This window comes from Leptopilina heterotoma, unplaced genomic scaffold, assembly GCF_015476425.1.
Source record: "Leptopilina heterotoma isolate Lh14 unplaced genomic scaffold, ASM1547642v1 Lhet_66, whole genome shotgun sequence".
Classification (NCBI taxonomy): Eukaryota; Metazoa; Arthropoda; class Insecta; order Hymenoptera; family Figitidae; genus Leptopilina; species Leptopilina heterotoma.
Window position 1 is genome coordinate 546,463 of NW_025111153.1, and position 72,089 is coordinate 618,551.

General features: G+C 30.2%; 4 protein-coding genes across 4 annotated transcripts; 3 read left to right on the plus strand and 1 right to left on the minus strand.

The window, feature by feature from the left end:
- The first annotated feature begins 8,126 nt into the window (after positions 1 to 8,126).
- On the plus strand, positions 8,127 to 9,369 carry LOC122510086 (aldo-keto reductase family 1 member A1-like). Its single transcript, XM_043624496.1, has 5 exons — positions 8,127 to 8,213; positions 8,308 to 8,487; positions 8,691 to 8,810; positions 8,898 to 9,092; positions 9,280 to 9,369. The coding sequence occupies exons 1-5, from the start codon at positions 8,184 to 8,186 to the stop codon at positions 9,367 to 9,369; spliced, it is 615 nt and encodes a 204-aa protein (XP_043480431.1). The 5' UTR covers positions 8,127 to 8,183.
- An 8,434-nt stretch (positions 9,370 to 17,803) lies between these two features.
- Positions 17,804 to 19,513, plus strand: LOC122510087. The gene has a single exon (XM_043624498.1). The coding sequence runs from the start codon at positions 17,804 to 17,806 to the stop codon at positions 19,511 to 19,513; it is 1,710 nt and encodes a 569-aa protein (XP_043480433.1).
- Positions 19,514 to 19,532: 19 nt separating this feature from the next.
- On the plus strand, positions 19,533 to 22,835 carry LOC122510088. Its single transcript, XM_043624499.1, has one exon. The coding sequence runs from the start codon at positions 19,533 to 19,535 to the stop codon at positions 22,833 to 22,835; it is 3,303 nt and encodes a 1,100-aa protein (XP_043480434.1).
- Positions 22,836 to 34,275: 11,440 nt separating this feature from the next.
- On the minus strand, positions 34,276 to 35,529 carry LOC122510089. The gene has a single exon (XM_043624500.1). The coding sequence runs from the start codon at positions 35,527 to 35,529 to the stop codon at positions 34,276 to 34,278; it is 1,254 nt and encodes a 417-aa protein (XP_043480435.1).
- Positions 35,530 to 72,089: the final 36,560 nt, after the last annotated feature.

Genomic DNA, 72,089 nt, shown 5'->3' on the forward strand with positions numbered 1-72,089 from the left:
GTCGCAAGCGTACTACCTTAAAAGAGAAATTTTGCACTAAATATGAGATTACATTTTTTAGGTATGGGGTCATATTAAAATATGTCAAAAAATACAATAGAACATTTTTAAATACAATGATAAGTTCATTATTACAAGGCACTATCAAAATGTCATTAACACTTTTATTATACTTTATAACATTTTTCTACTTAAAATCTAACAAAAGGAATGTATAGGGGAGACTGGGGCGAAAAGTTAAATTTTTCATAAATGATTTTTTTTTGGCAATATAAGCCGTTTAAATGCAAATATTTGTATATCAATATTGTAGGGCAACTTGTCCTCTACAACTTTCAATAAAAAGTTCCTGATATTTTCGCAAAAAATACAGGTTTTGTCCTTTTTTGAAAATTTTGTTTTTTTAACTTTTAGCCTACTAAAACTATTTTCTGATAGGTGATAAGTAGTAGATAAGTTAAAGAATACGTAAACAAGTAATTTAGTAAATAAAAGATCTTTGTTTATTTAACAAAAGCTTTAGAATAGTTGTAAAGTTAATAAATTGAAATTAAAAAAAAAATTTTGTGGTTTATTTCACGTTAAGCGGCTTATTTTTTGACAGAGTACTTGCCCAATGTCAAATAAATAATGTTTAAACGAATAAACCTAAAAAAACGAAAAAAAAAATTTTAACAACATGTAAAAATACATTTAACTTTTCGCCCAAGCTGCGTTTTTGGCTTTAACAACAAATATAAAAAATCTGACTAAAGATATTTAGCAAATACCTTTAGTTATCTCTTCAGGGGACCCAAATAAGGATCTAAAAAAATCGCGATGAGAATAAATTCAAAAAATATACTTAAAAGTTGATATTTTCTTTTTCGAAAAAATTTTCAAAAGTAGGTTGAAAAAAAACTTTTAATATCGACACCACAAAAATGAACACAATTGCACACAACTCCGGACATGTATTTAGGGTGATAACACCCTTCTATAACACAGTGCAACACATAGAATGTGCACTAAGTTTTGACTTCAGTTTCTGAAAGTACTAACCAAAACTAGCAAAAACCTATTTCAGTTTTGCTAGATTAGCTCGGATTTGAATTTAATCGACATTTGAATTTTTTTTTTAATTTTCACATTTTTCAGTTTTCTGATACGGGCGGGTGGGAACACTGGCTATTAAAAGTTTATTAAAAAAATTCGCAATGGTCACAATTTGAAAAGCAATAATCCCTCTTTAATTACAGAGAAAGAAAAAAAAATTTGGTCAAAAATTGTTCGAGTTATGAATTTTTTTTTGAATTTTCAAATTTTTCGCTTTTTTGAGATTGGCAGTTGGGAACGCTGGCTATTAAAAGTTTATAAAAAAAATTCGTAGTGGTCACTATTTGAAGAGCAATAATTCCTCTTTAATTTCTGACATTGAAAGAAAAATTTGGTCAAAAATTGTTCGAGTTATGAATTTTTTTTTGAATTTTCAAATTTTTTGGTTTTTTGAGATTGGCGGTTGGGAACGCTGGCTATTAAAAGTTTATAAAAAAATTCGCAGTGGTCACAATTTGAAAAGCAATAACCTCTCTTTAATTTCTGACAACGAAAAAAAAATTTGGTCAAAAATTGTTAAAGTTATGAATTTTTTTTTTGAATTTTCATATTTTTTGGTTTTTTGAGATTGGCGGTCGGGAACGCTGGCTATTAAAAGTTTATAAAAAAAATTCGCAGTGGTCACAATTTAAAAAGCACTAATCCCTCTTTTATTTCTGACAACGAAAAAAAAATTTGGTCGAAAATTGTTCAAAACTAGGAGAACAAAATATAGAAAACAAATTGATTTGAAAAAACTGCACGCACCTAGTGCCTCAAAGTGGACAAAATTTCTATAATTATCATCTTCTCCTAGTTTTCTTCACTATTTTTAGTTTATATTATAGGTCAACAAATTGATAACAAATAAGAAATGTTATTAATCATAGAAAATTTAAATGTTGGAATTGTTGGAGAAATGTTAGGAAATTTTCGATTAGTTCAAGTATTTGATTGATTTGGTACTGCAATAGAGATTTTTTTTAAACATCTACTTTTTAAAAGTTTATTTCGCTTCTAAGAAAAAAGGTTTTATTATTTTAAACATATTTAAAATAATACATTTAAAAATTCGCAATTTTAATTTATTGATTTTAAAATTTTATTTAATTTAATTTTTGGCAAATAAATATCATTAAATACCTACTTATTAATTTGAAAAATTTTACCAGATGTAACATCTTACGCCTCTGAAGTTGATGGTCTGCATTTCTTCATCAGTGGCTCATATTCAAGGTCTGAATCTCCATATTGATCTAAGCTAGAGAGAACATTTAAGGGCATATCTTCTGCTGTATTTCCTTCATACTTGGTGTCATCCTCATCTTCCAGACCTTCTCGTTCGTATTGGGATTTTTTGTGACTCCACCAATACACTTCTGCAAGCAATGCATCCAGCTTTTTTCCTTTATATCTTTTTTCCATTGGCATGGTGACCTGATGGAATCGCTCCCCTTGTTCATCTGATTCGGTGGGCAATTGTTGTAAAAACTCATCAAGGTGATGATGCAAAAAATGCAATTTTAAGGTCATAGATGCCTTGATTTCATGAAAGCAATGTAGCATTGTTTTCACCAGTTCTTGTGCCTGTTCTCGCGGTACGCGATTTTTGCATAAAACCCCCTCTATTACAGCTTTGAGCGCGTCCCAGGCTTTCCTGTAATTGTCTTTTAGCACTTCTGTAAACGCTTCATTTTTCATTAGTTTTCTTATGTCCGGACCATTGAGCACACCTATAGAAAGTAAAAGAAAATATTTGAGGAAAACTTATACTAATGCAAATAGAGTGATGTGAATAAAAATTTAAATATTTAAGTGACAATCTTACCGTTTTTAATTTTTTCGTTACTGAGTTTTGGAAAAATATTTTTCAAACAGTCAAAGACTTCATCATTATGTTTGACGGCAACTTCGATGAATTTCTTAGTAATTCCCAATTTTACATGAAGCGGTGGGATCAATATATTAGCAATATTTTTTATCAAAGGTTTATTTACCAATCTTAACTGTTTTTCGTTCTCGGGTGTTCTTTTTACCCAATGTTTACACTGATACTGATCAACTTTGCTTCGCGAATCCCAATTACAAAGAAAGCAAAAGTATTTTGGAAAACCACCCTTAGAAATAACACCTTGTAATATGTTTACAACTTTTAGGTCACAACAAATCTTCCAATTATGTTCATCATATTTTATTTTCTGTAATATATTGTTCAAAGTTTCATACGTTTCCTTCATATTCGTGCCCAATGCTAGTGGAATGGACGGTTTTTCGTTTGTTTTGTGCAACAATACAACCTTCAAACTTGAAACTGAACCATTAATGAATAATCGAAAGTCACTAGCAGTATACTTCATTCCTAATTTATTCACTAAACCTTCGATGTTATTGCAGTAAGTGAACGTATTTTCATCGTCAACGGTAAAAAAGTTCTGAAATTCAGCTTGGCGTTTTCTATATGTCGTGGCGTTAACATCTGGCTGTGTTAGTTTTCTACGTTTCAAAAAAGAGGTAAGCATTTCGGAATCCCGTTGCGATAATCCAAACTTAGCCACAATATAATCCATTTCGTTTTGTATTAGCGGTTTTGGTTGATCATCTTTTTCATCGGGAATCCAATCGGGATCGTTGACATCGGATGCAATGGTAAAACCATTTGTGGCTGTCCATGTAGACAAAGTATCCAGGCTCGGAGGATTAGGTGGTTCAATATCAGCAGAAAGTGGCACTGGAAAAGAGGCAGTAAAAGCAGCAACATATCTTTTGTTCTTTAACTTTTTCTTATTACTTCCAAGAACAAAATTAATACACGCATAACACCTGGATTCATCATGTCCGTTTTGATCATTTACCCAGATTACAGGCTTAATATATTGTAACCTTGCTCTACGACGATGTAACCAGTGCAAAAGATTACTGTAGCAAACACTGCACACCGTATTTGGCGTAAAATCTTCATTACTCGAATCGATTTCATCGAAATATTGCGTATATGCAAACTTAAATTCCAGTGTAAACAAATCTTTTCGAACTTTTCCTTCACTTTTGGGCACTATGTGACCACAAACGTAACAGAATTCATTTATTTTTGGGCACTTAGTATTTGCCATTTTAACGACACAACAATTCTTAATACTACTAAAATATTATTTTATTTTGATCACAGTATTTGTTAGAAAGAATATGTATAAAGAAATATTTAAAATTCATTTATTTATGATTTAGGCGAACATCAGCGTTTACAAGCCGAAATAGCTACTATATTAGCAGCATCTATTGCAGCTTAAAGACTCCAATCATCATTTTCTAAATTCTGCTAAATTTTTATATAACATATATACATTTCTATATAATCCTTAATGTAACTTAAAATACTCCACCAAAAAGACAAGAATTCGAAAAAAATCTCTATTGCAGTACCAAATCAATCAAATACTTGAACTAATCGAAAATTTCCTAACATTTCTCCAACAATTCCAACATTTAAATTTTCTATGATTAATAACTTTTCTTATTTGTTATCAATTTGTTGACCTATAATATAAACTAAAAATAGTGAAGAAAACTAGGAGAAGATGATAATTATAGAAATTTTGTCCACTTTGAGGCACTAGGTGCGTGCAGTTTTTTCAAATCAATTTGTTTTCTATATTTTGTTCTCCTAGTTTTGAACAATTTTCGACCAAATTTTTTTTTCGTTGTCAGAAATAAAAGAGGGATTAGTGCTTTTTAAATTGTGACCACTGCGAATTTTTTTTATAAACTTTTAATAGCCAGCGTTCCCGACCGCCAATCTCAAAAAAGCAAAAAATATGAAAATTCAAAAAAAAAATTCATAACTTTAACAATTTTTGACCAAATTTTTTTTTCGTTGTCAGAAATTGAAGAGAGGTTATTGCTTTTTAAATTGTGACCACTGCGAATTTTTTTTATAAACTTTTAATAGCCAGCGTTCCCAACCGCCAAATTCAAAAAATTTGAAAATTCAAAAAAAAAATTCATAACTCGAACAATTTTTGACCAAATTTTTCTTTCAATGTCAGAAATTAAAGAGGAATTATTGCTCTTCAAATAGTGACCACTACGAATTTTTTTTATAAACTTTTAATAGCCAGCGTTTCCAACTGCCAATCTCAAAAAAACGAAAAATTTGAAAATTCAAAAAAAAAAAATTCATAACTCGAACAATTTTTGACCAAATTTTTTTTTCTTTCTCTGTAATTAAAGAGGGATTATTGCTTTTCAAATTGTGACCATTGCGAATTTTTTTAATAAACTTTTAATAGCCAGTGTTCCCACCCGCCCGTATCAGAAAACTGAAAAATGTAAAAATTAAAAAAAAAAATTCAAATGTCGATTAAATTCAAATCCGAGCTAATCTAGCAAAACTGAAATAGTTTTTTGCTAGTTTTGGTAAGTACTTTCAGAAACTGAAGTCAAAACTTAGTGCACATTCGATGACCTGAAAAATGTTGCACTGTGTAATTAAAATTGCAATGCTCTAACTATTTTCGTTCGAAAGATAATGAATTTTAACGGTTTTGGCAGTTTAACTTTTCGCCCCAGTCTCCCCTATATATAACGATTTAATTAAGTAATTACTAATTATTTATTCATTAATTTTTTTAATCTATTTAAATTTACTAAAAGACTATATATATGTGACCTGGTCTATGAAAAAGGACCTTACGAGTCAAAAAATCATTTTTTACTTTTTTGTTGATTCGGATAGTTTGAAACGCTCTTTAAGATGGTGAAAACTAAAAAGTCATAAGTTGATTAGAAGTGTTTTAAAAATTTTTTTAAAGTCAAAAGAAACAAGAGTAAAAATACGAAAAAACTGATTTTTTTGTTATTATACAAATTAAAATAACGAAGACGATAATTTTTTATTATTTTTAAAATTTGACAGTTTCTTTGACAACTGTCAACAGTTAAAATTTAAATTTTATATCTTATTCGTAATTAGCGACCTCAAAAACCTTCTTTTTTATAAAAAACGATCACTTTTTAGAGAAGTTGACAGCTGTCAACTGTCAAATTGTCAATTTAACATCATATTCGTAATCAGTGGCCTCGAAAACCCTTACAAACATGTGTCACTTATTTATACTTATTGTTGCTATTTAGAAAACTTAGATTTTTTTTCGTATGTTTGAGGAGTTTGTTATTAATTTATATAAACAATTATTAAAAAAAATTTCATTACTTGTATGTTTTTTATTTTGATACTGTGATCCACGGTGAAGAAAATAAGCCTAAATTGATTAAAAAATATTAATATTTAAAAAAGTTACAAGGATTTTTCTAAGTTAAACTTTAACTGCTGTTTTCTTGAAAACTTGTTTTCGCACGTAAGGTCCCTTTTCACTGTCCAGGTCACATATGTATGCACGTTAAAAATAGAAATTTTAATGTGTATAAAGCATTTCAGTCTTCCTGGAAGGACAAGGAAAAGAAGTGACAAAAGCAGGGTAAGGAAATTATTACATTTCGTTAAATAAATGTTCAATACTGATTAATTTACAATCACATATTAAAATTTTACAGTATTATAATATATACAATCACTATGATTAGTATTGAATTTTCGGTTAACATCCATTAAAATTTCTATGCAGAATATATTCATCATCATAATTATTATACTGTATAAGATTGTACCGCATTTGAACCGTCCGCTTGAATAACGGCTTAAATGTTTTTGAGGCATTTTGGGAAATCTTAAAATTAACATTCATTTATAAATTATAACTCATTTAAAACATTATTATTTAATTTAATAGGTTTCGCTTTTGAACAATTTCAATTAACCATTATAATTTAGATGTTGATTAATACGATGGTAAGCATCTTTTAAAAAACAGCTTAAATCAACTTAAGCCGTTATTCGAGCGAACGGTTCATTTATTAAATTATTTATTAAATACTGATAATTATATAAAATAATTAATAATTATACTTTTTAATTTCAGGGAGTGCTAAGGGAGTATTCCATAATGTAATAGATGGTGTAACCTTATTTGTAAGTTGTATATAAAAAAACTTTTTTGGCCTGTACGACACAATTTATATAATTATTGTGGCAAGCACGTCTTTTTTATATAACGAACTAACTCAATCTTATTTTTTATTAAATGAGAAATTTACACCTTCAATATTACTTTACTAGTTATAGCTTAGAAAAATTAAAATTACTAATTTCTAATAAAAATTAATCAACAGTATAAATCAAAATGATACAATATTTATGGCGCACGTCTTATTTACATAAAAAAATAAAAATGTTGCATTTTTTGCGAAAATGGTAAATTTTTGATTCTATGTGTACTAACTTTGATTTTCTGACGTTGGAATTTAAACTTCTAAATACTCTATTTTGGTTTATGGGCAAAAAGTATATTTAACACAAATTTATATATTAAAAATAAAATAACGAAACGAAAGAAACAAAATTTTGAGGGGACAACACTGACATTTTGCTTCACTTCTCTATTTTTTAAAAGAATTAGACTTTATTTATGACTTTAAAGACGGCTTATTTTACGCAAAATTTAATCAGCTTTCTAACCGAATTTAATTCTTTCTTGTATCTCCTTTTATTTCCGAGATATGATTGAAAAAGTGATGGCATGTTTTTTCATAGAGTCGAATGTAATCGTCCTGATACTTTTGGACGGTAGTGTATATATTATTTTTAATCATTATTATCGTTTTCAATTATGCCACACCTGGTTTTGGCTAGTAACCACAATGAAAGCTTACAGCAAGATAATATGCTATGTGGGCAGATTTGCGGACAGGACATGAAAATGACATTTTAATTTTAATCACCAAAAACTTTTATAATATTTTAAAAAATAGGTACTCTTTTCAAAATTTAAAATGTAACGTGCCAAAAATTGCAAGTTAATTTGTTTCTGTTCTTAATTTTTACATTTCAAAATGAAATGCTCTAATCTGTAATATATTAGTTGTATGTACAATAGTACAGTCAATTAGGGCGAAAAATTCAGGAGATCTATCTTCTAATATCATTTGGAAAATGTGGCCAGAACTTTGAAACAAAAAATGTAAGAACAACAATTGAATTACCAAGCGGAGGACAAATGCCAATTTTAGGATCTGGGACTTGGCATGTATGTAATTTTATTAATGTGTAAACATTTTCTCGCGTAGCAATGTATGTCTATTATTTTAAAAGCAGTCTAAAAATTGTCAATAATTTTTCAGCCCTTTTACCAATTTAGTGAAATGGATACGATGAGTAGTTTGCATGCAGCTTTAGAAGCGGGATATAGGCAATTTGACCTCTCTCCTGTTCATTTGAACGAAACAGAAATTAGAATCGTTTTAAAAGAATGGTTCAATTCTGGAAAAATCACAAGAGATGAACTTTTCATTGTTAGCAAAGTATGTTAAACTTATATACTACTCTAAGAAATCCCACAGTAGCAATTTTATTTGTCTGTTAAAAATATGACAGCGAGTTAGTGAATTAACGTTTTTTCACAAGAGAGCGAAATACTTGCCGATATTGTTATGCACAAGTTGTCACTGTGGCAAAAAAATTTGATGAAACTGAGAATTAATTTTTTATTAAATCTTATTTCCAGTTATCACCGATGAGAAATATTCCGGGCAAAGTAGAAAAATATCTGAATAAAACACTGAAAGACTTGCAGTTGGATTACTTAGATCTCTTTTTAATTCAACTACCGGTGACTTTTGAAGAAGCGTTTTTAGAATTTACTGAAGAACATGAAAAAATGGGATTACTTTCCGCCCCTGACTTGTGGTTTCCGTGGAATTTAAAAGGGGAGGTAGAATTAAATATGAATACTGACAACGAAGCCACGTGGAAAGAAATGGAACAACTATTTCACACAGGGATAGTGCAAGCCATTGGCCAGTCAAATTTCAATATTCCGCAAATTGAGGAAATTATTCAAATTGCACAAGTTCGCATTTCCAATCTTCAAATCGAAATGCATGTTTACTTTCAGCAAAAGGAACTTGTACGTTCATATCAAATTATTCTTTGTCAAGTTTTTAATTACTTTTGCAAAAATTTATTTCTTTTATTTGTATGTACAATGACTAATAATAAGATTTTAATTTTAGTATTTATTTTATTAAATTTATTTTAAGTTTAATTTTATTTTTTCTAAAATGTGGAGAATTAATGAAAAAATTCCTACGAAGCTGGGATCGAACACGGGTACCTTGGGCTTGAAGCACTGCGCCTTAAGCACCTCAGCCGTTCAAGACAGATATGAACCTCTACAATGTTAACGATCTCACTTGTCAATGAAATGAATTTAACTTAGAAAAATTCCAATGAATTTCACATTCATAAATTTCTAAGTCCAAGTTGAACTTAGAAAATAATATTTTCTATTTATGAAAATTTTTCTATTTTCAAATGTTGAATGAAAAAGACGTCTTTGAGACACCTTAAAGACATCTAATGGTCAATACATAGAACATGAATAGGACGTCTTTAAGACGTCTTAAAGACGTCTTTTTGTACAAGTCCAAAAGACGTCCGCAAAAAAACATCCTTAGGACGTCTTTTGAACAAGTGTGCCCACTGGGTTAGTCATTGAATCATTCAATCCCAATCTCTGTCTCTTAATCTTACAATCTCAATCTCTTAATCCCAATCTCTTAATCATTCAATCTTTAAATCCCAATCTCAAACTCTCAATCTCAATATTAATCTCTATATTAATCTCAATATAAATTTCAATCTCAGTAAACTACCATGTCTTTTTAAGGGGATCCCACTTATCGACATTGCAGATCTAAAATGGTTAAAAATCTGCAACGACCGTTTCTTGGAAAATATAAGATATTATTACCTATAAATTTGGAAAACTCATTTTTTATCATAAATACACAGGATGAGTATTTTATTTGTTGTAATTATTTGAAAAAAAATTATTGTTAGAAAGTTAAATATTGGCAGTTTCCCTGTAACAAATCTTTGACTACCAGCTCAAACTTCAACGACCATTTTTCGAAAACAACAAAACAAAATAATTTTTCCATTTGGAAAATTTAATTTTGTAGGAAACTACAGAGGATGAGACTCATTTTCCATTCAGAAATAAATAAAAACTTTATTTTTCGTAAAGTGTATATGTGACAGCTGTTCGGCACTTGATATTTAATTTACTAGCATTAATTTTTCTTTAACAATTTGAACAAAATAAATTTCTCACATTGTGTATCTTTTATCACTAATCAATTTCTACTCGAAAAGAAGACATTATATTTTATTGTTGTTAATTTAAAGTTAAAAATAATCCAAATTTGTCAGTTTTGGAACTTTTGGCGCCATCTCTTGGTTCTATGAACTACACGGTGAGCTTGAATGCTATTTTAATCAAAAGTTTAGTAACTGCAAATGTTTTTGCAGATATTTAATGTGCATCTTTTTAGATTTATTTTCCAAAAAAATGAGAATAATTGGCGGAGGGCTTTTCGAGAAAAAACAGATTACATTTTATTTTACAAAAAAATTGTAGTTATAGTACGCTCTTTACGTTTTCTCTGATTGTACTTTGTTATGTAAACATTTTACTTACTTCACACGTAATAATGTCAGATATTTTTCACCTGTGAAAACTTGTTTTAGTTTTAGCTTTTAATTGTAAAAATTAGTTTTATGTTGAAAATGCCACATAAGGCTTTAACCCATGATGAAAATAGGAATAAAGTGTGTTTATGGTGCTTCCAAAAACGTAAACAAATGTTTATTATTAAGAACACATTAAAAACGTTCGTAGCTAACCTTTGTAGCCCTTCCATAAATCTGGATGATGATAGACTACCGGCAGCCTTGTGTGTCTCTTGTAAAATACAACTTTTTACCGCAAAAACTAAGGACAAAAAAGTAGATCTCCCTGATTTTTCCATATTTATGAATGAAAATGTAATAGTAACAAGATCAAAAGGCAACTTGAAGTGTATCTGTAAAGTTTGTGAAATAGCACGTAGCCAGCCTGTAAATTTTTCAAAAATAACTGAAGAAGCTCAAAGCTCAAGTAAATATTTGTTATTTTCATCGATTTAAATGTTTTAAAATTATTATGTTTAAAAAATAATTACATATTTCTTAGGACAATCGACACAAAAACCCGTTGCTGAGAAACGATGCCAATCCTGTTTTTCTGTCATTGGAAAAGGAAAAGTACACGAGTGCAATTTAGCCTCTCAAGTGACCAATTTTTCCTCCTGCCTATTAGAAAATCCATCAAAGATCTAAAGTCAAGTGATTTCAACAGTGCTGAAGCAAAAATTTATCGAAAACAAAGAAAATGACTGTTCCGATGTATCTTTGACTCAGTTGCATGGCCGACCACTCCATATTCAGTTAAAAAATACCAAAGATAATTCTTCTTTGAAGCGACCATTATTCTCTGTAAATGATATGTCAAATATTCAAACTAATATGAATTTAAGTAACCGAAAGATTAACTCGATTGCATCTGCTTTGCGAGCAGCATCTCGTTATAGGAAAGTGATTGAGTCCGGTTTGAAAACAAAGCTTGCGATTAAAGCTCACTCGCTAGATAACTTTTTTGCTTATAAAGATTTTCAGTTCGTGAAAGTAAAAGGCAAACAAATTTCTGATGATCCTAAAGTCGTTGTATATTGTTAGTGATATCAATCTAAATCAGTCAATTGACTTTTATATTTTTCGCGCCAAGACATCACAGATGTCGCACATATCATTTCTACTCAATTACACTTTTGTTTCCACTTTTCAATTCAGTTCTGTTCTAGCCAAGCTAGCAATTACTTCTATCAAGTTGAATAAAGTTCGATTACTCTTTTCAATTAAATCCTTGTTCTGTCTCACCAATTGCGCCTAAAATCCCGCTAACAATATTGTAACAATTTACAAGGTTTCCTCGAATATGTTCAAAATCAGAGATGTGTTTTAAATCCCAGCTTGAAACTGGGCATAGATGGAGGAGGCGGATTTTTGAAGATTTGCCTTTCAGTACAGACTCAGACCAACGTAATCAGCCTGTCTAAACGTTCTACTTACGATGAGGGTATTTTTGCGAAAAAGTTTAAAGATTCTGGGGTTAAAAAATTATTTATATTATCAATCGCTCCAAATTCTCAGGAGAATTACGAAAACGCTGATCAACTTTGGTCTGAGTTACGTTTAAATTCATTCAAAGGGACGATTGCGACTGACCTTAAAATAGCAAATATTTTAACTGGTATTATGTCGCATAGTAGTACATATCCATGCACCTGGTGTCACGCAAAAAAAGGCGAACTTTATAAGTGTAGCACTCTCCGATCTCCACAGAATACATTGGAAAATTACGAAAAATGGTGTGCAAATGGAGCAGTAAAAGACAAAGCGAAGAATTTTTTTAACTGTGTTAATCCACCACTCTTTATGAATAGGAAAGACGAGGTATACTTGGACATCATTCCGCCACCGGAATTACATTTTATGCTTGGCGTGGTCAACACACTGTTTTCTCACATGTTAAAAAATTATGAGACCGAATCCCTTGGTTGGGCAAAAGCCTGTTACGCGGAACGAGAAATAACCCGGTAAGAAGCGTAGAATAGAAAAGAATTCAATTTCTAGAAAATATGCTTGAAAACGAGAATTTTGAATTATTCTGAATACGCGAATTTACCTCGGAGTTCTATTCCACGGGAACCATCAAAATTTCAGAAAAATCAATTCTTCTCTATTGCTCTCGTCGATCGGGAGATAGAAAAGAATTCAAATTTTCTATTTTTCCTAATGCGCAAAGTTTTATGGTATTGCAAGTTCTTGAAAAAAATATGAACTTCTTTTCTTTTGAATTGACTGCTAACGATTCTAGGTAGTCAATTCAGAAGAATAGAATGTTCGACGAGTAAATCTGAAATGTTTATTATTCTCAATTGACTGCATCGAATTTCAGAAGCGCATTAAAAGGAATAGAACTTTTGACAAACAATTTGAAAAAGCCTAATTTCTAATTGTCTGTAAGAGCTCCTCTAGTTATTGTCTTAAAATAAAACGCATTGACAGTTATGTTTCGCGTCGTGTGAATTTCATTGTAATTTCAGTGCTAAACTATTAAAATTTAATATTGAAACTAGTGAAAATATGGTTATAAAACGAAAAGTGCTTACGATAAAATATAAAATGCTCTTATTGAAAGAAATTTTCAAGTGTTTAATGTTTAAGTCAAGTTTTGAAACCTAACCTCACTTTCTAGTGGAATCTTGAGTGTCAGTGAGTTAATTTAGAGGAATAGAAATTTCTACTGATTTGCTGTACTTTCTCATTATTTTGAATGCGCGTTTCATATTTTTGTGAAGTCAATTCAGAATAATAGACTTTTCTGAAATTTTTGTCATTTCCTTGGAATAGAGCTCCGAGGTAAATTCGCCTATTAGAAGAATAGAACTTTTGAATTTTTTTCAATTCTTCGCTTCTTACCGGGAACTTACGGTGCACCAGCATTCAAAGGTAATTCGTGCAAAAAGCTTTTGAACAATGTGGATATTTTACGAAGCATGAAAAATATAGGTGTGATGAAGTATGTAACAGTTTTCAATTACTTCAAAAATGTTGTTTCTGCATGTTTCGGGAATAATCTTGACAATAATTACAAGAGGTACATAGAAGAATTTCAAAAGAGTTACATGGAATTAGAAATTGAAGTCACTCCAAAAGTGCATGCAGTTTTCTTTCACGTTAAAGAATTTTGCGAGAAAAATGGACTGGGCTTGGGAGTTTTTAGCGAGCAAGCAATGGAATCTGCCCATTTCGATTTTAAATCTACTTGGGAGGTTAATAAGGTTTCTGCTGATCATCCGGATTATCCGCAAAAACTATTACGTGCTGTTTGCCAGTATAATAGTTCACATATCTAGAACTTTGGTTTAATGTATTATTCTAAAATACTATTTGTAATTTAAAATCGTTTACATATGTTTGAATCAAATTAAAAAATATTTCAATATTGTTGGGTTTACATCTGTGATATTAATTTTTTAGTAGATTTGTTAACCTAAACAAAAATACGCAAAGTAGGTTTTCCGTAAAAATAATAGAAATCTTTTTTCTCGAAAAGCCATCCGCCGATTATTTTCATTTTTTTTGGAAAATAAATCTAAAAAGATGTACATTAAAAATCCGCAAAAACATTTGCAGTTACTAAACTTTTGATTAAAATTGCATTCAAGCTCACCGTGACTACTAAAAGCTGTCAAATGTGTTCTTCTTGTTGTAAATTGATATACAAAACAGTTTACATAAACTAAAGTTTTTTATTGTTGTTTTCATATGTAATGAATGTTATTATGTGTATTTTTTATTAAAATTAAGTTAGCCAAATGGAAAAATTATTTTGTTTTGTTTTTTTCAAGAAAAGGTCGTTGCAGTTTGGGCTCTTGAAAACTGCTCATATTTAATTTTCTAACAATATATTTTTTTTAATAATTACAACAAATAAAATACTCATCCTATCTGTTTATGATAAAAAATGACTTTCCCAAATTTATAGGTTATACTACCTTATATTTTTCAAGAAACGGTCGTTGCAGATTTTTAACCATTTTTGATCTGCATTGTCGATATGTAGAATCCCCGTAAGGGGACATTCCAGTTCAAAATGTCAAAAAAATCGATTTTTTTGTTTTTATTTTCGGATTTCTTATAGTGTCAAGAATACTTAGTAATGATAAAGATTACTGTCGCTCCTATACTTTCACCGCTAGGTGGCGAAAGTGACTTCTCTCGCTGTTGAGACGATTCTGGAAGTATATAAAAGCTGAGAACCTGTAGCAGAGAGGACGTGTTTCAAATGATCGTTTTTTTAATTTTTTGATGACATGTAACACTAATACTATTTATTATTTAATTTTTATTAAATAATTTTTAATCCTTTGAAAATTTCTTCATTGGATCCTTAATAAAATACTATGTGATATCTCATATTATATCCTAGGTGAAATCTTGCATAAAATCCTATGTCAATTCCCATATAAAATCCTATATGAAATCCCTTGTAAAATTCCAAGTGGATTCCCATGTAGGGATATTCAATAAGGCGGATAATGTTTTTCACATGGGATTTGGTTTAGGATTTGACATGGGAAAATAATTATAAATAAATGATACTGTTTTTCACTTGGGGATTGACTTGGGAAAATAATTATAAATAAATGATACTGTTTTTCACATGGGATTCGGTTTAGGATTTGACTGGGAAAAACATGTGGGATTTGATATGGTTTTATTGAACTGTTCAAATTCCCCATGTCTATTCCTAACTAAAATCCTGTCTCAATTTCCCATATGGTTTGACATGGGAAACCACATGGTAAACCACGTAGTTTCCTTCATGGAAGTAGGGTTTTACATGGTTTTTGACATAGGATCCCATGTGGTTTCCCATATGGGGATTTTCAATAGGGAGCGACTCCAAAAACCCCCCGTAACGATTTTCAAGCAAATCCAATGATTTTGAAAAAAATGTCTGCCATATTGGATCCGCCATTTTGAATTTTAAAAATCTGATTCCATATTTGTAATTGACGACCTCAAAAACTCCCGAGTAACGATTTTCAAGAAAATCCGATGATATTTTTAAAAATTTCGAAACTTATGAACAAAAACTTTAAATGCATTTTTCTCAAAATGTATTTTTTTGATCTGGTAAGAGTGATATCTCGAGTTCTTCTAAAGCGATTTTAAAAAATCAAACGGCTTTTGATTCAGCGTCATCAAGCCTATAAGTGGAACCTTAAAAACTGGAAAATTTTCAACTCCCTTTTTTTATAAGAGAAATTCTAAATAAAAACACCTTTTTTTTGCATATTTTGGGGAAAAAGTACTCTAAAAAAAGGGGGGAAGAAAATTCCACTTTTTGAGGTTCCACACCTAAAGAAATATCTAACAAAGAGAATGGCACTTCGTTTTTGGTTTTATCTGTTTTAGAAAGTTTCGAGGGGTGAACAACTTCGATATTCCTCGTACACACGGTAGATATTCACATGTATTCTATGGGTATTAAAATGTTTTCCAGCATATATTCAATATTCTCAGTATTCACTGATATTCTTTAATATTCTCAGTATTCACTTATATTCTTTAATATTCCCATATATTCCTAAGTAATCTCCAATATTTTGACATATTCTATAATATTAACGAGCAGTAACATCAGTTTCAAGAAAACTGTAACATATTTTTGCATTTGTCATTTTAAATTTATACGCGTAAAGGCACCGGAAATTCAAAAGTCTCTGCTGTTTAGATACTCTAGTTAACAAACAGAGTCAATTATTGTAAGAGAAGATGCAATATATGAGGACGATTGGTGTGCGTTTTCATCAATAAATAAAGCTTTTTTTATTTGTTAACGCAGGGAGACTACATGTCAGTAAAGTCAGGGAAATGACAGGAAAACAAATTTTTAGTCATGGAAATTAAAAAAAATGATATTCTTTTTGAATTACTTTAAAACTTAAAAACTTTTTTTCCAAATATTGCAACAAAATACTACATTTTTTAGTATAAAATGTAACTCATTTCGATTTTTATAGTGCGAAAAATAACTATAAACAAATCTTTAAAAAATTATTTTTTAATCATTTTTCTATTTAAATTATCGAAATATACAATTAAAAAGATTTTGAATAATTTGAATTTTGTAAAATTTAATTGAAATTAACTGTTTACTTCCTCATAGAGGAAGTATTGTAATACCAAAATTTTTCGAGTTCGATTTTTTGACATATCTTTATGTTATTTGACCTCAGGAGTTCAAAAATGACATTTTAAAAAAATGTCATTCCGTATGTGTGTGTGTGTGAGTGTAAACATCACATTTTGATAAATATCTCGAAATCATGAAGAACTTTTGGGTTGAATTTTTTTTAAATTGTAGATCACACCTGCGGACATAAAGTGAGAGTACTTTCTGATATATTAATAAAGTTTAACTAAATTTTTTTTATTTTTAATTTCCAAAAAAACGTTTCTTGACCATAACTTTTAAAAAATGTTAGGACACTTATAATATTTTAACATAATTTTGTAGAGTTTTTTTAGACGCATCTTTTGAGCCCTAATTGAACATTTTTCGTCCATATTAACCGGAGTTATTAAACTTTTAAAAATCAAAAATTTTGGAAAATAAGACTTTTTTGAAAATTTTGTTGAAAAACGTAGAAGTAACTTTAAAATTATCGTTATCTACTTGTAGAGCATTAAAAAACGCTTCGATTGACCTATTTTTGAACCTAATTCGATAATAAATTTTGAAATTATTAGTACCGTAAACTGGGGCTATTACAGGCTTCGCACTCCATTATGAGTGTTATGGCTATCAAGTTTCCAGCGTCGAACACAGATAGGGCTGAATGTCTTGATTCGTGACGAATGAATGAGAAATAAGTGGGTGATATGACTGTAAGGCTACCGTAAACGAATTTTGGATTAGACGCGTGCGAAACGACAAACCGCACAAATGTATTACTTTATTGAAAATATATTGGAGTGACTTTTCATTTTTAATTGGTGTCTCAGTTCTGTTCCCTTTGTCTTCCTTTACCTTATTTGCTCACTTCAGTCAAAATTAACATTTGGCGACCGTGACAGGACTGTCGTGAGTGCATTTTTGGAAAAAGTGTTGTGTTTAAAGCGTGCCACGAGGTGTGAAGTGTTCGTTGTACGAAAAGCAAGATGGATGCTCTTAAGAGGCAAAGGAGAACCCAAAGAGCTCTTTTTACCAGGAGTTTTAATTCATTTATAACGGAATTTGATAGCGAGGGTACGAAAGAAGAGAAATTAGTTGCCTTTCAGATGTTGGAGAGCAAAATGACGGACTTGGACACAATTCATTTCAATTTCACGCAACAGCTTTTTGAAGAGGTGGAAGACGAGGAAGAAATAACTAGAGAATTAGAGACTAATGATACTTATAAGAAACAATTTCTATCAGCAAAAATGAAAGTTTCTACATTGACGACACAGGCGGTGCATTCTCAGCAACCTACGTTTGTTTCGCCTGCGGTAGCTGTTCAGAAAACTTTGAATCTGCCAAAAATCGAGTTACCGAAATTCAACGGACATATAAAAGACTGGCTGCCATTTTGGACGCAGTTCAACAAAATCCACAGTGACGACTCTATCAATAAGGAGGATAAATTCCAATATTTACTTCAGGCAGCAGTATCAGGTTCTCGTGCAAGTGATTTAATTAGCAGTTTCCCTTCGACGGCGGAAAATTACGACAAGGCGATCAAAAGTTTAAAAAATCGATTTGGTCGTGATGACGCCGTAGTGGAATTTTATGTGCGGGAGTTACTTGGTTTAGTGTTACAAAACGCTTCAAAGCACGATAAGAATTCGTCAATTTCAATAATTTACGACAAATTAGAATCTAATATTCGTGCTTTGGAGACGCTTGGAGTGACGACCGATAAATGTACGGCAATGCTGTACCCTCTTGTGGAGTCATCCCTACCCGAAGAGGTGCTTCGTGTATGGCAGCGGAATGGAGTACGGGAAGGTGGTGATAATAGAAATCCTGAGGAACACAAGGATAGATTATCGAGATTATTGGAATTTTTACAACGAGAAGTGGAGAATGAAGAACGGATCGAGATGGCGCTTTCAGGTTTTGGTGTTTCGGCAGATCAAGAGAAGGCGAAAAAACATAGAGGTAAAGTAGATCATATTCGAGATATTCCTACCGCGCATACTCTTGTTACTAAAAATATTGAAAGAACGGTAGTTTGTATATTTTGTACATTGTCTCATGAGAGTCGAGATTGTGAGATGGCGCGTAAGCTTGATTTAAATAAGAAACGGGAAATAGTAAAAAAGGAGAACGCATGTTTTTATTGTTTGAAGAAGGGACACATTTCAAGAACGTGTAGAATAAGAATTAAATGTGAGTGGTGTTCATGTAGACACGTTCTTTTGATGTGTCCAAGTTTTCTTTCTAAAGATTCTACGGAAAATAACTCGGGCGATAAGGATAAAATTGTAAAAGAACATAACTTGACGAATTTTTGTGACTCACCCGAGGTTTATTTACAAACGTTGAAAGTCAAGCTGTATTCGCAATCAAGGGAAAAAGTTGTTAGAGTTTTAATCGATTCAGCTTCTCAACGTTCTTATATTAGAACATGTATTGCGAAAGAATTGGGTTACGAAATAAAGGGTAAACAAGAGATAATTCATTCATTGTTCGGGGGAATAAAATCGAAATGTGAAAGCCACGATGTTTATTTAATTCATATGAAAAGTATTGATAATTCTTACGCGTGTAATTTTTCTGTAATGGATCAAAACACAATTTGTGATTCGATACCGGGAGTAAGAAGTGAAGAGTGGGTGCAACATTTGCGAAAAAATCGAGAAAACGGAAAAAATGGTTCGCGATAAAAAGACTCAAGATTTAATTATGAGTACAGCAAAGTTGACGGCAGATAGTCGGTACGAAGTCAGGTTACCATTTAAAGATAATCATAGTGTTGTCTCGAGTAATTACGAAATTTCACGCAATCGTTTAATAAAAACCATAGAGAAATTAAAATCTGAAAAATTGTTCGAGGCTTATGGTAATATTTTTAAGGACTGGTTGTCGGAAGGTATTATTGAGGAAGTCTCGAAAACAGAGAAGAAGGAGTCGAATCACTATTTACCACATAGGCCAGTTATTAAAGCACATGGTACAACAACGATAGGACCAGTTTTTGACGCGTCATCGTGTAAAAAAGGAAGTCCTTCGTTGAATCAGTGCTTGGAAAAGGGCCCGAATTTAATTGAATTGGTTCCTTCGGCACTTAATCGTTTTCGCGAGTACGAAATCGGTGTAGTGTCAGATGTAAAAAAGGCCTTTTTGCAAATTGGTATCAATGAATTGGATCGGGACTATCTTCGCTTTTTATGGTTAGATGGGGGACAGATAAAGATATTTCGTCATCGTCGAGTCGTTTTCGGGTTGGCGTGTAGCCCCTTCTTATTAGCAGCTGTTATCGAATTAATTTTGATAAGAGCAATAGAAAAATCGAAGTCAGAAAATAGTACGGACTGGTCGGTAAATTCGGTGGAAAAATTAAGAGATTCTTTTTATGTCGACAACTGTGTCACAAGCGTGGAAACAATATCGGAAAGAGAAAAATTTGAACATGAAGCAAAAGCGATTATGGCTACAGGGAGTTTTGATTTGCGTGGGTGGGAGTACACGGGAGACTGTACGGAGAGCGAGACAACGTTAGTGTTGGGGCTTTTATGGAATAAGCGAAAAGAGGTGATGTCAATTAATCCCGCGATTTTAAATATAGAGAAACCAGATAAAGTCTCGAAAAGAACAATGTTGTCAGCTGCTCATCGAGTTTTCGATCCTATAGGCTTTTCCGCTCCAGTAACCTTGCTACCAAAATTGTTGCTACAAGAACTGTGGTCCGAGAAAGTCGAGTGGGATACAGTAATTGAAGATAAGCGAGGGGAAATATTTTTGTCGTGGTTAGAAAATTTAAAATTGTTAAAAAACGTGGAAATACCGCGCAAAATTGGAAAGGGAGTTTTAACTTTACATATGTTTAGTGACGCTAGTGGAGTAGCGTATGCTGCGACAGTTTTCGTAAGAGCGGATTATCTCGGAGTAATTAACGTACAATTGATTAGCGCTAGATCTCGCATAGCTCCGAAAGGAGCGACTATTCCTCGACTGGAATTAATGGCAGCGACAATCGGCGTTAGGTTGACAGATGCGACCCTGAAATCTATGACTCGCGAGGTCAATAAAGTCACGTATTGGACGGATTCATCGACAGTTTTAGCGTGGATTGGTCGCGATATACAATGGGGCACGTTTGTCCATAATAGAGTCAAGGAGATTAGAGCGCTTTCTAGGATTGAAGATTGGCAGCATGTACCCGGAGAATTCAACCCAGCAGATCTTCCGTCTCGCGGTTGCACTCCCTCGCAATTGTTAGAGTCAAAATGGTGGAGGGGACCAAAATGGTTATACGCGCAGCAAGAGGAATGGCCGGTTTCGGGTTGTAAAATTAACGAGAATGAGGTCGAAAAAGAGAAAAAGAAAACAATAGTGGTTCAAATGGTAAACAAGGAAGAAATTCAACTCGATATTAGTACTCGGTTTTCTTCCTACACTAAGTTGTTGCGTTTTATTGCTTTGGCTTTAAGATTCGTTAGAAATTGCAGAACGCGAATTCAATCACGAAAAACTAAGGACAAATATCAGTCGATAGATAAACAAGATCAAGAAAATCAATTAACGTCAAAAGAAATAGAAATTGCCGAAATACGTTTAATGCAAAATTTGCAAAAAGTTATGTTCGATTTAAAATCAACGAATAAATTGTCCTCATTAAAAACAACGGTAAATGAAAATGGTTTAATTGTTGTGAAAACGAAAATTTTCAACCGCGAAGACAATTTGAATTTTCTCTGTCCGGTAGTATTAGATAATAAACATGACGTTATAATTTTATTGGTGCGAGAAACACACGAGAAATTAGGTCATGCAGGAAGTCTTACGGTCATGAGTAGTTTACGTGAAAAATTTTGGATAATATCAGCGCGAAGAATAGTAAAATCAGTCATTTCAAAGTGTGTTATTTGTCAAAGACAGAAAGCAAAACACGCAGACTGTGAGTCTCCCCCCTTACCAACAAATAGAGTGCGTGACGCATTAGTCTTCGAAGTAACAGGTGTCGATTTTGCGGGTCCACTTTTCTTGCGGGGTGGGGAAAAGGCGTGGATAGTAATTTTCACGTGTGCCGTGTATAGGGCGGTACATTTTGAACTAGCTTCTTCGTTATCTACAGACGAGTTTATGGATTGTTTTCGCATGTTTATTGCCAGACGTGGGAGACCAAAATACATGCACAGTGATAATGGGACAAATTTTAAAGGTTTAGCCAATGCGTTGAAGAGATTAAATTGGGAAATCATAGCTAAAAGAACATCGACCATGGAAATAAATTGGGTGTTTAACCCACCGTCAGCGCCCTGGTGGGGGGGATGGTGGGAGAGGCTCATAGGCGTGTTAAAGACAATCCTTAGAAAAATTTTAGGTAGGGCAAGCCTCACATACGAAAGTATGATAACGACACTTTGTGATGCGGAAGCCATAGTTAATTCACGACCTTTGACCTACGTCTCTGAAGATCCTGACGACCTCAAGCCTTTGACACCATCCATGTTTCTGCAAGAAATTCGCGAAATAGGGGTTCCAGATTTGGACATGTTGTATACCGAAAAATTGAATAAAAAATTAAAATATAGACAAAAGATTTTCAATGATCTCAGAGCGAGATTTCGTTCCGAGTATCTGGGCCAACTAACTTTAAAAAATTCGAAAAAAGAAACACGTAAAATAAATATCGGAGACGTTGTTTTGATCGGAGACGATAATTTGAAGCGCATTGACTGGCCTCTTGCACTCGTAGTAGATTCTATTGCGGGTCGAGATAATGAATGTAGAGTGTTCGTACTGAAAACAAAAAAAGGTATATTAAAGAGAGCCATTCAGAGAATTTACCCGTTAGAGGTAACAAGTAAAGAAACTGTAAACGACCTTCGAGCGAAACGAAATGAAAAACAAAATAAGACTGATAGAAATAAAAATGTTGAATGTGTGATGAATGACAACTCTCAGAATGAATGTGACAAAGACGAAATTGTAATCACGAGATCGGGACGTATTAGCAAAAAACCAATACGATATAATAATTGATATTTTATAAAAAAAAAATATAAAAAATTTTAATTAAAATAAATTTAATTTTTAGCCTGAATGCATTTTATTTTGTTTAAAAAATCTGTAAATGTTAACTTGAAATGTATTACTACGGATATTTGTTTGACAAAGGAAAATGTTATTTTACAAAAAAAGGGGAGGATGTTATGGCTATCAAGTTTCCAGCGTCGAACACAGATAGGGCTGAATGTCTTGATTCGTGACGAATGAATGAGAAATAAGTGGGAGATATGGCTGTAAGGCTACCGTAAACGAATTTTGGATTAGACGCGTGCGAAACGACAAACCGCACAAATGTATTACTTTATTGAAAATATATTGGAGTGACTTTTCATTTTTAATTGGTGTCTCAGTTCTGTTCCCTTTGTCTTCCTTTACCTTATTTGCTCACTTCAGTCAAAATTAACAATGAGTTTAAAAAAAGTAGGAAAAAGTAGCCTCGACGACAAAAAAAAGTAGGAAATAGTAGCCTCGATGACTAAAAAAAGTAGGAAATAGTAGCCTCGGTGACAAAAAAAAAGAATTAAAGAATTTCATTAAAAACTTTTTAAAAAATCGAATTTTCAAAGTATTTTAATTTAATAATTGATAAATAATTAAATTTTACAAGGAGTCACATTCTAATATATTCATATTTCTAAGTGCGAGGATTTATAATTAGAATTTTTATTAGTTAATTTAGAAAAAGATACACACTTTAAATTTTTTAATAAAATTGAATTTTCGCAAAAATTTTTTTGAAAATTTTGAAAAATAAGATTTTTTAATTCTGTTATTTTAAGATAACTAAATTTTTATAAACATATAATTGAAATTTTTTTATGTAATTAAAATTTCTTTACATTCTATTACAAATAATTTACTTCTTTTAAAGAATTTTATTTAAATTTTTCGAAAATAATGAAGGGAAGTTAGTCACCGTATAATTATAATTTTATTTTTAAAAATTTATTCGCAATACATTAAATTATTTTCATAAATAGTAAAACTTCGACAAAACTAAATTACTTTCAGGAATTTTAATAAAATTCATTGTAAAAGTTCAATTATTTCTATAAATAACGAGAATTCATTTATATTCACCACAAGAATTCAATTACTTAAAAACAATTTTGTTAAAATTCTACACGAATATTCAATTATTTTCTAAAAGAATGAAAATTTCATAGGAATTGAATTATTAAAAATAGAGTTTATCTAGATTTTTTTTTAAAATCAATTATTTGAAACTTTTTTATAAAATCCTCGCAATATTTCAATTACTTTCATAAATAATAAAACTCATTTCAGAAATAGAATTATGTTTAATACAATTTTAATCAAATTCGTCGACAAATGCAATTATTTTTAAAAATTTGATTAAAATTTGTCGAAAGAATTCAATTCGACGCTTCCCGTTCATAAAATGCTAACATTAATGTCAGAGCAAGATAATTCTAATTAAAAAACAAGTGCAATATAAAGTTAACAAAAAAATTGTGCAAGATAATTCTATTCCAATATTCCGTGCAAGACAATTGTAATTCAAATTTGCGTGCAATATAATAACACGTGAAGTTGCGGACAATATAATTCTATCAAAAATATTAATGCAAGTCAATTTTAACTTCCGACACAACGTAAAACAATGCCCACTCAACCTCAAAATAATAAAAACGTTCAAAAATTCATTAAATTCATGGTTTTGATATTAACGGTTATGTGAAATGTAGTGAAGCAAATTTTTGTTAATCAAAATTTGAATTGAGAAATTCGGAATTGTCGATAAAAGGACAAATAATATCTCTTTACATTTAGAATTGTTTCGTCTATTTGTCAATTCAAATTTTGTTGTCATTTCATATAATTGCGATTTCAGTTTAAAAAATATATATAGAAGAAACTAAAATTTTTCATACACGCTATTGAAGTCTCTTTAAATTTTTATTTAGGGTAATTCTCAATAACGAATAAGTAATAATTTTTATCGTAAAAAGCTGGAAAAATGTCTTAAACTGCTACCTACAATTGTATTATTATTATGAACTCAAGTAAGAATTTTATATACTTTAATACTGCGAAAGAAAATTTTTTATAATCTTCAAATAACTGAATTATCATTTCTAAAAATTATTATTTTTTATATTTCTTATTTACACTAATATTTTTATTTTTGAAATGTCAATTTTGATAAATATTATTTTATAGATTTGTTAATAATTATAATAATTATATTCCCGAATTATTATTCAATATAATTCAAATATTACCGAATTACCAATTCTTAAAAAATTTATTGTTCCTAATAATATTTTTTTATAATGTGTAAATTTTCTATATTTTAGAGTTTCTAAATTTTATTTTTTCGAAATATCATTTGTTATAAAACTTTTTTCTTATAAATGTTTTTCAAAATAATTTTAACTTTTTCGAATTAACATTACTCATAATTTTCTTTACTTCTAATCATTCTTCTTTATAATTACTATATTTTCTAACATGTATTTCTTCTAACTATAACTTTACCGAATTGTCACTTCTCATAATTATTATTATATCGAAAAATTATTTTTCAAAATTTTTGTAATATCTAATAATTTTTTATACAAATTTTTTTATTGTATAATAACCAGTTTTTATAATTTTATTTTATTCGAATAATTATTTTGTATAATTTTTTTCTTACCGAAACTATATTTTAAATAATTTTTTTAACCGATTTTTTATTTTTCCTAATATTCATTTTTCCAAATAAGGGCATATCTCTAGAACCTTTAACTTTTCAATGAGAAAAAATTTGTTAATTTTTTATTGAGCACAGTATTGAAACTCTGTCTACATAAACTTTAAGAAATAAGCTTTCAAAATATCCAAGTGGACAGATAAAATGATTCGTCTTCAAAAAGTTATAAACTATTTAAAATTGCGAATTATTTTTAACGTGCAACAAAAAAATATTTAACAGGTGTTTGTTTTTTAGAATCGAAAACAGTTGAAAGTAATTAACTGAGGGGTTATAATTTATAATATAATAATTATATTATTATATAATATATTACTTTTGTATTTATTATATTATTACTAGTCATTAACATTACTTTTCTTTTATTTTTTGTTTGAATTACTAAAAAATTAAAATGGTTTTTATTTTAAAAATAGATTTTAATTAAACTGAATTGTAAAAATATGAAATTATAATGTATAAAGTTTACCTTGCAATTTCCAGATACATTTTATTTAAATTTAACACTCATAAACTTTCCAATTTCTATTTATTTTTTTCTATTTTTCTTTTTTCTTATATATCCTATTTTTTTCGATCATTTATTCTGTCTAAAAAATCAAAATATAAACATTGAAACTTAACCTTCAGTTTTATTTATTAACAGTTTCTATAAAAAAGTGAGAATCGACAACTTCATACTTAACAATTTCTTTTCTAAAAACTTTTGGTTGATTACGGTCGACCGTAATTGACAAATATTTTTACATTATCTTTGCAATAAAGTATTTTTTCTTGAAGCACATTCACGGGATGTTAAATGGCACATGCGAAAATATTTACAAGTACTTTTAAAATACTTTTATTTGATTTTCGTGGAGTATCACTCGAATTACGGTCGTTTTCAAATTTTGTACGCGCGTGTTTTCTGTTATTTAAATTACAACAGTTTTTTGAAGACACGAGGCACATCAATTTACTATGTCTCAAAATAATTCTAATAATTTGAACTTTTATTTCCCGTAAGTCATTTTGATGTGCCATTTGTCTTATTAATGAAAAATGATAAATATCTCGATTACGATCAAAAAGGTTAAAAGTGAGGGACAACGTTTGAAAGCTTATAACTTTTTTCAAAATTAACAAATTTTTAATTTTCATACGGAAAAGTGTTCACTGTTTAATTAACTTTAAAAAGATGCGTCTTAGAATTAGTAACTCTTATTCATTACAAAGTTTTATCGTTTAACCCATCCGAGAGTATGGTTAGGGACAAGTAGATATTGTAAAAAATCGGGCACTCAGATTGGAATAATTATTGATATATTTAATAAATTAATGTAAAACCTTTTGGAACTGATTCATCTTATCAAGCTTTAATATTTCCAACAAAAATAAAGTAAAAAGTTATTGAAATTATCGAAATATATGCGAGGGACATGAAAGTTAAAGGTTCCAGAGATATGCCCATAATTCTTTTTCATAATTTTTATATTTCCTAATTCGTATTTTACATAACATACATTTTTTCTAAGATTTAAATTCTCTAATTTATTATTTTCCTAACCTATAAATGTCATAATAAAAATTGCACCGTGTTACGAGCACATATGAGTTTTATGCGCAAACTCCGCGTGCTCTATTATGATTCGTTGAGTTCATACTTTGGCTGAATCCTTAAGAGGAACCGGGAATTACAAATAATAAAACAATAATATTCCGTTAAAACGGAGGGAAAACCTCACAAGTAAAATGGATCAATTAACAATCAATAATATTAATTATCAATGGAAACCAGTCTTCTTGAGAGTAAACCCAATTAATTTATTAAATAAAATGGTTCAAAGATACAAAATGACTAAGGAAACAAACGAAGCAACCTTGTCAGTCAACCGTCAACTTAGATCTAACTTCTAGTCTTGTAGTTATAGTCTAGCAGAGTTGTTCTCAGCTGTTAGTCCATGTTGAGGGTAGTGCGCATGTTCCAAGTGACGCGCATCCCCCACTTTACTATACAATTTTATGCACTTCACTAACTTAAATACAGTCTCATACGTCATACTTATTGGTGTAGATACAGACACATTTGTCATAATAATATTATTCGTTATCTTTATCATATTATAACTCTTTCAATAATTTAATTTATATATACAAATAATAAACTAGTAAATATATATATATCGATAATAAGCATATTTACTCTTATATACAACACACACACACATATACGTTTACAATTATAGTAAATATTGTATAAAATAATACAGCGCTGATAGTCATGATAGTTATAACAAATTAATTGTTAAACTATAAATCTTGAAAGTATTTTATTTACAAATGTCACCTCATTAATAATTATAAATGTTAAATGTAAAAAAATAAATGTTAGATTAATATAAATAGTGAAATACATAAATTGAGATTATTTATAAAATTATTAGAATGATTATCATTTCTAAAAGTAATGTAAAATTGGGTTTTTACAATACGTGACAATTTTTAAGGTAAAAGGATCGAAAGTTTTTAGATGTACAATTTCTGTAGTTATTACCTGAATAGAAGATTTGGTCTATAAAACTAAGCTGTTCTGATTTTATGACTTTCTAAAGGAGTATACTTTTGGGTATATTTTACAATAAATTGTACATAGTGTTAGAAAAACAGATAATTTTGGAATGAATCGAAGAGTTTGGATTTTATAAGAAACACATTTTTCTTAATCCAGATTAACTTTATGATGTTTTAGAAATACTTTCGGGTTTCTTAAAAGTGGAAATATTCATTCTTTAAGCTATATAAAATAACATCTGTTAAAATATGAAAATATGTTTGGGTACTTTATTTTATTATTCTTTAGTCATTCTCAGTCTCAGGTTTATATTTCAAAATATGTATTTTATACTTTTGTTTTAATAAATTTGATTTAGCCGCGACTTAAAAATCGCGATTCGATTAATCTCGAAATGTGATTCGAGCGAGATAGTAGTCGCTCGTCACAACCGAATAGTTATTTCACCTACAAAATATCCGGTTTCGACGTTTCCCATCTCTGAAGAATATGGCGCCAAATTTGAAAAAAGTTTATTATTTTATTATTTAAAAATTATTAATTATTACAAATATTGTTTAAACCAAATAACTGCGCTAAATATCATTAGGGAAATTGTTTTAAAGAATATTTGTAATAATTAATCATTCTTATATAATAAAATAATAAACTTTTTCAAATTTGGCGCCTTTTTCTGCAGATATGGGAAACGTCGAAACCGGATATTCTGTAGGTGAAATAACTATTCGTTGCAATTCTTATTATGACATTTATCTAGGTTAGAAAAATAATAAATTAGAGAATTTAAATCTTAAAAAAAATGTATGTTATGTAAAATACGAATTAGGAAATATAAAAATTATGAAAAAGAATTATTTGGAAAAATGAATATTAGGAAAAATAAAAAATCGATTAAAAAAATTATTTAAAATATAATTTCGGTACGAAAAAAATTATACGAAATAATTATTCGAATAAAATAAAATTATAAAAACTGGTTATTATACAATAAAAAAATTTGTATAAAAAATTATTAGATATTACAAGAATTTTGAAAAATAATTTTTCGATATAATAATAATTATGAGAAGTGACAATTCGGTAAAGTTATAGTTAGAAGAAATACATCCCAGTGGGCACACTTGTTCAAAAGACGTCCTAAAGGATGTCTTTTTGCGGACGTCTTTTGGACTTGTACAAAAAGACGTCTTTAAGACGTCCTAAAGACGTCCTATTCATGTTCTATGTCTTGGCCATTAGATGTCTTTAAGGTGTCTAAAAGACGTCTTTTTCATTCAACATTTGAAAATAGAAAAATTTTCATAAATTGAAAATATTATTTTCTAAGTTCAACTTGGACTTAGAAATTTTTGAATGTGAAATTTATTGGAATTTTTCTAAGTTAAATTCATTTCATTGACAAGTGAGATCGTTAACTTTGTAGAGGTTCATATATGTCTTGAACGGCTGACATGCTTAAAACGCAGTGTTTCAAGCCCAAGGTATCCGAGTTCGATCCCAGCTTCGTAGGAATTTTTTCATTATTTCTCCACATTTTAGAAAAAATAAAATTAAACTTAAAATAAATTTAATACAATATTACTGAATTTCAACTTAGAAAATGTTATAAAAGAAATGTTTATTTAAGATCTGAAGGAATGTAAAAAGGACGTCCAAAAGACGTCTTAAAGACGTCTTTTAGACATCCCTTTTATGTCTTTTAGACGTCCAAAAGACGTCTTTTAGACGTCCTTTCTTATGTCTTTTGGACGTCTTTTGGACCAGACATAGAACGTCTTTTAGACGTCTTTTAGACGTCTTTTAGTTGTCTTTTTGATGACTCAGAGACATTGCCATCATTGTCCCCGAATCGTCCGCGGACAAAAAGGGACGTCTTTAAGACGTCTTTTAGACGTCCCTGTGCCCACTGGGATGTAAGAAAATATAGTAATTATAAAGAAGAATGATTAGAAGTAAAGAAAATTATGAGTAATGTTAATTCGAAAAAGTTAAAATTATTTTAAAAAACATTTATAAGAAAAAAGTTTTATAACAAATGATATTTCGAAAAAATTAAATTTAGAAACTTTAAAATATAGAAAATTTACACATTACAAAAAAATATTATTAGGAACAATAAATTTTTTAAGAATATTGGTAATTCGGTAATATTTGAATTATATCGAATAATAATTCGGGAATATAATTATTATAATTATTAACAAATCTATAAAATAATATTTATCAAAATTGACATTTCGAAAATAAAAATATTAGTGTAAATAAGAAGTATAAAAAATAATAATTTTTAGAAATGATAATTCAGTTATTTGAAGATTATAAAAAATTTTCTTTCGCAGTATTAAACATTCTGTTGATTAGTCATTCAAAAAAATCATGTTTTTGACAATTATTCTTTCGATTAAAAGAAATTATAATTAATTCTTATTAGATAAAAAGAATTTCGATAAAATAAAGATTCGGAAAATAAAAATTGGAGACTTTTCATGCGCCTCTAAGTTAATTGTTTGCATAAATAAATATTGGAATTTTTAGATCAGAGATTCAGTCAAAGTAAACAGAAATAGAATTTTTTTATTTTTATTTATAAATAATATATTTATTTATAAATATTTTTATCCTCTACTTAACAATAATTTAATCTTTCAAAAAATTAAAGTAAATTAATTCCACAATCTATTATTATATAAATCTCATATAAATGCTATTATGATTCTAATGTTTAACAAAAATTTGCTTTACTATATTTCACACAACCGTTAATATCAAAACCATAAATTTTGAGTATTTTTGAACGTTTTTATTATTTTGAGGTTGAGTGGGCATTGTTTTACGTTGTGTCAGAAGTTAGAATTGTCTTGCATTAATATTTTAGATAGAATTATATTGTCCGCAACTTCACGTGTTATTATATTGCACGCAAATTTGAATTACAATTGTCTTGCACGGAATATTGAAATAGAATTATCTTGCACAATTTTTTTTGTTAACTTTATATTGCACTTGTTTTTCAATTAGAATTATCTTGCTCTGACATTTATGTTAGCACTTTATGAACGGGAGGCGTCGAATTTTTTTAACTATTTTCATAAATAGCAAAATTTTTCAGATTTACTAAATTCTTTTGAATATTATTTTTGAAAAATATTCTTCACAGGAATTCAATTATTATCATAAATTTCCATAAAATTAAAAAAAAAACAATTCAATTATTTTCAAAAGTAATAAAATTCTCCGCAGAAATTCAATTATGTTTAAAATTTTTTTGAAATTCTCCTCGAAATTTCAAATATCTTTATAAATAATTAAATTGTTCTCTACAATTCAATTATTATCAAAAATTTTAATGAAATTGAATTAATCAAATTTTCAATTATAATTATGAAGAGACATGATTTTTTTTGAAAAATTGAAAAAATTCTTTGTATAATTCAATTATTTTTCAAATTTTTAATTCAAATTATTAATAAAATAAAAAAACATTATTTGCAAAAAATTTAAAGAAACTCGTCAAAATAATTTAACTATTCATAAAAAATCTAATACAAATTTTTGAAACCATTTGTAGATTTATTTATGTTCAAAATCAAATAAATTTAATAATTATGTTGTAAATTTTGTTTATTATAAATCCATAATTTATTATACTTTCAGCTGAATACTCAAGCTTTCGCCCTTCAACGATGGGCGATAGTTCTTGATAGTTTATGATTCATTATCTTATATAGTTTTTAATTTTCTCGGTTTTTAGCGCCTTCAGGTAATGTCGGTAACATAGATATCACGTATATCATTACTGAACTTACAATGTGTTTTCTAAATTTGAATAATGTTATTGTTATTGCTGGAGGTTTTTTCAATAAGTGTGACATGTTTGAAATCCAGTTGCATCGTAAAATTATTTTATTTTTTCAAAAATTTAATAAAATGTAAAAAAAATTTCAGTCTTTATAATAAAACTGTCCGATGATTGTGTTTAGTGGTTGATATCTGCTTGGTAAGTTTTTGAGGTTATGTGTAATTTGTTTTCTTTTTTCTATTTTTTTATAATATTTTTGATTTATTCTATTTAAAAATATTACTGTGAATGAAATGAATTTTTTGCAGTACTTAACTCCTGAAGAGGCCCATCGTTGAAGGGCGAAAGCTTGAGTATTCAGCTGGGAGTATAATAAATTATGGATTTATAATAAACAAAATTTACAACATAACTACTTTTTAAATATCCAAACAAAATTAACATCCACAATCAAATAAATTTAAATTTGATGAGAACATAAAACCGGGAAAAATTAGGACAAAGCCGGGAAAAACAGGGAATTTAAAGGTTATATCACTTGCAAAAAAATCTAAACACAATTTATAATTCGTCACTATTGATAGAGTAAATGTCGGTAAAATTATTTCCTAATATCTTATTGACTGTCGTTTTTCATTAACGATTTTAGATTTTAACACTGTTTTTAACTAAAAAAGTGAAGCCCTCGAAGGCTAAAGTCTTACGACAGTTTCGAGGGTGGGTATAGGGCTCCAAAAGAAGGGTTACGGGTTTTAGTGGATCGGGCTGGCAGTAGGTCGTCAGTTTATTAAAATTATTATAATATTTATTTACCTTTTTTATAATTCTTTTTTTTTGTTTCATTGTACCGACCCCACATAACCTTGGAGTGCGGAATCCAAAATAGCTGTAGGCAGATTTCCCAAAAGTCCCTAAGCAAAAAAAAAATTGACAAGTGAAAACTAAAAATCTAAATTTGACTTTTTGTTCAGAAAAGTAGCTTTTAGTAGCATTAGGCTCAAAAAAGTAGCAAATAGTAGCTTTTAGTAGAAGAGTGCGAAGCCTGCTATTAGGAACACCGAGGCTATTAGGAACAAAATTCTGTTTTCGGGTGGAGTTGATTTATCGGCGCCGTTTATCGATAAATTGAGTAACTGGCAACACTTTTCAATGAAATAATTGTGATTATTAAATATTTTGTGAACAATAGTAGCTTGTAAGTGACTTAATGTGTTTTAGTGCAGTTTCAAACGTGGAAAACATTTAATTGCTGATTTAAGTTGTTTCATTTTTAACATCTCAAAGTGATTGTTTTTTATTAATGGAATTTCTGATAGTATACTTTATTGAGTTCACTAAGTAATAAATACGTTTATTTTGTATTTACAGTAAGATTTTAGAAACAAAAACCAAAATTCACAAACGGCGGGTATATAAGGAACATAATTATTTCTTCCGAATTGTTAAAGTGTGTTGCCAAAACGTAAGTTTTTCGTAATTTGTTTTGTTTTTTAACACCTAATTTGGTTTTTAGTGTTCAAAGATGGTTCAAAATTGTAAAAGAGTGTTGGTACGGACAAGTCGCAAAACCGACTAGTGATTCCATCATCGACCTCTACTATGATACCAGCAACGTTTAAAACACACATTCGCTCTTTTAGTTTTGTTTTTACATTTGTTTTATATTCTGTGTTTGCTTTCGAGCAATAAAAAATAACTTCTTTAATTTAAAATACGTTTTCAAATGGTTTTTACCGCCTTGTTCCTAAAAGCCCCATTTTACAATTTCGAAAAAAACGTCTTTTTCTTTTTTTTGTTTAAAATTCCAGCTTTGATCAAGGCAATTATTTAACCCATCAATGTGCTTGCCAAGATCAAGAAAAGAAACAAAAAATTAAAGCAATATTTTAATACACAAAAAAGTTGCAAGACTTTAAAGTTGAAATCTGTTCCTAATAGCCCCAGTTTATTTTAAAAACCAAAAATTGTGAAAAATGACATTTTCTCAACTTTTTTGTTTGAAAACACATACTGAGAGAAGTCCGGGAACTAATACGTCCCGTGCGAGGCTTGAGTGATAATTTTGAATGTTCTTATGTGAACCCTCGATCGGGACGTCTCAAGCCCCGATAAAAAACGTGGAACGTCCCGAAGCGGGATTACTTACTACTTTTAGTTTCGGTCACGAGTTGTTCTCTCACATGCGGGAACAATGTTTGACAGACTCGGGGCGTCTGAGCCCTAATCTAATCTAATCTAATCTAATACCGAGATCGAGCTGGATTTTCCTCAAGAGGGGAAAGTAAGCACCTAGGTTATAGAACCCATTGTACCAGACTCCAGCTCGCTCGTTTATAGCAACCCCTTAGAGTCCTGTTCTTCTCCAGAAGTCCAGTATCTCTACTATCGATAGGTTGCTCACCTGCTTAGGGTCAATAATTGCTTGACCCCAGCTACATAGCCTGATCCTAGCTAACGCTGGGCATTCAGATAATATGTGAGTTGAAGTTTCGTTACTTTCCCCACACAGTCTGCACATAGGTGAAACTTGTCTGCCTATTTTATGCTGATGGTAGTTCAATAGTCCATGACCCGTAAGTAGACGAACTACGGTTCTAACTCTGATCTTATCGAGTTTTAGGAGATCGCTCGCTCGCCTCTTGTTGAGTGCTAACCCCAACAGAGTTTTCGCTTGCCTTCCCACCCCAACGTTCGCCCAATACTTCTCATGTTCCTTTTCACCCCATCTTTCTATGGCTCCCTTAACCAAGCATGGCATTATTGCCACTGCTGGTTCAGGACCTATAAATTTCGTCTCGGAACCGGTTTTCGCCAAGACGTCTACTCTTTCCTTACCCTTGATTCCCGAGTGACCCGGTACCCAAATCAATGAAAGTCTATTTGTTGAACCCAACTCATCTAGTACGCTGCGGCATTCCCAGACGAGTTTTGATTCTATTGTGGGATTTTTCAGAGCCCCTAAGGCCGCTTGACTGTCCACACAAATACTAATCCTCTTGCCCTTTGTTCCATTTCGAATGGATATTTGGGCGCAAGTTAAAATCGCACAGACCTCTGCCTGCCAGACCGTGGCATGTTGTCCTAATGACTCAGCCACTTTAATGCAGCCAGTTTTCCGATAAATTCCGAAGCCTGCACCGCAGTCCATCTTGGAGCCGTCTGTATACCAGACTTCGTCCCCAAGTGGAAAACCTTTCTTCCAGTCCATTCTGGAAGGTGTAATGATCTTAAAGCGGGGTTTAAATTTCACCCTCTTGATCATTCTATCTTGCACCATACTTAATTCTGGTATTGATAGAATTGAGCGTGGAAGCTTGGTGTGTATACCACCAACCTTCCACCTTCCCTGCGCAGTTAACCTGCTCATAATAAGAGCCGCCTTTTTCACCGCGGCAATATGCAGAGGTGCCTCGGCAAGCATGAATCCCAACGCAGCTGTTGGCGTGGTCCTCATTGCCCCCGTAATACCCCTGAAAATCATTGCTTGCAGTTGGCCCAGTTTCTCTTTAACCGTTATCAGTTGAGTCCTGGACCACCAGACAACCACCGCGTGAAGAAACCTTGGTTTTAAGATCATCTGATAGAGCCAGTTGACCATATTAGGCCTTAGTCCCCATGATGACCCTATCGCCCTTCTACACGCCCAAAACGCGGTACAAAACCTGCTATACTGATATTCGAAATGTTCCCTCCAAACCAGCTTTTTATCCAGGATTACTCCCAGATACTTAGCCGATTCAGAAAAGGAAATCTCTTTTCCATAAAATATCGGTTTCTTCAAACTCGGTACCTTATATTTTCTTGTGAAAACTACTATATTCGTTTTCTCTGGGTTTACAGAAAGTCCAGTCAGATTGCACCAATCCTTGACAATCTTAAGCGCACGTTCCGTAAGTTCTAAGAGGGTCTCAATTGAGTGCCCCCTCTTATAATTATAAGGAAATCATCCGCATAACTTTGCGTATAATATCCCTGGCTATTGAGGTTTCTAATTAACTCATCTGCCACTAAGCACCACAATAAAGGAGAGAGAACTCCTCCCTGTGGGCACCCTTTTGAGACAAGGCCGGTTACCTTGGCCTCACCATACTCTGCCTCCAGGGCCCTTTCGCGAAGCATGCTGTCGATCCACTTAACTAGCGGCTCGGGCACACCTCGCATTCTGGCTGCCCTGCAGATAGTTTTGCTAGAGGTGTTAGGGAAGGCACCTTCGATATCAAGAAAGGTACCAACCGCATAACCACCACTGCTAATTTGTCCCTCTATTCTACCTACTGCCGAATGGAGGGCTGTTTCTACTGAGAAGCCTGCTCTATACGCATGCTGTCCCTGATGTAGGGGAAAATCTCTAAGACATTCCTGTCTAATAAACTTATCCACCAGTTTCTCTAACGTCTTTAATATAAAGGAAGTTAGGCTGATTGGCCTGAAGTCCTTCGCCGCAGTATAGCTTGACCGACCGGCCTTCCGAATAAACACAACCCTCGTCTTTTTCCAAGACTCCGGTGTATAACCAAGAGCTATACATGCTCTCATAATTTTACACAGGGGTACTCTAATACAATCCAATCCCTTTTGCAAAAGAACCGGATATATACCGTCCCCCCCTGAAGCCTTAAATGGTTTGAAAGTGCTTATTGCCCAATCAATCCCTTCCGGAGTTACAACCCTGGCTGCTAGTTTCCAGTGTTCCCGATATCCTCGGTTCCTACCTGGTCCTATGCCCTGGCTGTTCTCCAAACCTTCTCTAAAGTCCGGGAAGTTTACTCCCATCAGGTGCTTTAGACACTCCCTTTTATCCTGGGCATACTGCCCATTAGGCAGCTTAATAGTAGTTAATTTTGCCATTGGGTCTCGAGCTAGTACTTTATGAAGTCTTGAAGCTTCTGGTACCCTCTCGATTCCCTCGCAAAAACTTCTCCAGCTGACACCCCTTGCCCTATCTACTTCTTTCTTATAAGAATCGCGAGCGGTATGATATTCATCCCATGCTCGCTGATGCCTACGTTTCTTGGCTTTATTAAAAAGCTTTCTTACAGTTTTCCTATGTTCCTCCAAACGGGGGGTCCACCATTTACCGCCCCCATTGAAGCCCATTTTCTTAACTACACAGTTCCTTTCAAAGGAACAGATAATAGAATCTCGCAGATATTCCGCTGCAAGCTCTAACTCCTCCATCGTTCCAGAGGAAGTGGGGAAGCATGCCATGGAGGCCTTGAGGTCTTCACTATATGAAGCCCAGTCGGTACTCCTAGGATTACGTCCCCACTCCTGTTCCCGATCCTTCGATTCCAATCCAAACGTAATAAGCCTGTGGTCCGAGAGGGAATCTTCATCAGACACCCTCCAGTCCCTCACGCCATCACAAAAAGACTTGGAACAGATCGTAATATCCAACACCTCTTTTCTGTTAACAGTAACGAAAGTCGGCTCATTACCCTGATTTAAAATATCTAAATCTGTATCTAACAGAAAATCTAAAAGTCTTCTGCCTCTATCGTTAATGTCAGTGCTGCCCCATACGACATGGTGCGCATTGGCATCACAACCTATTATTAATGGGAGACCTTGCCGTTGACAGTAATCTACCAACTTCTCCACCTCTGCAGGTGGTGCGGGGTCATCCCCCGATCCCGGAAAATATGCGGAAGCTACTACAACCTCCCTTTTATTTCCGTTCTTTTCTAGGTACTTAGCCTTAACAACAACTAAGTCCCTGGTAGTTAATTCCAATAGAGGGAAAGCATCTAGACCTTTATAGATCAGACAAGCCCTTGGAACTGGTTCCTGTGGTGAACTGACTAGCACCCCACCGCCACTTAGACCTCTAATCTTACCCTTGTAAACCCAAGGTTCTTGAACAAAGGCTATAGCTGCCTGCATCCTTGCAAAGTTCTTGGCTAAAATCGCCGAAGCGCCCTTACAATGATGCAAGTTAATCTGCATACAGTGGATCCCGGAAGCAGCCATATTTAAGACTGACTCACGGTCCCCTCTGTCGCGTCCACACCTTGATCGCCAGCATCGTGATCCCCCAAAAGGGCTCTTCGACGCTCACGTGTGTGGTTTTATTTTTATTAGTTTCTGTAGTATCCATTATGGTCCCACGAGAAAAGAGGAAAGAAAGGTCATTCCTTAAAAAGCCTCTATTTAAGGAAAAGGCTAAATTACATCTGAAAGTTCGCCTGGTATCTCAGAGTCTCGTTCAAGATACCTCCATTCAAGCCCCACCCCGGGGACAGGTCGTCCAGAAGACGGGCCCTTCCTGTAACACAACCGTTCCCGAGCTTTACGGTTTACGGTTAATTGTGCCCAGCGAAGGTCGTCCCCCGTCCAACCCCCTCCCCACGGAAGAACCCGACGGATTTGTTAACCCTAGTATCATTCATCCATGGACACGAGTTCATCACGGATTGGGTGGCAGAGACTCGCGCCTCAATCACCATGGCACAGCCAACGTAACCATGGAAGGGTTTCTTCTTGGTCAGACTTCCACCAGTAGGAAGTCTTCGGAATGGACCCGCGGTTAAGCCTCTGTCCATCCCGTCTCTCTCGATATCCCTCTAAATCCCCGTGCCCTGAGACACTGCCCAGCGAAACACAGAAGATTCGGTTTCTGTAGCGGCCGACCCATTTTGAAGGGTTCGCCCCCTCAGTCCCCACGAGAGATATCGAGAAGTAGCCTCCCACTGGGTAAAAGCCCCTCGTGCACCTCCCACCAACGGCAAGGTCTTGAAACCCCTAGGGAGGGGTCTGAGCCCTAGATTCGAAACATCTCAAACGCAACAAGAACAGTAGCTTATAGCGACGTCTAGCGGTAACTATTACGCCCTGGACTTCTCTCAGTGCAGCCCCACAAAAAAAGAAAAGTACCCTGCGCGAAAGTCCACAGTACCATACCCCTATGTATTTTGATGCGCTGAACACGAATCCAAAGTCAGATTTGCTCCATCACGTCAGGATTTTTTTTCTAACCTCAAAAAACATGTCAGATTTTATGTAATTTATGTAAAATACAAAATTTTTTAAAAATTGATTAGATTTTTCTCAAACTTGTTTTTTAGGGGTTTTTAAGATCGCTGATTACGAATCTGCAGTCAGTTTTTAAAAATTCAAAATGGGGGATCCAATATGTCGGACAAATTAAAAAATTTTGTTGGATTTTCACATTACTTGGTATATGTATAGAGGTTTTCGGGGTCGCTGATTACAAATTTGCAGTCAGATTTTAAAAATTCAATATGGCGGTCATTTTTTCGAAAATTGATTTCTTTTGCTTTAAAATGGGTACTCACTGGTTTTTCGGATCGCTGATCACAAATTTCAAATCAGACTTTAAAAATTTCTAACAACTGGTCCAATATGACTTGATATGCAAGCATTTTGGGAGTCGGTGAATTTAAAAGTTTCGAAAAGTTTGTTGGTAAACATTTATGCAGCAGGAAATGCAGATTTTTGGTAACCTGAATGCCTAAATTAAAATGTATTTATCGAGACGACATCTAGGAACATTTCTAGAGAAATGTTAGGGTGTGACGTTAGGGGGACGTTAGGGTGTGAGGATGATACCGTAGTGTGTCCGACTACGAGTTGATAATATCCTCGTCAAAGTCGGAAAGCTCTCATACTTAGGCCTAGGGAGGTATAAGGGTTATCACCCCTAGGACGGTGCACTCGCCTGCGATCGGACCAGGATCCCCAGCGTGCGGGAATTTTCCTAAATATCATGGCTTTCAAAAATCAAAACAATAAAAAAACTTCAAACACTTCAAAAGTTCTTTTTGGAGTGTCAACCTCACAACATACATGTGACAGCAACACAGATGTATTTTGTTACGTATGCGGACAATTTTATATCCCGAAAAATCGCAAATTAATTAATTAAAACATTAAACAAATTTACAAAGATTGTTTTGATTTTGAGATAGTCAATCAGAATAAAAAATGGGTTCCAAATACAATCTGCAGTTCCTGCTACACAATGTTAACTCGTTGGAATGATACGAAAGAGGATAAACACCTGAAGTTTAAAAAACCAACATTGTGGAAAAAACCATTGAATCGAGAAGATTGCTACTTTTGCATGACCAATGTAAAAGGCTATAATAAATAATAAAAAGAATATAATTTACGCATGTGTAGTATCTGTGAAAAAACACGAAATTTTAAGTCATTTAACTCTTTCTTCTGCAAATATGGAAATCGACAGTTCACCATTAGAGTATGTACTTTCCGATATAAGTGATGCGATTAGTAATATTGTAGAAGACAATGATGATATTTATATTCCAGATGGTTATCAGGAAGAAAAGGTTAAAGAAGGCTTTACGCAAGAAGAGCTTAGCAACCTCATCAGAGATTTGAAATTACCCAAAAATGGAGCAGAATATCAGCTAGATAAAAAAATGCAGAAATAGAATATGCAGCTAGATATCTAGCTTCAGTTTTAAAAAAGAAAAATTTGTTATCTAAAGGCACCACAGCTTACTTTTATCGTGACAGAGAAAAGGAATTTCGGAAATATTTTACAAAAGACGATGAGCTTTTATTAATATATTGTTCTGACATTGAAGGACTAATAAATGAATTGAAACCAAACATATATAAAGATCAACATAAGACTAGAGGTTATTCATTGACTCTTCTAAAAGAAGTCTAAAGGCAGTGCTAATTCATAACACTAATGTTTTTGCTTCAATTCCCGTAGCCCATTCCACTGAACTTAAAGAAGATTATGAAACTGTCAAATTAGTTTTGGAGAAAATTAAATATAAAGAACACAATTGGCAAATTTGTGGAGATTTTAAAATTATAAGTATCATGTTGGGCCAACAAGCAGGTTTTACAAAAAAAAAAAACACCTTGCTTTTTATGTTTGTGGGACAGTAGAGATCGAAAAAAACATTACGTACAATAAGAATGGACCAAAAGAACATCCTTTACACCAGGTTTCAAAAATATTAAATAAAAAAACCTCTAGTTGATCCTACAAAGGTAATTCCACCACCTTTACATATTAAACTAGGGGTAATGAAACAGTTTGTAAAGTCTTTAGATAAAGAAGGGAAATGTTTCAAGTACCTGGAACAAAAATTTCCAGAGATATCTGATGCTAAATTAAAGGAAGGAATTTTTGTTGGGCCTCGAATTCGCAAACTAGTAAAAGATGAAAAATTTATCACAGTAATGAGTAAAAAAGAGAAAGCTGCATTTGGCTTAGTTTTAAGGGAGTTATTGAAAACTTTCTTGGCAACCATAAGAGCGAGAATTTGGAACTAATAGTGAATGGTATGATCAAAAACTTTCAAAAATTGGGATGCTTGATGAGTTTGAAGCTCCATTTCCTACATTCACATCTAAGTTACTTTCCAAAAAATTTAGGAGACTACAGCGAGGAACAGGGAGAACGGTTTCATCAAGATATTAATGAAATGGTGAGCAGATATCAAGGCAGATGGGACGTAAATATGATGGCTGACTATTGTTGGATGCTAAAAAGGGATATTGTTCCAGGAAGAGTAAACTTAAAAAGAAAACTACTGCACAGGTCTTTCGAAGCCAAACGAGTCCGTTACCATAAACAGACATAAATAAAAATTACATTATTTTCAAACGGACATATTGATTTTTCAAAATCTAATTGAAGATTTGTTATCAGTGATCCGAAAAACCACTGATTACCCATTTTAAAGCGAAATAAATAAATTTTCAACAAAATGACAGCCATATTGGATCCGCCATATTGAATTTTTAACATCTGACTGCAAATCTGTAATCAGCGACCCCGAAAACCCCTATATACCAAGTAAAGTGAAAATCCACTAAATTTTTAAATTTTGGCCGTAATATTGGATCCGCCATTTTGAATTTTTAAAAACTGACTGCAGATTCGTAATCAGCGATCTTAAAAACCCCCAAGAAACAAGTTTGAGACAAATCTAATCAATTTTTAAAAAATTTTGTATTTTACATAAATTACATAAAATCTGACATGTTTTTTGAGGTTAGAAAAAAATCCTGACGTGATGGAGCAAATCTGACTTTGGATTCGTGTTCAGCGCATCAAAATACATAGGGGTATGGTACTGTGGACTTTCGCGCAGGGTACTTTTCTTTTTTTGTGGGGCTGTGAAATTTTTATTTAACTATTAAATTATTGTAACTATCTTGTAGGGTATTTAAAAATACATTGATTGACTCAAAATTCAATCACTTTTCCATATTTATAAAAAGTTATTCATATATTACTTCCTCATAGAGGAAGTATTGTAAAACCAAAATTTTTCGAGTTCGATTTTTTGACATATCTTTATGTTATTTGACCTCAGGAGTTCAAAAATGACATTTTTAAAAAATGTCATTCCGTATGTGTGTGTGTGTGAGTGTAAACATCACATTTTCATAAATATTTCGAAATCATGAAGAGCTTTTGGGTTGAATTTTTTTTTAAATTGTAGATCTCACCTGCGGACATAAAGTGAGAGTACTTTCTGATATATTAATAATGTTTAACTAAATTTTTTTTGATTTTTAATTTTGCAAAAAAACGTTTTTTGCCCATAACTTTAAAAAAATGTTAGGACATCTATAAATATTTTCCGTAATTTTGTAGAGTTTTTTTAGACGCATCTTTTGAGCCCTAATTGAACATCTTTCGTCCATATTAACCGGAGTTATTAAACTTTTAAAAATCAAAAATTTTGGAAAATAAGACTTTTTTGAAAATTTTGTTGAAAAATGTAGAAGTAACTTTAAAATTATCATTACCAACTTGTAGAGCATTAAAAAACGCTTCGATTGACCTATTTTTGAACCTAATTCAATAATAAATTTCTAAATTATTGGTATTTTAAAAACCAAAATTGTGAAAAATGACATTTTCTCAACTTTTTTGTTTGAAAATTATTATTTAACTATTAAATTATTGTAACTATCTTGTAGGGTATTTAAAAATACATTGATTGACTCAAAATTCAATCACTTATACCATATTTATAAAAAGTTATTCATAAATTTCTATTATTTTTATCTCCATGAGGAAGTAAAGTGTTCATGAAATGAGCACCAAAATTATAAAAAAATATACAACTTGTTTTTTTAAGTATTTTATTGCAATTTTCAAAAATCAACTTTTGAAGATTGCAAATTTTGAAAATAATATAATTATCAAAAGAGTTAATGAAAAATCTTTAAATATAAATTTAAAAACAAATTTGGGACGCATGAATATTCCCCACATTGAACTTGCAACAATTTTTGTGGTATCGAAATAAAAAACTTGAAATATCTACTTATTAGAACTGCAATAATTCGAGTTTTTTTTTAAACAAATTTTTATCACAAGAAATTAGTATTTGAAGAAATATTTATTAACTACTTTTTTGATTTGACTGTATTTTAATTTATAAAAATATCCATGTTGGGAAATATTAAAGAATAGAACATTTAGTTGTTTAGATTTTTTTAGTATGTATTTTAAAAAATAAAAATTTTGCTTAAATGAAATTTTAAGTACATAAAAGTTTATATAAAAGGATTATAACCTAAAAAATTTGTCAATTATCAGAATTTTTATATCGTAGTATATCTATATAATCGAATTTTTATGTAACGTAAAATATATGTAATCGAGTTATAATCTCACAGAATTTATATTTAACATAATTTTGATGTACAACTATTTATATTTAGTTGAAATTATATTTAAAATAATTTTTATTTAATCAAATTTTTATTTAACCATATCTGTAGTTAACCGAATTTTCGTATGAGTGAATTTCCAAAGTACCAAATTTATAAAACATAGAATTTTCAAAACGTCGAATTTCTAAAGCATTAAACTTTTAGAATGTCGAATTTTCATCTGTCCTAACTTTTTATCACTATAGAGTTTACTATCTATGTTGTTAGTCGGTAAGGTAGATTAAAATTGCGCGCGAAATTTGATTTAACATATGATTTCAAATTTCCCGCACAATTTAAATCAACCATATCAATAAGAATTACAGAGAGGAAACTCTTGTGGCAAAAAAGTTAGGACAAATGAAAATTCGACATTCTAAAAGTTTAATGCTTTAGAAATTCGACGTTTTGAAAATTCTATGTTTTATAAATTTGGTACTTTGGAAATTTACTCATACGAAAATTCGGTTAACTACAGATATGGTTAAATAAAAATTTGATTAAATAAAAATTATTTTAAATATAATTTCAACTAAATAAATTATGTTAAATATAAATTCTGTGAGATTATAACTCGATTACATATATTTTACGTTACATAAAAATTCGATTATATAGATATACTACGATATAAAATTTTTGATAATTGACAAATTTTTTAGGTTATAATCCTTTTATATAAACGTTTATGTACTTAAAATTTCATTTAAGCAAAATTTTTATTTTTTAAAATACATACTATAAAAAAATCTAAACAACTAAATGTTTCATTCTTTAATATTTCCCTACATGGATATTTTTATAAATTAAAATACAGTCAAATGAAAAAGTAGTTAATAAATATTTCTTCAAATACTAATTTCTTGTGATAAAAATTTGTTTAAAAGAAAACTCGAATTATTGCAGTTCTAATAAGTAGATATTTCAAGTTTTTTATTTCGATACCAAAAAAATTGTTGCAAGTTCAATGTGGGGAATATTCATGCGTCCCACAAATTTAGCTTCTAATTTAAATTTTTTTTAAAATTCAATATTTTTAGTATTTTTAAATACATACAATTTCCAAAAATTCAAATACATACAAAAATAATAACTTTTTAGAATTACTTTTAACATTTTGGAGAAAAAAATCATGTTCAAAATTTTTAATTAAAATTCATCAAAAAATTAATTAGTTTTCTTTAAAAACAAAAATTTATTTAAGAAATGAAATTATCTTTAAAAGATTTTACCAAATTTCAGTTGATTGGAAATTTTTCAATTGCATATAAATGGGCATATCTCGAGAACCTTTAACTTTTCAATGAGAAAAAATTTGTTAATTTTTCTTTGAGCACAGTATTGAAACTCTGTCTACATAAACTTTAAGAAATAAGCTTTTAAAATATGCAAGTGGACAGATAAAATGATTCGTCTTCAAAAAGTTATAATCTATTTATTTATTATTTATTTATTTATTTCCTTGCTTACATCACTTTTAGTGCATACAAGGGAGTAACGCTAATTGTCTACATAATACGTAGTAAATAAGGTTTGCGGTCAATGAACACAGATACAAATACTAACACTCCAATACATGATTTATACATACATACACTTATTTTAAAAGAATAATACAAAATTTAATAGTCACGTTAGTGGTCTTCATTTCAAATAAAATTTTTAAAAGAGAAATTTTTTTTCCTTAATCATGTATACGTCCTGCGAAAATTCGGATGAGCGTATTTACAAACTTTTTTATTAGGGAACAATCATGGGAGTCAAAAAGATTCATCCAGCTCTCAAAGGGAGTATTTTTATTTCCGCTATAATCCACATAATCGGTCAGCAAGTGATTACACGCTGGGCAGTCGCTCAAAATAAGAAATAAGCTCTCTTTTTCCAGTTGGCACGATTCACAAAGGGATTCCTGATTAAATACTATTTTCTTTTTGTCAAAGTAAATTCTACAAACATATTTATTTAGTAATCTAAGTTGAGCAAGAACTTTTTTGTATCTCAAAGGCATATTAAGGGAAAGGTAGTTTCGTGAATCTCCCGGGGGGCTCAAGTGGGGGATGATCAAGAGACTATGAGTTGATTCTATGCGGGCTTTATCTTGATCATTATTATATTTTGCAAATTTTTCCAGTGCTTTTTTACTATTTAAGGACAAAGAGTTAAAATCTAGATCATTCCACGTATCATTCATTTCGCAAGGTTCAAAGAAAAATTTCTTTATTTGGTTAAACCAATTGAATTTATTTTCAGGACATTTTCTAGCGTTTTTTAATAAACTTATCGCGCAACGTCTAGGGTACCGTGAATCTGGCATCTGGGAAATTTTAATTATCCAGGACAACGTGCTCTTAAAAATTTCGTTTGCTAGGTGGCTATAGCCCGTCTCCAATCTCACCGCATAGTTTGGTGTGCATATTGGTAAACTTAGCAGCTGTTTAAGAAATGAGAGTTGGACCCTCTCTACATCGCTCAGGAAGCCCAGGCTCCAGACCAGACAACCATAAAATAATACACAAACAGCTAAGCTTCGAAAAAGTCTGGAGCACGAGTCCCACGAGCTTATGCCGAGCGAAAAAATAACTTTTAAAACAGAGCCCACCGCGACATTCGCCGAACCTGTAAACTTTTTCATTGCTAGTTTGAAGGAGCAGGACTTGTGGAAAGGCACACCCAAATAGGTATAACTATCCACTACTTCTATTTTGTCGTTCCCGTATTTAAATGACTTAAACTTTTTAGCCTTTGAGTTTCCGGATTTTGTGAAGATGATAATTTTTGTTTTTTCAGTGTTTACAATAAGTTTATTCGCGGCACAATACGAGTGGAGGGCATTTAATTTTTTACTTAATTCCATTGGTGAATCGGCCAAAAGGACAAAATCGTCCGCAAATCCCAACATGAGAATTTCTGTTATTTTATCTATTGCTATTCCCCTGCAGCCGTGTTGCAAAAAATAATCCTCCATATCTGAAATGAAGAGAAGAAACAAAAGGGGGCTGGGGACTTTACCCTGTAATAATCCTATAGTAACCCTTACACTTTCTGTTGAGCCTTGGCTGGTTCTTACATTTGTAAACGCATTTTCATAAAAATTTTTAATAATATTTATACATTTTGAACTTAGTCCCAACGCATGTAATTTTTGCCAGAGTAGTTTATAGGATATTGAGGGAAAAGCTCCCTTAAAATCAACAAAAGCTGCATATACGACTGCCCCGGGGTTTCTCAAGTGAATTTGTATGACAGATAGAAGTGTGAACAGGTTATCCAGACAGCTTTTCCCTTTCTGAAAGCCCACCTGAGATTCTGGGATCAGATGCAAAGACTCAGACCAAGTTACAATACGCGAAAGGATAACCTGAGTAAATATATGTTTGCTAAACAGTTAATTAGAGTTATAAATCTATAATTATTTGGATCTTGAGGATCTCTTTTTTTGTAAAATGTAGATATCGTGAGATTTCCCCATTCCTTTGGTATTTTCTCTGTATCCAATATTTTATTGAATAAATGGTACATGAAAAATATCCAATTTTGCGGTAAATTTTTGAAAAAACTATAATTTATTTCATCTACTCCAGGAGCTTTTCCCTCTTTACAACCGGATATTAACTATAATAAACTTCGTATTCATTCATTCAGTCTGTCCAGATCGTGTACATTCTGTCCACAGTGAGAGAGAAAGTTTGATAGAGAGAAAGAGAGGGAAGTATCGCCTCTCCTTTTAGTTTAGAGTAGGAGCGAAAGAGAGGCGAATATTATTATTATATCTATATATATATTAAGTTAGTCTTTCCTTATATATTCTGTTTACAGTGAGAGAGAAAGAGAGGGAGGGAGGTATTGTCTCTCCTTTTAGTTTAGAGTGGGAGCGAAAGAGAGACGAATAGTTAAGAAAGTAATGCCCACTTTTTGGGTTTAGAAGGGGGTATCATGTTTTCTCCATTTTTCGGGTCAGGTAGAAAGAGAGGAACAGAATTTGATGGAGGAAGGAAAAGTGGGGAATTTTACTTTCAAGCCAAAATACGAAATGGGCGTCTTATTTCCTTATTGGCTAATTATTTTTCTTTTCTCACTCACAGATAGATTAATGAGTGAAAAAGAGGGCGATTAAGAACGAGGTATATGTTTTTTAAAATAAATCTACTTTTAAAAAAATTTTTTGAATTAAATAATTTTGTTATTGAGTAAATACATTAATTTATTTTTGTTAATTTTGTTTTTGATAAGTTTTGATTAAAATGTTTTGAAATTATAATAGGTAAGGTATTGCAATTTTTAATATATTTATTTGTACTTATGTGCCTATGATTTATATGAGATTATGTGCTAATGATTTATATCAGCTTTATGAATTGTATGTGTTTATAATTCATTTGAGATTCATGAGTTATATGTGCTTATGTGACTTCACTGTAAATAAATGTTTCTAAATTAGAGCTGATTTTTGGTATTAAAATAGAACCAAATGAAGATTCAGTACAAAAATTTGTACTAAATTAGTACCATTCTTTTTACAGTAATTATGAAAATTATTTGATTTATATGGGACAAAAATGAGATTTATGTGACTTATGTTATTTATGCGAATTTATGATTTATGAGATAAATATGAGATTTATAAGAAGTTAGATGACTATTTATTATTAAAATTAAAATATATAATAAATAAAATAAATTTAAATGTAAACAAATGTTTATATAAAAAATAAATTATAAAAATTTATTTATATTCATTCATTATTTTCATTTATTTAGTTATGATTTAGAAGTTTTAAGTTTAAACCTGTTTTCTAAAAATAAGTTTTTGAAAAATATTCTATTATTTGTTCATTTTATTAAAAAATCATGTCTAACAAAGAAGAAAAGGTTTATTTAAGTGATAAAGATCATAGAGTTCTACATACTGAAGGAAAAATCCTTATATGAAATCAGCAGATATGCAAATTAGGTAAAGAGAGACATTCCTATTTATATTTCCTTTAGAGAAAGAAAGAAAGGTAGCCGTTACTAAAGCCAGCGTTACTGGCGCCGTTACCCAGACGTTACCTACTGTGTTTCAATTAGAAAGTATATATATATATATATATTGACTTTTGTCTATAATTTTCCTTGCGATGAAGGAAGATACCTGGGTCCCTCATTTACAAAGGCTATTGTTCAAGGGTTCGTATTGTTTGTGGTAATCCTTCGTAGGGTCTAATACAGGTATATATATATATATATATATTGGCCTCAGAATCAATCTACGAGTGCGAAGAGGACACTCACGCTTAGGGCTTACCACCACGTTCTTAAATATCTTAAATATAAGAACGAAAATTTAATTTCAAAATCATATCGTCGATTATTTTCCTTGGGGCACGTTCTACGTGTCTTCAACGAAAAAATTAAGTTTAAAAAAAAAATTTATAATTCCTGGTGAATTCACTCACTATATGTGAGTGAATATAAAGTTAAATAAATAAGTGAATTATAAGTGTGAATACTTCGTGAATTAGTGAATAGTAAGTATTAGTGAATATAATTAGTGATAATAAGTGAATAGTAAATTAATAATAAAATTACATTAACATACTGTTTGTAAATTTTTTTCAATCATTATTTATTTAAATAATTAAATTGAGTTGTGTTTAGTTTTAATAAAGTTAATTTTTTATGTTTATTAATAAGTTTATAAAAATTTGTTATAATTTATAAATCATCTATAATTGGATGCAAAAGCTGGAAATTGATTATATTGGTTAAATTGCAAAATTGGAATTGGTTATATTGGATACAAACCTGGAAATTGGTTATATTGGTTAAATTGCAAAATAGGAAATTGGTTATATTGGATAAAAGGCAAAATTGGAAATTGGTTATATTGGATAAAAGTCAAAATTGGAAATTGGTTATATTCGATAAAAAGCAAAATTGGAAATTGGTTATATTGGATAAAAGGCAAAATTGGAAATTGGTTATATTTGATAAGAGACAAAATTGGAAATTAGTTTTGGATGAAAGACAAAATTGGACATTGATTATATTGGAAAAGTTTTGAATAAGGAGAGAATTGTAAATTTGTTTTTATTTTCTATAAGAGGCAAAATTTAGTAATAACATTGACTAAAAGGAAATTATAAAATTTATAATTAAATGTATAAAACTTGATCTTAAAATTCTAATGTAATATTACTATTTTTAAATTTTTAATTCCTTGATATAAGTAAATTTTATAAAATAAAAGAACAATGTCTAACAAAGGAGAAAGTGTTAATTTGACTACTTATGATTTAAGTATTATTGTCACTGAAGGAGCAATGCTAAATAATGATCATATGTATGAATTTCAAAAGCTATTGGGAAGACAATCAAATTTTTTTTATAATATGCAAAATACTTTGTGTTTACAAACACTTGATTTGATAGTTCCAGTCGAGAAAAGTAAGCAGCACATTCAAATACTTTTTAGTGGATCTTATAAATCCGGTCATTGGATTTGTACTTATTATGATGGAATAAGCCTTTACATTTTTGATAGCCTTAATAAAAATATTTAAATCATGATCAAAGAAATTATTTAATTAGATTATATCCCTTTGAACCACCAGTAGTTTTCACAACTGTTGATCAACAACCAGAATACAGTCTTTCTTGTATAGTATATGCAATAGCATTCGCAACATCGTTGTTTGTCAATATTATGCCCCACTCTGTCAATTACTATTATTGTAATATGAGAAATCATTTAATGCTAATGTTCGAAAACAATAGTTTATGTAAATTTCCCTCTGTACAACTTTCTAATAGTAGATCTTGCATAGTTGCTTATGACTGGAATTGCCTTTTAAATAAAAATGATATTCAACTTCTGTATGGAGAATCAAACTTTTCTAAAAACTCTATTAAGAAAGAAATTTCTTTCCCGAGCATAATAAATGAAATAAATGAAGGAAATATTGCATCAACAACACTTAAACAAAGTAGGGCTGAAATTCAAAAAAATTATCGTGAGAGGCAAAAATTAAAAGGTAAAATTGACAATGAAAAATATTCAGAGGAAGCATACACATCCATTTCTTTCCCGAGAGAAATAAATAAAATAAGTGAAGGAAATATTGCATCAACAACACTTAAACAAAGTAGGGCAGAAATTCAAAAAAGTTATCGTGAGAGGCAAAAATTAAAAGGTAAAATTGACAATGAAAAATATTCAGAGGAAGCATACACATCCATTTCTTTCCCGAGAGAAATAAATAAAATAAGTGAAGGAAATATTGCATCAACAACACTTAAACAAAGTAGGGCTGAAATTCAAAAAAATTATCGTGAGAGGCAAAAATTAAAAGGTAAAATTGACAATGAAAAATATTCAGAGGAAGCATACACATCCATTTCTTTCCCGAGAATAATAAATGAAATAAATGAAGGAAATATAGCATCAAAAACACTTAAAGAAAGTAGGGCTGAAATACAAAAAAATTATCGTGAGAGGCAAAAATTAAAACGTACAATTGATAACGTAAATTATTTAGGTGAAAAGCACACTTCAACTAAGAAAAAACTTCAAGTCGAATCCAAAATTGAATATACTGAGAACCTTAAATTAAAAAATGAAAATAGTGATACAAGTTCTTTGTTAAAAACAAAAATCAGGTCACTTTAAAAAGAATATAAGACTATATAATAATTCTTTTTCTTTTGCATCTTTAAATGCTAATGTAATTAATTTTAATGGCAGAAGAAGAGGACCATTTTGTTATAAAATTCAAGGTCAAATTTACTATCAAATTAATAGTGCTTTATATCCGGATAAAGGTGAGGATCCATGTTTTGGTCAATTATTTATTTATGACCCTGACGAATCAATCAGATACAGATTAAAAAGTAACGAAAATTTGGACAAAGAACTTTTACAAAATATAGAAAATATTATGAGAACTTCAAACGCATACACAAAATCTTACATGATGATGTCAGAAGTATTTAAAATAGAAACTGAATTAGCAAGACAAAATAATGAAGATGTTCCAGAGTTACAACTATTGTTCACGTTGAAAAAAGGTTTTGATAAAAAAAGATATAATTATCAAAGTTACAATGAAGTTGCTGCTATTTTCAATACAAACTCAGAAGGAGAAATACCAGAATCTTATGTAACAGTTTATAATAAGTCTACAAAGGAACTGAAATCAGTTAGTAATTTAGATCCGAATGTTGAACCATGGATCTATCCCATATTTTATCCACTTGGAAATAAAGGTTATAATATTAATATGCTTCGTAGTGATAGTGATTTTAGAAGTAAAAAACATAATATTTCTAGGTCTGCCTATTGTAAATACAAAGTTGCTATAAGAGATAAGGAATTTAATCAATTTTTATATGGGGGAAGATTGTTTCAACAATGGGTAGTTGACAATTATGTAAAAATAGAGAAAGATAGATTGCAATTTTGTGCAAACAATCAAGCTCAATTGAGAAGTGAAACATATCAAGGATTAATCGATTATTTACAAAATAATGAGTTAGAAAATGATGTACATGTTGGAAAAATGCTTATATTGCCATCCACTTTTATAGGATCACCTCGTAATATGATGCAACAATATCAGGATGCCATGGCTATTGTTGGTCGTCATGGTAGACCAGATTTATTTATTACAATGACGTGTAATCCAAATTGGAAAGAGATACAAGAAAATTTATTACCTCATCAAACTGCTTCTGATAGACCTGATATAGTAACTAGAGTTTTTGCATTGAAGGTGAAACAACTTTTAAATGTTATTGTTGACAACAAATTATTTGGAGAGGTTAAGTCTTATGTTTATGTTATTGAATTTCAAAAGCGAGGATTACCACATATTCATTTGTTAGTTATATTAAAAGAAAATTCTAAAATATTAACAGTTGAAAGTGTTGATCGTTATATTTCTGCAGAAATTCCTGATGAAAATATCAATGCTTTCTTGCATAACATAATAATGCAAAATAACATTCACGGACCTTGTGGAGATTGGTGTTTAATTGATGGTAAATGTTCAAAAAATTTTCCAAAAAGTTACCAAGAAGAAACTACAATTGAAGAAAACTGTTATGTTCGTTGTCGTCGAAGAAATAATAATAAAACGTATGAGCGACCAAATGGATTTGTTGTTGACAATTCTAATGTGGTTCCATATTGCCCTACACTTTCGGAAATATTTAATTGCCATATAAATGTGGAAATAGTTTCAAGTATTAAATCTGTTAAATATCTATATAAATATATTTTCAAGGGTCATGATGCTGCATCCATTATTATTACAAATGCGAATGGTGAGGTAACTGTTAATCACAATGAAATTAATCATTATGAAGAAAATAGGTATGTAGGTCCTGTTGAGGCTGTTTGGAGAATTTTAAGTAAACCTTTAGGGAAAAAGAGCCATAGTATAAATCGTTTACCCATACATTTACCAAATGAACAGAATGTTATTATTCGCGAAAGGAGAGATAATAACAATGTTTCTTTTGATTTACAGAAAAATACAAAATTGCTCGATTTTTTTAAACTTAATGAGCGTGATAGTACTGCTTGTCAGTATTATTATACACAAATACCAGAACATTATACGTGGATAAAAAAAACTCTTGAATGGCAAAAAAGGAGTCGTAAAGAAAAAGTATTGGGAAGAATGTATTCAGTTAATCAACGCCAATTGGAATTATTTCACCTTAGATTATTGTTACTTACAGTAAAAGGAGTAACTTCTTTCCAAAGTTTAAGAACAGTTAATGGAGTTATTCATGAATCTTTTACATCTGCTTGTTTGGCATTAGGACTTATAGAAGATGATAGTGAGTGGATTAGGACAATGGAAGAAGCTACTTTATGGATGATGCCTCATTCACTTCGACAATTATTTGTAAGAATTCTAATTCATTGTCATCCTGTACATCCGGAAAAACTTTGGGAGAAATTTAAAGGTCAAATGTCAGAAGACTATTCAAAAATTGACAATATTGAAGCTGAAAAAATAGCTTATAGAAATATAAAATCAATGTTATTGAATGAAGGATATTGTTTAACCGATTTTCAGGGTTTATTAGATATAGATGAAAATTTTCCTGCGCAGGTTGATGATATAAATATTTTTGAACATATAAAAATAGGAGAGCAGAATTATACTAAATTAAATGTTAAACAAAAAAATATAGTTGATTATATACTTGAAGTAATAAAAGATTCTTCTTCTAATAGTTCTAAATGCATTATATATTAATGGTTGTGGAGGATCTGGAAAAACTTTTTTATATACTACCTTATGGCATTTATTAAAAAGTAAAGGAATAAATGTTTGCAACATGGCATTTACAGGCATAGCTGCCACACTGCTTCCTAATGGGAAAACTGTACATAAAGTCTTAGGCTTACCTGTTCCATTGTACAATGATTCATCTTCAAATATTAAAGTTCAGTCAAAAGAAGGACAATTTTTAAAAAATATTGATGTTTTTATTTGGGATGAAGCACCAATGGCTCCAAAATATGCCTTAGAAATTATGGATAAGTTATTAAGAGATATAATGAAATCAAATTAAGTTTTTGGTGGAAAAATTGTAATTCTAGGAGGAGATTTTCGACAAATTTTACCGATAAAAGAACGAGGTACTAGATCAGAAATAATAAATTTATCAATAAAAAATAGTCATTTATGGCAACATTTCACAAAATACACATTAACAGAAAATATGAGAGCTTTACCAGAGGAAACAGAATTTGTAGAATTTCTACTTAAAGTTGGTAATGGCGAATTAAATGATATAGATGATAACATCGAATTACCAGAACATATTATTCAACAAGGAAATATAGATATTGCTGAAGAAATGTATAGTCATTTGATACAACAGAAAAAATTTAAAGATTTGTCAATGTGTGCAATTTTAGCACCAAGAAATGTTGACGTTGATGATATTAATAAGAGGGTGGTAAATCTCTTAGACAGTAAAGGTGAAAAAATATATAAAAGTATTGATTCTACTGAAAGTTGTGATAATGGAAAATTTTCTGAAGTTTTATTACCAGAATATTTAAACACTCTCTCTCCACCTTCTTTACCACCACATGAATAACATTTAAGAATTAATTCTGTTGTAATGCTTATTAGAAATCTTAGTATTAATGAAGGATTATGTAACGGAACAAGGTTAATTGTTTTAGATTTATCACATAATGTTATTAAATGTAAAATATTAACCGGAGATAAGAGTGGAAATATTGTTTTTTTACATCGAGTAACTTTATATTGTGAAAATTTATATCCATTTACTTTTAAAAGACGACAGTTTCCTATAAAATTGGCTTTCGCAATGACCATTAATAAATCTCAAGGTCAAACATTTAATAAAATATTCATTGATTTAAGACGAGATGTTTTTAATCATGGTCAGATGTATGTTGCATTATCAAGAGTAAAATCATTTGATTCCGTAAAAATATTTTTAGGAGAAAATAGAAGTAATATATATATAAAAAATTATGTTTATAGGGAAATTTTGGACTTTTCTTAATTCAGTTTATTTTGTTATGTTGAATTCCTTTGGGATTTCAAATGTAAAACATTACATTGAAGGGAAAGATCAGTGTAAATTTTAAAAAATACAAATATTTCTCTCTGCTAACAACACCAAAAGATATAACTTGATTATACTGAAAGAGACTAGACTCTTAATAATAATAATTATATAATAAATAATAATAATTTTGATTAATAATTGAGGAGACATAAGCAATAAAGAACGAAGTGCAAGGATTGATGCTCCTTTACAATGAGGTAACGTAAATCCTATGTAAGTATTAATTTTTTTTTTGAATTTTCTCTTCAATAGGTCCTTTTATCAGAGTATATTAAGTTCTAAAGTTTGAATGAAAAGATAAGGTTTGTAAAAATATGTATAAATTCAATTTTTACTCGTATTTATATCAAAAACGAAATGTTTTTAAATTTATTGTAGGAAATTTTTAATCTTTTAAGTTTTTTCAAAAGTATATTGATTTTAAATTATCAATTTCGCTTAAAATGACATAATCGTGATCTTCACAATTTACGTAATTAATTTTTAAAAAATTTAATATTTTAGGATTTTATCATTTTTTTTGTATAACAGTTTATAAGAGACATTCTTAAAAATATTTTATTTTATTTTAATATTTTATTTTTTCTAATAAATTTTTTGAAATAATTCTAAATTTAAATTTTTATCTTATACAGAGCAGCTCTATATGTTTTTAGGGTTATTAATTGTGAATTCGATTTTAGTTTTCCAAAATTAAATATGAGAGACACATAAAATAAAAATGTTAAATATTTATGAAATTAACGCCATATTTATTATCACTCACAGAAATAATCTATTAACTTTAAAACTAATTTTCTTTTAAATCATGTCTTTTAACCATTAGTAGTAATAATTTTATTGTAAAAGGAATCTTTTTAATACAAAAAGGTTAGAAGTTTATTGGTAAGAAGAAAATCGTTTGAATACTAGCTGATTTCTTTTTATTTTTACATGAAATCTTTTTATGTCAAAAGGATAATTTCAAGTGATTTGACGTATGTAAACATGTCAAAATAATAAAGAAAAATTAACTACTCTTTAAATAATGCAAATGTAATCCACACAATTTTTACAATAATTCTTTATTTATAAAATAAAACATTGGATAAATTCAGTAATTAATAATATGTAATAATAATAAAATTAAATTATTTTAATAAAAAAAACAATGTACAAAGTTTAAATAAAATATTAACAATTTTAGATAATTAAATTATTTACTGATATATTCTAAAACTATAATTTAATTAATTAAAAAATGTAGAATCTAAGTTACAATTTTTTAAAATTAAAAAAAAATTGTTATAAATTTATAAAATGCATAATAAAGAAATCTTACTAAAGTTTAAATAAGAAGAAAAATAAATATAATTTATGTTCTTTTAAATTAATTGTAATAAAAAATTTTAAAAATATTTTCACAAATTAATATATTGGAGATAATAGAATATAAATAAATTAGTTTTTATTTCTAAAAATTCATCAAAAAATAAAATAACATTTTTAATGATTAAGATTTTTCTATTAATAATTTATTATCGCATTTTTCTTTAATTCATAGAAATAGATATTTAATTTTTGATTGTAAAATAAATATAACATTTTAAATTTTGATTTTTTACAATGTTAGCTTCAGAAATATTTTTTAAATATTCTAATTTATAATTTTCCATTAATTTTTGTTAATAAGGGGAAACGTTCACAAAAGATGTAACGTTATTTGGGTCGTCTTGTCTTATACTCCTTTGAATTTTTGTTTTCAAGGACAATAAATATTTATTTATTATTGATTAATAGAAATAAGAATTTTTTGTTTTTAAATATTTTATGTTTTTTAAATTATAATAATTAAATTTATTTTAATTTTTTATTATTATTATTATTCAGATAATGTTTTTGTGGCCTTTGGTTTATCTGCGAAGAATTTTATTAAATTTTTTTTAAATAATTAAAATTTTGCCAAGATTTTTATTTAAATTTTTTACAATAATTGAATACTGGAAAAAGTTTCACGACCTATTTATAAACATAATTTAATTCTTGACGAGAATTTTTAAAAACTTGAAAATAATTTCTTTCAAGCATTTTATTACTATTCAAACAATTGAATTCTTGTTACAAATTTCGTTATTTATCAAAATACCTAATTGAATTTCTGCGACGAATTAAAAGTTATTTTTTAAAATAAATAATAAATATAATATATAATAAATAAGTAAATAAATAATAGATTATTGTAACGAATTTTATTATTTAATTAAATATAAATTGAATGTTTCTTAAAATTAACTTCTTTCGGCAAGTATCAATAAAATTATGAAGAATAGTTATTACAATTTTCGAAGAATTTATTTAAAATTGTATTAAAAAAATTTGAAATTTTGCGATGACAATAATTGTATTCATAAATAAAATTTTATTTTATTATTTATGAAAATAATTAAATGTTTTTGTAAAATTATTTGATAGATTTTATAAAAATAGTAATTATTGAAAAATTTTTAATTGTTAAAACATTTTGAATATAATTGATAACTGAATTCTTGACGAGATATTCGTAAATTTTTTTAAGAATAATTGAATTTCTTTAAAAAATTTTATTACTTTTGAAAAAAAAGAATTCTTGTGACGAATATTGATATTCTTGAAATTAGTTGAATTACTCTGAATGAGTTTATTATATTTTATAAAAATAATCAAATACCTGAAAAAATGTTTAAAATTTAAAATTATGTTGTGGTATTGGCATAAAATTTAATTTGTAGCATAGAAGTTTATAGTTAAAAAAAATTGAATGGGCGCGCGTAGCGCGCAGAGTTTGTTCTAGTGTTAAATGACAATCATATTACTGAATTTGGAAAGTTGTTGAGAAGAGAATCAAATTTAGCATTTAACATGCAAAGTACTTTATATTTAATTACGCCTGAATTCATTATTCCGATTGATAAAAATCAGAAGCACATTCAAATACTTTTTAGTGGTGCTTGCAAATCTGGTCATTGGATTTGTACTTATTATGATGGATTAAGGCTATATATTTATAACAGTCTTAATAAGGGATACTTAAATGAAGATCAAAAAATATATTAACTTAGATTATATCCTTTCGAAACACCGGTAGTTTTTTCAACTGTTAATCTACAGCCGAATGGAATTGACTGTGGCATATATGCAATTGCGTTTGCAACATCTTTGTATTACAATGAATTGCCAAATACTGTTAACTATATTCATAGTGAAATGAGACGACATCTAATTTTTATGTTTGAAAATAATCGTTTAATTTCATTTCCTTCCGTGGAATTGACAAATGTTATTAGACCTTTTTTGTTGAGTATGATTGGAAACGTCTTTTAACGGATGGAGCTACAAAACTCATAGAAATACCAAACTCGTCTTCTATTTGTGAAACTAGTATCAGTATTAGTAATAATAATGTGAATAGAAGTATATCTACAGAATATTCAGAGGAGAAGCTTAAACAAAATGAAAACTATGAGAAAAAGAGAAATCGAGCAATAAAAGATAAGGAGAGGAAAAGGGAGGAAAGGCTCAAAGAAACAGATGAACAGAAAATAATCAGACTAGAAAATGATAGACTGAGAAAACGTAATTACCAAAAAACTATAAATATAGATAAAGAGAAAGTAATAAAGCAAAACAATTTAAAAGGTAAAAAAATTAAAGTAGCTCTAGAAATAGAAATTGAAACAAAAGATCCACAAAATTTAAGTGATGAAGATTATAAAATTTTAAATACTGAAGGAAAAAAGTTAAATGACAATCATATTACTAAATTTGAAAAATTGATGAGAAAAGAATCAGACAAGGACAAAGACAGGGAGAGGAAAAGGAAGGCAAGGTTTGAAGAAACAGATGAACAGAAAAAAATAAGACTAGAGAATGATAGATTAAGAAAACATAATTACAGAAAAGCGAAAAATGTAGATGAAAAACAAATAATGAAACAAAACAATTTAAATCATAAAAGAAAAGCGGCTAATATAATATAGGGAAGAGAAATTAAAAAAAAATTTCTATGCACGCTCGCTGGTTATGAGTCGGTGCAAGTTCTAAAACAGAAGTCAATTGTCAGTGAGCGCTCCTAGGACATTTACACCTACCTGACTGGTATTAGAACTCCCGAGTAACAAAATTAAGGTCAATTGCATAAATTAAAAAGAAAATTCCGCCATTTTAAATTTATGAAAACTTACATGAAATTCGTAATCAGCGACCTTAGAAACCACCAAGTGACAAAATTAAGGTCAATTACATAAAGTAAAAATTGTTGTTCCATATTAGATGGGGGGTGGTCAAAGATTGGTTAAAAATTGTCCTCGTGGTTTATGGACGGACCCTAAGTTTATACCGCGGCTTATATCATGACTATCAATAAATCTCGGTGTCAATCTTTTGACAAAAAAGGAAGAATACTTCAATAAAATAATTCTTCTAATGTGTAATGAATTTATAAAAAGTTTTTCTATCGCTTGACTAAACTAATCGAAACAGAAACCATTATTTTGTGATTTGACTTGCTTGGTTGCAAATGTTTGGTATCACTAGTTTACATTTAGTTTTGAGTAGAAAATTATGTGCAATGTTGCCAGACGTTTAAAGAGCTGTTCAATATATTAACATACAATATAGCATAGTTTATACGAGTTTAAAAAAGTATGTTTTGTAACCGACTTTCAAATTTTCTTCGCTTATAACGAATTCTTGAAATAATACAGTTTACAAGCAAACTGAAAATTTAAGGAAATAATTATAAAAATAAAAAAATATTATTATATTTATGTCTTGAAACTGCTCAGTATGTTAAATTTAATTTTTGGTTTTCGTGTCATATGTTTTTTAATATTCTTAAAAAAAATTTGTAATCTTTTCTAATATTTTCGCAGAAGAAAAAAACATCTTAAAGTCTTAGTCACACTTTTATATACAAACAATGAAATAAGGTCCTAAGTATCATAAGACAAAAGCAACCGACAGATTAGCTCGGTCGGATAAATGCCTGGCTCGGTGGGCGGACCAAGGGTACTTGGTTCGCGCCCATTAGCCTGGGATTTTTCCGGCAAGTGAGATAATCTGAGCGGGAGGTTTGACGTCGAAGTATAATGATGTGCACCGTCGATTATTGTCCAGTACACACCATTAGAATTCGACTGTCGATAAACCGGTTGAACTCGGAGAGGTTTTCTACAGTTTCCCTCTCCACTGGCGAGAAAACCCATTGACGGGTGGTCCAGGCAAATGCGAGTACTTCTAACCTTAAAGTCGTTCTGTAGAAACGCAAAAACAAGTTGGTATATAAGAGTGTGTGTTCTGACAGTTGGCTAAGCCTGAAGTCATTTAAAAAAAAATAAAATAATACAAAAGCAGAATTATCGCGCGCGTAGCTCTGCTAGTACTGTTAATAATTTCTTCAACCGTGATACAATCATCGAGCCTATGGTCTATGTTTCGCAACAATAGCGAGTGTCCACTGCTATTATCAATCTGCGCGGGGAAGGAGCTCAACAGAAACTCTTGCCAAGTGTCAATATCAATAGTACATCGTTGGGACACACGCATACGATGCCCATTTATAACTTTCCAGAACCGAGAAGAATCTTTACAGTTATTTATTGTCTCAATTCTAGTTGATTCGTATTTTACTTTTTTTTCCTTTAACTTTTTCAAGTAAGAATTTTTTTCTGATAATAAAAATCTTTATTTAAACATGAAAACCCCTCGGCTCTGCAAAGTTTAAGAGCAGATAAAACTTCTTTTTTCGCAGCTTGACACTCTTTGTCAATCCAAGGTTTTAGTTTCAATTTTTTATTTACATTATTTTGGTATGACATTCCCAAATCAGTTGCCACTTCTTTGATCGAGGAAATTAAAATTGAATTAAGTTTGTTAACATCATTGTCCAATTTAGACACCTCCCCTCTCATAGCCATATTTATGGAAAATATATCGGATTTTTCTTTGTCAAATTTAAATTTCAAATTACTAGAATTTTCTTTATTTTTAGGCAATGATCCTGTAATATAAAGAGCAACCGGGAAATGATCCGAGGAGGTGACTATTTGCAGGACTTTTAAATCTGTGATAAGTGGCAGCGCTTCTATCGATGACCAAATAAGATAAATCAGAATAAATCAGAAGTTATACTATTTATTGAACAATTGAGATCCTCTAAAAAACTAAGTAAATCTTCGTTTGGGGCAGCGTAAACTAAACCAATAATAAAAAGGGAATGGTCGACTAAGGACTTAACTCGGACAAATAATTGATTTGAACCGGCACATATTACCGTAATTGTAAACTGTTGTGGATCAAAAGCTACGAGGAGGCCACCCTTGGCCCTTCCGTGGTTGTATGTCCTTGTGGCAGGTACTTGAATGTAGTCGTACACGCTGTCGTCCAAAATCTTTATTTTTTCAGTTTCGTTCCAAGTTTCGTTTGCACAGATTATATCTCCCGCTCCAATGTTGTCCCTAATGTCAATAATATTTTAAAGGCCATGTAAGTTCCAAAATATAATTCTCTTTGTCTTTATTTCCTCGACGTAGGGTATGGGGGGGGCTCTTGTTGAAGTTAAAAATTTTCCGACTAGTTTCTATTTGTCATTCTTTCTCGAGTAAACCTGGTTCTTTGTTTTCCATTTGATGTTTTCTTTGTATTTTCTCTTGGATCACATTTAATGCATTATTTATTAAAAACTTATCTATCAAATTTACACTTGTTTGATCTCCTCTATTTAGTGCATTTTTTGTGCGGCGTCCTGACCCACTCTTAATTTTTTTTCGGGGATTTAATTTGACTAGAATTTAATTTTCTCTTTAGAGAGGCCCCTTTGGGAGTGCTATCATTTGAATTAGTTTCCATTTCGTTCTCTTGTAGTTGCTGTCGCGCCATTGAAATTGGGGAGGGGGTTGTCACTTTTGAGGGTTCATTTTCGAACTGATTTGTGCGGTCGACCTTATCTTGATTATTTCTTTTCTTCTCCAAGAATGCTTGACGACGGATTTCTCTCTCCTCTGGCGATCGATAGTTTGCTATCGCTAGATTAAAATTTTTAAATTCTCTAGCTTTTGTGAAAACTTGTTTCACCCATCTCACAGAAATAAATTTGATCAATACTGGTCGGTTTCCAATTGATTTTCCCAGTCGGAATGCATCCGCAATAGCTAAGTCCGGTATATTAAGATTCAGGTCCATGAACACCTTTTTGACAGTCTCGATTAGATTCTTATTTACAATTTCAGAGTCCTCGAGCTTGAAGAGGACAATGTTTTTGGCTCTCTGCGATTTAACATAGAGTGCCACTCTGTTTTCCACAATAGCTAGTCTTCCTTCGTTATTGTCGATTCGATTACTCATGGTTTCCAGCAGATTATTTGTTGCTTGTATCTTATCGCCTAGGTCTGTGTGTGAAGAGGATAGCTTGTTTGACACTTCATTAATAGCTGTAAACAGCTTTTCCCATCTCATTTCGTCAGACGAAGACATAGTCAACACAAATACTCACACCAAGGTTCACTTAACTGTATAGAACACCTGACAAAGCTTCTCGAACATATAATAAGCACTAGCCCAAAAGGCGTAAGTTTCCCAATCTAAACTTCACATATGTCACAGTTCACTAAATAAAACATCCTGTATGCATTAATCACAAAACGGGTAAAACAATGTTTAAAAATTGCTTTTTCCTTTTTATATCAGACTTGAGCAAATAAAATTTAGGACAGAATTTTATACAAAATACAAATTGTGAGGAACACAAAATAAACACGACCGCACTCGACTGTTGCTCAAGCGAGACTCCAAGTTATAAACTATTTAAAATTGCGAATTATTTTTAACGTGCAACAAAAAAATATAATGTATAAAGTTTACTTTGCAATTTCCAGATACATTTTATTTAAAATGAACACTCATAAACTTTCCAATTTCTATTCATTTTTTCTATTCCTTTATATTCAAACATATTCTTTGATATTCTCCTTGATATTCACGTATATTCAAACATATTCTTACATTTGTCTAACATTCTGAGTATTCCATATTTCCAAATATTCTCAAGTATTCCCAAATATTCTCAGTATTTTCAAGTATTCCTATGGTTGAGAATATATTATTTGTACGCCTTGAACACGGAGAGAAAAAAAAGAGAGCCGTTTGATTTGGCAAGAGAGCGCTGTTTTCCCTTTATAAAGCGCAGCAGTAGCGCCGCAAACGTCGAACGGTTATACTTTTTGAGGAGTATCGGTTCTCTTCTCCACACAAATAGAGCCGCTTACTTTCCAAAAAGTGTACCCGCTTTCCCCAAAAAGGAGAACCGTTCTCCCCTCGAGAGTAAGCAGCGTGCTTAACCTCAAGTTGAACCGCTGTTTCGCATTTAACGCAACCGCTCTACCGACAGGTAGAGCCGTTTACTTTTTTTTCTCTCCGTGAATGAGAGTTGTTCACCCCTCAGAAAGTTTGGAATCGACCTTACCACCGAAAATGGGCATTTTCGAAAATGGCGTATATCGCCGCCATTTTGAAATAAAAATAAAAAAAATTTTTTTTTTTACAAATTCTTAAATAAATTATTTATTACATGTAAAAGAAATTTTTTAAATAAGGGTCAGCGTAGAATTTAAAAATATATTTTGTTTAAAAAAAATTTTATTTTTTATTGTTTTTTAAATTATTTATTTATAATATTATAATAAAAAACAGTCTTTTTCACGCTATACGTAAAATTAAAAAATACTATCGTATTCTGCATACATTTTTAAGTAATAAACAATTGAGAAAAAAATGTCCCGCTAATAGAAATAACAATGACCGGATCCATATCAAATCATGCAGGCAGTCCGATTATATATTGCGAATTATTTCCACAATGAGATATGTTATTCTACTCGAAAAATAAAGAAATACGTATTTTTTAATTTTTTTATAGGAATTTATTTGCACTTTTTACGAATATTTTAAGATTTTAGCAAAAAAATGACTTTTTTTGCATTTTTTTCTATTAAATTGCGTAACTTTCGTAATTTTCAACCGTTTTTGTTGCTTTTGGGCTTATTTTTTTCATTTTTTTATTCTCTTTCATAAAAAATTACTCAAAATGAAAAATAATTAAAAACAAGAATAAAAATTCAATTTTTCGAAAAAACAAAAAAAAATTTTTTCTGAAAAAGGCCATCTTTTTTTTCTCCAAATTTTCAGGAATTATTGGTACTCATGTGTACTATTTACCATTAAAATATTATTTGGTATTTTTTTGTTTATTAAGAGAAACAAAATTATTTTCAATTTTTTACTAAAAATTCTAAAATTTCGCAACTTTTCAGGTTTCTATACTTAAACCTTCACTTATTTTTTAATTTTAACATCATTTTAACATCATTTTAAAAAAACTTGTCAAAAATAAAGAATATAGATGACAACAATAATATTTAACTTTAAGAAACAAAAAATTCTTCTACTTTTTTTTTGATAAATAGGAATTCGTACATACAATTTTTAACATATTTTTTTAGGTTCGTCAAACAAATTTCTTTTTAATAACATTACCATTGTTTGAATTCATAAGAATTATTTTATTGTATATTTATTCCAAAGACAATATCTGAGTATAAAAGAGAATAAAACTTCTACTCATAGTTCAAATTTTCTTTTAATTAATCGAATAAATCAGGCAACGATATTCTTTCATAATGAAGTATGTTCAGGTTTATTTACAAAAAATTTCAACGTCTTGAATGAACTAACCAGGTTAAATGACATTTTCGGAGTAGCTTTTATTTATGTCGTTTCATCTTGTTCGTGATAATCTATCATGTCGGGAAACAGTATTTTTTCAAGTAAAAGGGTTATTTGTCCAGATTACGCTGAAGTGCATAAAAAAAGAGTGCATAAAGTAGATAATTTAAAATTCGTACAGTTAGATGTTTTATCAGAGTTTTTACAGATTCAATATCCGACTAGAGAAATAAAAAGTTCTGATTCTGTCTGTTTTAATTGTTACAAACGCTTTGATCTTCAATTTAAAAAATATACTGATGAAGATGTATTAAATAGTGAAGTTTTTTTAGAAGAAACTGAATCAATCGAAGAAAATTTAAAATTCGATTTTGAAACTAAAGATCCAAATTTCGAACTAGATACAAGGGAACAAATTAATGAATTAAACGATGAAATATCTAGCTATCCAGGTAATGTGTCTCCTTTACGTCAAAAGGGGTATACAAAAAAAATCTACTAGAATCTTACGCTTTAAGGAAAAAAAGAGAAATAGTTTCATCATTTTCTAATGCAATTAGTTCGAAATTAAGTAAAGCATATGAAGTTAACTGGTCAGAAGAAGCGAATCTTGAAGTATCTACCTGTAATTGCAAAGATTGGATTGCGAATTTCCAAAAAGCGTGGAAGAATTGTTCATCTATTGCTGAAAAAATTCGCATTTTAACACTATTACCTGAAGGGCTTTCAAAATCCACTATTCTATCGAATTTTCCCGAAGTTACGACGTACATAATTGACAAAGCAAGACATTTGGTAAAAACCGAAGACAAAGGCATTTATTCAAAACCTGATGTCTATCTGGGCCACCCTTTAAGCGAAAGTGTTAAGGAATTAGTATTAGGATATTTTTTGAATGACGATTTTAACTGTTCTCAGCAGAGCCCAAATAAAAACGATGTGATAACTGTTGTAGAAAATGGGATAAAAGTAAAAAAAATAAAGCGATTTTTAACACGAAGTATAAAAGAATGCTATGAATTATTTCGGAAAGAACACCCAGAGATAAAAATTAACAGGTCTAAGTTTTACTCGTTACGTCCAAAATACGTTGTACCTCTCCAAAGGAAGTTTGCCTTTGCGTATACTGTGCAAATTTCGATTTGTATATAATTGGTCTCAAAAACTTTTTACAAGAAAATCCTTCGAAAATGGAAAAGATTCGTATGTCTGTTCTGTCTGCAACAATGTGTCCTTCGGCGTCAGAGTTATGTTTATTTCAAGAGTGTAAGTCCTGCCCAGGTATAAAAAATATCACCCCGGAATTGCTTAAATTAGACAGTTTTGATGATTCTGACGAAATTACTTTTGCTACATGGGAAAAAGGAGATCTTCAGAAAAGAACGATAAACATAGCAGAATTTGTTGACGAATTTGCAACATGGACTATGAAAGTCAGCCTCCATAAGCATATTAAAGATATTCAACGCGAAGCAATAATAGCAGAGAAAATGAATGCTAAATCTAATGCAAAACATCTTTTTATACAAGTTGACTTTGCGGAAAATTGGACGGTAATTTTAAAGAAAGCAATCCAAGGTAATCATTGGATCAATAGGCAAGTTTCTATTTTCACAGCAGTTTGTTATCAAGGAAGTCTGAAAAAATGTTTTGCTGTAATTAGCGATGATCTGAAACATGATTCTGCACACGCTTCTTTAGCAATTATTCGGATTCAAGAGTATTTGAAGAGCGTGTCTCCTGACTATTCAGTTGAAGAAGTTTCGATTATATCTGATGGAGCTGCTGGGCATTTTAAAAATCGTTATCAACTGTTTGAAATTGGTCATTCCAACTGCAATAAGAAATGGATGTTTTCTGCAACAGGCCATAAAAAAGGACCTGTAGATGGTGTGGGTGGCCTTGTCAAACATTATGCCACGGTTCATAATTTACGGAGTCCTGAAACTGAATGTATACAAAATGCACAAGCTTTTGTAACTCAAGTCAAAAAGTACACCTCATCGATAGAGTTAATACTTTTACAAGAGGAAGATATAACTAGCTTTTGCAAAACAAAGGTGACAGAGTGGAATGATGCAAGGGAATGTAAGGGAATCCAAAAGTGTCATATGTGGAAAACGGAAGTCCTGAAAGAAGGAAACAAATCTTTTATCGCTCGAACAGCAAACCACCCATGGCAAGAAATAAAAAATGAGAGTAACAGTCAGAAACATAAGAAAGCAAAAATTACCAGAAAAAAATAAGGTAATTTTTAAAAGATTAGTAACTTTGTCCTTCTATATATCTGATGATAAAAAACTGTTGTTTTGATAAATTTAATTAAAATCTTTTATTTAAAAATAATTTGTTTTTGTAAATTGGAAATAATTGAATTAAAAAAACTGAACAAATAATAAATTAAAGTAATGTAGGGGAGACTGGGGCGAAAAGTTTAACTGACAAAACCGTTAAAATTCATTATCTTTCGAACGAAAATAGTTAGAGCATTGCAATTTTAATTTTAGAAGGGTGTTATCACCCTAAATAAATGTCCGGAGTTGTGTGCAATTCTGTTTATTTTTGTGGTGTCAATATTGAAAGTTTTTTTTCAACCTACTTTTGAAAATTTTTTCGAAAAAGAAAATATCAACTTTTAAGTATATTTTTTGCATTTTTTCTCACCGCGATTTTTTTACTTCATTATTTGGGTCCCCTGAAGAGATACCTAAATGTATTTTCTAAATATTTTTAGTCAGATTTTTTATATTTGTTGTTAAAGCCAAAAACGCACCCTGGGACGAAAAGTTAAATGTATTTTTACATGTTAAAAATTTTTTTTTTATTTTTCGTTTTTTTTTGTTTAAACATTATTTATTTGACATTTGGCAAGTACTCTGTCAAAAAATAAGCCGGTTCACGTAAAATAAACCAAAAAATTTTTTTTTTTTTTTGAAATTTCAATTTTTTAACTTTACAACTATTCTAAAGCTTTTGTCAAATAAACAAAGATCTTTTATTTACTAAATTACTTGTTTACGTATACTTTAACTTATCTACTATTTATCACCTATCAGAAAATAGTTTTAGTAGGCTAAAAATAGAATTTAACTTTTCGCCCCAGCCATTTAACTTTTCGCCCCAGCATGGGGCGAAAAGTAAAAAAAAACAAAATTTTCAAAACAGGACAAAACATGTATTTTTTGCGAAAATATCAGGAACTTTTTTATTGAAAGTTGTAGAGGACAAGTTGCCCTACCATATTGATATACAAATATTTGCATCTAAGCGGCTTATATTGCCAAAAAAAAATCATTTATGCAAAATTTAACTTTTCGCCCCAGTCTCCCCTATACAAGTTAAAAAAAAAATTTGAAAAAAAAATTTCTTTTGGAAACCATTTGTTTCTTTTTCTAAAAAAACAAGTATAATAATCATGTTAATTATCTATATTCTTTATTTTTGACAAGATTTTTTAAAATGATGTTAAAATTAAAAAATAAGTGAAGGTTTAAGTATAGAAACCTGAAAAGTTGCGAAATTTTAGAATTTTTAGTAAAAAATTGAAAATAATTTTTTTCTCTTAATAAACAAAAAAATACCAAATAATATTTTAATGGTAAATAGTACACATGAGTACCAATAGTTCCTGAAAATTTGGAGAAAAAAAAAAGGGCCTTTTTGAGAGAATTTTTTTTTTGTTTTTTCGAAAAATTGAATTTTTATTCTTGTTTTTAATTATTTTTCATTTTGCGTAATTTTTTATAAAAGAGAATAAAAAAATGAAAAAAATAAGCCCAAAAGCAACAAAAACGGTTGAAAATTACGAAAGTTACGCAATTTAATAGAAAAAAATGCAAAAAAGTCATTTTTTTGCTAAAATCTTAAAATATTCGTAAAAAGTGCAAATAAATTCCTATAAAAAAATTAAAACATACGTATTTCTTTATTTTTCGAGTAGAATAACATATCTCATTGTGAAAATAATTCGCAATATATAATCGGACTGCCTGCATGATTTGATATGGATCCGGTCAATATTAAATTATTTTTGTCGCCGTGTAAATCGTTTTGATGGTGTTCACTGCCATCGCAGCGCAGACAAACATTAAAAAAACAAAAGAACCTCAAATTTAAACTTGATGTATAACGCGAAAACAGCGCAGCGGCATTGAACATCATCAAAACGACTTACACGGCGACAAAAATAATTTAATATTGTTATTTCTATTAGCGGGACATTTTTTTCTGAATTTTTTATTACTTAAAAATGTATGCAGAATACGATAGTATTTTTTAATTTTACGTATAGCGTGAAGAAGACTGTTTTTTATTATAATATTATAAATAAATAATTTAAAAAACAATAAAAAATAAAAAATTTTTTCAACAAAATATACTTTTAAATTCTACGCTTCAAGACGAAAAAAACGTCTATTTTGTTTTTAAAATCGGTTAAAAAGAACTCATGAAAAAAATATTTTCATTTAATATTGTTAATAACTATAAGAAAAAAATTTTTTTGCTTTAAATTTTTTATGACATTATTTTCATCACATAAAGATGAGAATAAAAGATATTTCATTAAAAAAAAAATTTTTAATTTATACGATCCGTTTGGCTAAGCCTGACTCATAAATGTCATAGTTATTTTAATAATATATACTAAAAAATCCTTCTTTTTGCCTGTTTTGAACTGGAATGTCCCCTTAAAGAGGAACCTCTAAGAGATTTTTTCATAAAAATGAAGGTGTATCATTAAAAAAAATCAAAAAGATTTTTTTGATAATTTCAATAGTTTATTAAGCAACAAGGTACGTAAAGACAGCTATTTATTTACAGTGATTTTTGTGACACAAGTGGAGGTCGAGGGCGCCGTAGGCGCCCCGAGACCGTAACGAGTGACACAAAAATCATCGTAAATAAATTGGCAGCCTTTAAGTCCCGTGTTACTTACTTTTAGTTCCTGTAGGCTGCAATCTTAAAGCGCCTATTTTGTGCCTGGGGTATGAAAAATTAATTTCTTTTAAATTATTTTTTGGAAATAAATTTTGAATTTTTTTTTAAACTGTCTTATCTATATTTATAACATATTTAAATTCCATTCAAATCGGTTAAGTGATTTCCGAAAAAAATGAGTTTTTTTATTTTTCTTGCCCTCTCCATAACTCCTAAAGAAAGTTTAAAAAAATCGGCCCAATACGCGATTTAGATCAATTCTGTAGGTGGTGTGGAAACGTTTTATGCGAAAATTGGAAAGGGCATGTGTCAAAAGTTTTTAAAATGTTTCAAGACCACCGTGACAGATTTTAGTACTCTAATTTATCATTTTTTCATAAAAATGCTATCTTCACTCAACTCCCAGGAGGTCAAAAAATTATATAATGGATTCTATATGATTTTCCTCTATTCTACTTTTATTTAGCTTTATTTCGGTCTAAAGTTCATTTATTTTGGTCAATTCCTTCAAGAGAAATTAGGTTTTAAAAATTAAAATGCAAAAATAAAACACTATGGAGCAGCACTACTAAACAATCAGTGCGATATTAAAAAAAATTTATTCTTGTAATACTTTTCTGCTGGCGCAATACATACTGGCACGGTATCTGTTTATACTATATTATTTACAATTTATTAATTATTATTGTCAATATTTTTATTAATTCTTAATTAGTAACAGTAAATAAATAGAATGTTGAACAGAAAATTATAAACAAATAATGAAATCTTAAGACTTGAGTATAACTGAACTTCTAACCCTGTGGCTGTATTTCAGGCTGGATTTCAACAAAAATGGCTTATAAAGACGATGTTTCTTATATTTGTTTTAATAATATATTTATTTAATATGTATTTATAATAATGTATAAAAAAATTATGTACTGCATTTTCGAGAGAGCAGACGTTAAGTTTGGCACAAACGCTGTTCATAATGTATGCTAGTTACGCAAAACTAACACAGATGGCGTTTAAAATGAATGTACAAGAAATTTTGACACACCATGTACAGATGACGTGCCGAAATTTTTTCCGTGTAATATTATTTAGAATCACTAGCTATTTTAAATATAAGTATGAAATTTAAGTACAGCCACATTGAACAACATTTTATAGAAACAAAATTTTTGAATTGTTAAAGTCAAAAAATATGTTTTCTTTAAAAATCGAATTTGAGAATTTTTGTAATTATAATTCTTCAATGATATAACAACAGCAACATAATAAAAAATTTCTATACTATTATAATTATTCTATACTATTTCGACGGGTGTTACGAATAAAAACATTATCATTTTTTGTTTATTGGAAGATTAATACTTCTATCACCTCAGTACGAAAAATAATTTTTGTCCTACCTGTACGAAAAGTATGTCATTTCAGGCACTTAAAGTGGGCGCAAAAGTTCTTTTACGCCCGCTGACGTCACACAAGCGGGCGCAAAAGTACTTTTACGCCTGCTTGCTGTACTTTTGCGCCCGCTTCGCTTGTGCCCTCAATGCCATACTTTTCATGCAGTTAGGACAAAAAATTATGTTCGCAACATGGGCGCAAAGGTGATTACGACTTTGGCGAGATTTCAGGACCTCGGGGACACTTTCGCACCCTCGGTCTCTTCATCTCGCCATCGTCCCAATCACCTATTTTGCGCCATTGATACGATAATAACTATTTCTTGAAATGATCAGGGCGAAAACTAATACTTTTGGAAAGGTGGGGGCGAAAATTAAAATTGTTAAAATTATCGGGAAGAATAGTATCACTCTAAAATTGATAAGGGCGAAAACTAAAACTCTTGGGAAGGTGGGAGCGAAAATTAACATTGTTAAAATGATCAGGAAGAATAGTATTACTCTTCAATTGATCAGAACGAAAAGTAACACTTCAAAATGATTTGAACAAAACCTGAAACATTCATAAGAAAGTCGCTGCAAAAACTGACATTTTTAAAAACATCGTCGGGATAATTATCATAACTTTTTCATACATCATATAATTGATTTAAGTGATAGTATTTTATTTATTTTTATTTTTTAGTATTTACATGCAGTGAGAAATTTGAAAATAATATTTTTCAAATATAATTGTTAGATATAAATTTATTTATTTATTTATTAACAAAATAATTCTATTTTTGTGCATATTCCACTTTAACTA

Coding starts and splice junctions, on each gene's coding strand:
- LOC122510088 (XM_043624499.1), top strand. CDS start 19,533: ATGAGTACAGCAAAGTTGACGGCAGATAGTCGGTACGAAGTCAGGTTA.
- LOC122510086 (XM_043624496.1), top strand. CDS start 8,184: ATGCCAATTTTAGGATCTGGGACTTGGCAT. Junction 8,214..8,307: donor TAGGATCTGGGACTTGGCAT/GTATGTAATTTT, acceptor ATAATTTTTCAG/CCCTTTTACCAATTTAGTGA. Junction 8,811..8,897: donor TACCGGTGACTTTTGAAGAA/GCGTTTTTAGAA, acceptor TTAAAAGGGGAG/GTAGAATTAAATATGAATAC.
- LOC122510087 (XM_043624498.1), top strand. CDS start 17,804: ATGGATGCTCTTAAGAGGCAAAGGAGAACCCAAAGAGCTCTTTTTACC.
- LOC122510089 (XM_043624500.1), bottom strand. CDS start 35,529: ATGGTCAACTGGCTCTATCAGATGATCTTAAAACCAAGGTTTCTTCAC.